Here is a 64,535-nt window from a genome sequence, read left to right on the forward strand (position 1 = left end):
GGTCATGGAGGTAATGGGGACGGGAATAACCAAACTCCAGAAGAAATAAACATTAGTGCATTTCTTTCACAGTTTACAGAGGGTGATAATTTTGAAAGTTTTAATCATATATTTGAAAGGGTATGTAAATAGTATAATGCTGACCAAGGACTATGAGCATGGTTTCTGACCCACTAACTCCATGGTAAAGCTGTAACAGCTGTTTCTAAACTGTCTGATATTGATTGTTTAAATTCTGATAAACTCAAACATTGTTTACTGGAATGTTTTAAGTTAACACCTACACCTTACAGAAAAGACGTTTTGTGAGCATACACGCAAGATTGATGAAAGTATGTGCAATTATATTGCTGAGTTAAGCACTTATGTTCATAGGTGGTTGAGTGAGTTTCAGGTCACCAGTTTCAAAGGGCTGGCAGACCTTTTGGTGAGGGAACAAGCCCTTAGCACTTTGCCTGAGGACATGAGAATCTGGTTGGCAGGCAAAGAGTGTAACTCTGCAGATGAGCTGGGGAAAAAGGGATTGGTGCTTAGCAAGCAGGTCATCACAATTCAGAAAGGTGATACCCAGTGCTGCAGATTGATATAAGGGAACCCATGGTGGGCATTTTAAACCACCCCAACAGAGCCCACCAGTAATGGGGAAAGCCACTAGTTGAGGTACATGGCCAAGATTAAGGGTTAAACATTTTAAATGTAACCAGTGGGGCCATGTATCATATAGCTATCCATGGAAGGAAGGTGGGGAACAAAAGATGGGTGAGCCAGAAAATGGGAATAGCAGCATGCCACTGATAAGTTGTCTGGAGACAACAGGGGTACCAAACGATCATCAGAGTATATATTCAATCTTAATGGATGGAAAACAGGCCACTACTAACAGAGACACAGCCTCTGACCTAACCATTGTGAAGCCTGCAGTGGGTAAAGAGGAGCAGTACTTGTCTGGGCAGTCCACTACAGTCAGAGCTTTAAGAGGGACCCCATTCTAAATGCCTTTGGCCAGTGTTCACCCTGACTGAGAGGGTGGAAAAGAAAGCAATCAAGTAGGTGTGTTTGAGGATATCCATGCAGATGTCTTGATAGGGAATGACTTTGGAAATACTGTACCTTGTGTACATGCTGTGACATGTACTCAGGCTTGGAGACAGACATGTTGTACATGCTGTGACATGTACTCAGGCTTGGAGACAGACATGTGAGGCTGGTAGCCTGAGGGAGACCCAGACAGACCCTCACACTCACCAGCCAGGGTTGGTGAGGTGCTTATTTCAGGATGGGAGCTACCCTGTAGCAGTGAGTCTGAAGGTAAGCCACAGATGCTGGTAGGTACTGATGTCCCCTTGGACTGACTGACTGCAAGGGCAGAGGTGAGTGGTAACAGCCAGGCTGACAGTGAGGCACTACTGTCAGAGGATACCAGACTTCCTGTGGAAGAGAAGCTAGGAAGGGTTGCAAAGATATGGTTGAGACAGGCCCAGCTGTCGGACCCTACACTAAGAGGCTTGAGGGAGGTAGTTAGGGAGGCACCTGATCCTTAAGAAAAAGGGAAGTCTGTATAATGGAACAAAGGAAGTTACTGTGCAGCCAAATTAATAACAGATGAAGTCCTACTATAAGAACACATGGTAGTAAGGGAAAGGACACGGAGAAATCGAATGCCATCATGGAAGTATCAAACAGAGAAAACTATAAAGCAATTAAGACAAGAAGTGTGTGTCTCTGTTAGAAGAGTATAGAAGAGGGAACAGATCAACAAAAATACTCAGAAACATATATTTGATAAAAGCAATGTGCAGTATTATAACAGATCAAGATTTATCATGCACTATTGCAAATAATAAACTAAAAATATCAGCACAGGCAGAAAAACTTAGAAGATACACAGCTATAAAGGAAAGTGCAAAATAAGCAATTTATTGATGACCCAAAATGTTTTATAGAGAATTGGGAAACAATGTAAAAGAAATTGAAAGACCACCAAAAAAAGAAGAAATAGATACATTTTGGAGAAATATTTATGATGACCACATAACAAAGATGTTAAATGGACAGAAAAAGTAAAAGAAAAAACAAGAAGTTCGAACATACAGGATACGAAATGGGATGAAGTCATGGTTACAGTGATTGAAATAAAGTTAAGAAAAGCATCTTATTGGAAAATGCCAGGCCCAGGTGCATTACCTCACTGCAGGCTAAAAATATTAACATCTTTGCATGGAGATTTAGCCACGAGTAAGAACTATTTATAGGCACACCTTGAACAGACACCAGCCTGGTTAACAACAGGAAAACCTAAACTCCTACTTAAGAGTGAACCTGCAAGCTACCCTAAAAACTATAGACCAATAACGTGCCTTCCAATGACGCATAAACTATACATGGGAATTGATGCTGACAAAGTTTATAGTCATTTAGAAGAAAACTCAGTTATGGTAATAGAACAAAAGAGTAATAAAAGAAAGCCATATGGAACAAATGATCATTTGCTGTTAAATAAAGTCATAATGGAAAATTGTAAAAAGGGGAAAAATCTAAGTATGGCATGGATAGACTACAAAAATCATTTGATAGTATCCCACATTCATGGATAAAAGAGTGCTTAAAAATGTATAAGATACACCCTATACTGATAAACTACATCACTGCGAACATGAAACAGTGGCAAACCACTTTGCAGTTAAGCCATGACAAACGACAAATTATTATTCCAGGGATAAAATTCAAAGGGGTATATTCCAGGGTGACTGTCACCACTGCTCTTTTGCCTTGTCCTTAACACATTAAGCTGTCTAACAGATTAGGGCATGGCTATATCTGGGCTCCCAGAAAGCAACAGAGTGTAAAGACTTCTCATCTTCTCTTTGTAGATGATTTAAAACTGTATAGCTCATCAGAGGAGGAAATGAAAGCACAACTGTAAGTAGTCAGAACTTTTTCAGATGTTACAAAAATGTCCTTAGTTCTTGATAAATGTGTAAAAGCAACCTTTAAAGCAGGAAAGCTGCAGCACTAAGAAAACATCATTTTGGGACAAAAATACGGGTGTAAGCCTTTTTGGCAGCCGGTATGTATATCACACTGGTGAAGCAATGCAGACGCTAACTGAGTGTAAGAAACTGTAACCGGAGGTTAGCATTGCTTAGCTCCATGCAAACCCGCACACCTGATCACAACTGCTTTAAAGTGCCTTAATCACTCTGTACCCAACAGCTCGTGTTCTGGCAAGCAACAAAATAAACAGCCTCTGCAAGGCTAGAACTCAGGACTCTATATATCACAGTCACAGTAGTTAACCACTATGCCACAATAGCAATACATATAAAGGAAGTATCAGCAAACTAATCCTCACCACAGGGAAATCAAATCAAACGTGAACTGAATCTATGTACAGTGTAATGTTCTATAATCTGCCACTGACCATAACTATGTGAACTGGAGTACTGCAGTAAACACAGAGTTGAGGTGTCACTGTAATAAAGTTATGAAGTCCCCAGGACCCCATACAGTGTATGTACACATGAATGACAAATACCAGACACATATTTAACCTGTAATGAATAAGACATAGCTTAGCCTTTTCGAAACCGGCCAATTACGGAAAAGTGGAGGAATCCGGCCCTACTTAAACTGAAGAGGCAGGAATACAGCTCATAACTGGTTGTAGCATCCCCCTGCAGGCTGAATGGCTGGAGTGGGAGAAGGCACTTGTTTTAGAGCACATCGCTGGGGCATCCAAGAGTCCAAATTCATGGTATGGCTCCTGGTAAAGCACCATGACAGAAGACTACTGCAGGGCCAGTACCAGGGCTCGCAGTACAAAATGGAGGCCTGGGACAGTCTGGCCATGACCTCATTAGTGCCACAGGTATCCCCCAGACTGGTGAGCAGGTCAGGAACCACCATGCAGACCTGAAGCGGTGGAGGAGGGATGTCCTGGAACAGTGGATCCAGGAAGCTAGGCAGATGCAGAATGCCCCAGAACTGAGTATGTATTCCTTCCACTATGTAGTTAATAATTGCCTAGCTTGTGTATACTATGGACAGGTATGACTAAATATCACTGTACTTCTCTGACAGCTGCAGATGAGTGTGCGGCGAACCATCAAGTCTATGATGCTAGCCTGCAAAGAATGTGTCACGAGGCAGGTTAGTAAATAGCCTGCATGTACTGTCAAAACAAATAAATGTAAGAGCCTCAGAAAGTGTTGTACCAGTGTACAGATTTGTGTAATATTCTGGGAATAAATGTGTAACCCCTGCATTGCTTCTGTTTACTCTACAGTCATATGTTGTTGTACTGTTGCAGTTATTAAATAGTACTGTTGTAGTAAGCAGTGTTACCCACACTGCGGTATGCTGATAAAATGTGTATGAAGTGCTGTATAACAATGTTGGAAGTGCAAACAAGTCAGTCATATTAGACTAAATATATTGCAAAGATTCACAACAATTGCCTGATAGCATAGTATACAGTGATCTTAACTGTAATGCTTTTGTCACACACAGCAGGGCTTTGGATACCAGAAGTGCCAGTGAGTTTTATGCATAATCATTCCACACAACTGCACACAGTTTGTTAGAATGTTCAGGGAGAAAGCTGTATGCATATATACACTTAACAACTGTACAGATTATGCCAGAATGCTCAAATAGAAAGTGCTATGCATATTCATAACCCTCAACTGTTCCAATCTGCCCAGTCAACTGTTCCATCTGCCCAGTATGCCCTGATAAATGGCCCACATCACCTGCCTTTTGCCCTGTTCCCCTGACAAATTCGTGTGATGATCCAAGAAATGTAGGCAGCTGTAAATGACATATAACTGATAGTCAGACTTGTACATAGTCAGAGAATGTACATGCAAACATACCTGTCATCCCAGCATCTCACCCAAAGTGTATGACAGCAGTCAGCAGTCTCCAAACATCTTGCATTACACCTGCATCTTGTCAAGCCTATACATAAGACACAGGTCCCATACATACTAATCTACAAACATACCATTGTATAATATAACGCCATAAGGTAGTGTAATAATACATGTAAGGGACAGACCACTGCAGTGACTACACATGTTGTGTAAACTACAAGGATTTATTAGTTGTTAATTAAACTCTCTCTCTCTCACCCCTACCATATGTGCAAAATAACCGATTTACACAACTCATTTGGTATGTCTACACTCCTAACCTTTGTTGGGACATATGTCCTATTGGTTTATAAATATTCACATCTGTTTCTATGCATGTGCCATGTTAAAATACCCCCATATTGGTGTCCTGTTGCCATCACTGAAACCTGCATGTTGTTGTAATGGCCACTGTTTACCCATATATGCATGTGTTCTGCCTGCTCTGCAACTATTTTATATCTGGTGCCCTGGGTAATGGGAATACCTATGCATGCTGTTATAACTAATTGTGAATGCTGTTGACTATTACTAACCCATATCTGCCTTAAACATACTACAACATAGCTCGTATGGGAAGGCTGGTCCCAGCGGACCCACCTGTCCCAACTCAGCTGCCCATGACACCGGGCACCAGCACATTTGGGTCCCAGCCTGGGACCTCCTCATCTGTTGGCCCTGCACCACCTTTGGGTGGAACTGCCACAAGGGATGGGGCTCGGCCCCCCCGGGAGTGGGAGTGGACAGGAACCTATCACCCGTGGTACAGTCCAGGCCATGGTGCATAGGGAGTTCGACAGGGAGATTCAAGACTGCCTATGCCAGCTTGAGGGCCGAGTGGTGCAACTAGAGGGTGAGCCTGCCCCTTCTACACAGCCCCCAGCACAGCCACCTTCTGTGCTGTGAAGGTACAGTGGTGACTGCCCATGGTTGGGGACCTCAGTCCCACTGTATCCATTTGTGGGCTCATGGACTTGCAACTTCCAAACATCCCTCCCCGTCCAAGGTGTTTCCCTCCCCAGATGTGTCATATACCACCCCTGTATGCATCTTGTTTGTCTTGTCTGTCATCCTACCCATCCTATCCTCCCTGATCATACCTACTCTCCTTTCCCAACATCTCACTCTCACCTAAATGGAAAAGAAAATAAAGGCAATCTGTTCCTGCAAAAAAAGCACGCCCCATACATAGCTGTCCATTTCACACACGTGTCCACTGGACACATGTAAACTTTTCTAAATGGCATCACAACATACTATTGTTGTCCTCACCCCTCTCTCAGGGTCGTGAGTGTCCAAATGTACTGCTGAATTTATTGCATATGCACAGCTGTTGCTGCAGAAGAAATGGACAGCTATGGACCTTCCCTATGCCCTTCCTGTACATCCCTAGCTACATTGCCTACTGTCTTTCCCTCTCTGTGCCCCTTTTTCACCACTTTCCTATCACCCATTTTTTCTTTTCTTTTAAAGAAATTAGCACGGGGTAAGCAGGAGTAAGCACTTTTAAGCAGCAGTAAGTGGGTTACAGCCTGTTTGCGTGGGGGTAAGTACTGCCTACACAGGTTAAGCAATCAAGAAGGTAAATGAGTGTAAGGAACTGTAACCAAAAGTAACCACTGCTTACCATCGCACAAACCCACGCATACCTGCTCACAACTGCTTAAAAGTGCCTTAATTACTCTGTATCCAACGGTTCTTGTTCTGCCCAGCAACAAAATAAATGGCCTCTGCAAGGCTCGAAACCAGGACCCTGCACACCACAGCCAATGTGATTTCCCACTAAGCCATGGCAGATATACAGACATCTGATGTTATCACAAACACAGCATCCAGCACAGTCATTCAGCAGTATAGGAAATGTATTATGTAGATGTATGTGTGTGTGTTTATGTCCAGATACATATACATACACGTATATATATATATATATATATATATATATATATATATATATAAATATAACAAGAACATACCATGTGACAACAAAGCAGTAAAAAAGAATGAAAAGGGAAACACCAGCAACTCCTGTATTACGTAGTGGTGTTTTGCTATATAATATCAAGACTCCCTCAGACAGACGTGTGTCATTAATACATGCAAACATTTGTACATTGCCCAAATACATTACTTTGAGCGTTTCATTTACATTAACAAAACAGTTCCTGTCCAATCATTTTGTGAGAACACTACTCTTGCAAGGTGCTGCATGCAACATCATCATCATTACAAAGTTAAATGGGGTAACCATAGAGGGACCGGTAGTGTCGTCTGTACAATGGGGTCATCTGCATCACGTGTACCTGGAACCTTTAGGAGTCATGTGCATACCAGGATCGTGTGCCTGAGAGAGGGGTGAGGACAACAGTAGTATGTTGTGATGCAAGTTAAAAAGGTTACATGTGTCCAGTGGACATGTGTGTGAAATGGACAGCTAAGTATGAGGCAAAAGTTGTTCTGGGAACAGATAGGCCTTTTGTTTCTGTTTTCATAAGGTAAGAGTGGGATGTTGGGGAAGGAGAGTAGGCATGCTTGTAGAGGATAGGTTGGGTAGAATGACAGACAAGACAGTATACAGGGGTGGTATATGACACATGTGGAGGGGATACACCTTGGACGGGGAGGGGTGTTTGACAGTCACAAGCCCATGAGTCCCCAAATGGAAACAGTGTGACGGAGGTCCCCACCCATGGGCAGCCACCATTGCACCTTCACAACCGCAAAGGTGTCTGTGCTGGGGGCTGTCTAGGAGTGGCAGGCTCAACTTCTAAATGTGACACTCTGCCTTCGAGCTGGCAGAGCTGGCCTCAAAACCACTTATTGAGCCTCCTACGCACCATGGCCAGGACTGTACGATGGCTGACAAGTTCCTGTCTGGATCTGCTCCCAGTGGGGGCAGGCCCCATCCTCAGTGGCAGTTCCAACAGGAGGTGGTGCAGAGCCAGCAGAGGTGGAGGTCCAGATGTGCTGGTGCCCGGTGCCATGGCCAACTGAAGTGGGACAGGTGGTTCCGCCGGGACCTCCAATCCCATACAGCCTATAGTGTTGCAGTTTTAACATAGATAAGGCTTAGTAATAGTCAACAGCATTCAGGATTACTTATAACAGCATGCATAAATATTACCATCAACCCAAGACAACAAATGTCATACATTTGCAGTGGAAGCACAACACGTGCATATATACTGCATGACATCTGTCCAAAGTATGCTTCTGCAGTTCACAGATGTGTGTTCTGTGAGTAACACAAGAAACAAATAGTTCCACACACTGACCAGTCCACAGATGACCCTACAGATGGGGGTTTCCTCACAAACAGAGCACTGTTATGTCAGTTATTAAAACATGCAGACCAGCCATTACCTCACACAACTTGTTAAATTGGCAGTAGTCTGAATGAAGCATAGCTACACTTACATGCTGTAGTCATGTCTGGCACATCACCCTCTTGTCTTTAGGCTATTTTCCACTGTGTATATTGTTTGAGGAATATCCAGTTTCATCTGTGATGCTGTTTACCAAACATCAGACCCAGGTTCCACTCACAGCGACTGTCATGGGCAAACACCAACATGATGTTCCTAGATATTGTACCGTGTTTCCATGCAATTGGCTATGGGAACGTCACCACAGCTGTTCCACACTCAATCAGCTAGAAGAGGACTGCAATAGGTGTAGAGGCCATCACCTGATTATGACCATCACTTACAAAACACAAGCTGCTGCTGAGCAGGTGTACAACTCCACATCCACCAGAGAGTGTGTGGGAAGGACAGACAGAGGCAAAGTACATTAGACAAGGGCTGGGAGACTAAAACCTAAGCATCATCTGTCACACACCTACCAGTACAGGGGTTCAAACCCCTGACTGACCAGCCATTACTTTTACAAGTGCATGCAGTTACTCCATGTGCCATATAGCTGCCATGCTGGTGTGCTGTAAGAACATATATGTGTGCTGGTGAGCGACATCTGCAACAGAGATATAGTAGACATACATTAGGTGTAGCACACATGACTGTCCACATGAACAGATGTCATTGTCAACACAACCACACTCTCTAAGGGACTCAGACACATTACCACACCTTGGCAGGCTCACAAATACACTTCCTAACTACTTAATTTGCCACACTACAGTAATGCACAAGTGTTACATGCACTGCAGGGATTATCCTGAGGTTCTATGGGCTAGGGCATGTGAACGTGTTTGACATCAGTCAGTATGCCAATGGGAGTTATACTGGGTGTGACTGTGGTTGGGAACATCATACCCCACATGCAGACACAAGGTGCCAGTACTGACATGCATGTGTGCATTTCTTCATGGGTGTGTAGTGGTTGGTTGTGCAAGATGGCTGTACAAGGCTGGGTGAGGGGTAATCCTTGGCATCAGACCACCTGACAATGGTCTGCAGCTATAGCTATATGTATAAACATGTCTGAACATCCTTTGTGACACAGAAGGGTTCAAAAGGAATTGACGTGTACACAAAACAGAGGTAATTCTAGTTTTATAACATTTAACTCTTAATCAGTTCACCAGAGAAGGGATGGTTGTTGTGTATGTGGAGTTTGGGGTGGGGAATGATGGCTAAGGAAATATACCCTGGGATTTGTGGAGTTTGGGTGGGGGAATGATGGGTATGGACATACACCCCAGGGACCACATCTGTGTCACTGCTTGACAGTGGGACAGGAAAATAACATGCCCAACAGTAGTCATTCTTGACTGTCTATTCTTTTCTATTACTAACATTGCAATAATTGGTAGCCTCTACTCACCACAGATGACTACCATAGTGTGCAGCATGTTAAAAGACATAACACATGTGTATGCCTGGCACACACACACAAACACTCACACTTGCCAGTATTGTGCTTACAAGTCTTGCCTATGTAAAGGTAACTAGTAGAGTGGTATGCAGTTGGGGTATGTGCCACAGAACCCATACAATTACACTTACTCTGATTCTGTTTCTGAGCTGGGTGACATCACAGGACTGATTACTTGCATTGGGGAGGGGTAACAGGTGGTTTAGCATATGACAAGGATAAAGGCCAGTGCAAAAAGTAGTTTCTCTTTGGAAAGCAGTGAAATCCGCTGTCATGACAAGATGCAGACACAAATCCACACACAACCACACTCAGCCATTTGCTGACATACACACACACACACACACACACACACACACACAGTTGCCAGTGGTGGGATCAGAACTCTTGCCTATCTACAGATCACTATTTCAGTACTACGTAGTTATGAGACGCAACACAGAGATTACACATTTCAAGGCAGTCAGAATGCCCTTCTAAGATTGAGGACATCAACAGGGATACTGACAGTTAAGATGTATATGGCTGTAAACCTGTGTGTTTAAAGTAGGAGTCCATTACAACCTGTTTGCACAAACAAGACACATCATCTGCAGGTAAGACATAGGTAGGCCTGAGAGGTATAGTTATAGCACAACAAGCCCTGAACTGGAGTATGCCCATCTGTTTAATGGACAACTATCACTATACAGGGTTACAGTGGTCATGCTCATACACATAGAATCACAGGACTTGTTTGGATGCATTGACTCCAATTACACAAGGTGACGGTGGGCATGCTCATACACTTAGTAGCACAGGGCCATTTGGGATGCACTCTGACTCCAACTACACAAGGTTATACTGAGCATGCTCATACACTTAGAATCAAAGGGCTTGTTTGGATGCACTGACTCAAATTACACAAGGTGGCAGTGGGTACGCTCATACACTTAGTAGCACAGGACCGTTTGGGATGCACTATGATTACAACTACACAAGGTTATACTGTGCATGCTCATACACTTAGAAACAAAGGGCTTGTTTGGATGCACTGACTCAAATTACACAAGGTGGCAGTGGGTACACTCATACTCTTAGTAGCACAGGGCTGTTTGGGATGCACTCCGATTCTAACCACAGAAGGCCACAGTGTGCATGCTCAAACACTTAGATGTACAGAACACATTATAATGGACTCCTATTGTAAACGCACAGGTTTACAGCTATGTACATCTTAACTGTCAGTATATATGCACATCATACAGGTTTACTACCAGATATCTGTATGTGGCCCATAAATGATATATCTGTGTCTGTACTGTGTGATACACATGCATACATGTACATGATGTACTGACATATATATGTGAAGTATACACAATCATGCATGTGTGGAAGTGACAGACAATAGGTTAACTAGGACACACAGGTGGATGCTAACTACAGCATGTGTCACACACATTGCTGCCCTGAAAGGCATACATTGATATCAGGTTGTGGACAGTGGCATTATACTTGGAACAGTGGCATGTGCAAGCATAATATGTGAGCCCCAGTGTCTAATGGTACTGAGGTTCAGGTGTCAGGATGACCTCTCCCGGCTGTGTTAGTAGTTGTCATTATTAGCAGGGCCGCTCCACTAAGCATATCTAACATTGGTCATCTATACAATGTCTGCTGCTGTCCGTCACCTTAGATGTAGCATTTGATACCATGCACAATACTGCCACTCACAATGATGTCATGGTACGAGTGGCAACTGCTTGACAAAAACCATGAGCCAATGTCCTGTTGTAATTATGATGTTGTCCAGTGTCTGCCATTCTGGTATGTCATGACTGAAAGAAGACGCCTTTGTCACAGAATACATGCATCCATGATTCAAGGGAGTGTGGATAATACCTAGGTTGCATTTACCCATATAGTGGCATTCCAAGGCACAAGTCCTAAACACAGACGTAACACCCTGATGTCTACAAGACAATTGCATTGGATGCTTATGCCAACCAGTGCTAGATGTGTGGCTTTTGTAATCCATTTGCTCAATGTAGACCCTACAATGGGGAATACTGACATCTGTGCAGTGAGGAACACCTGGCTGAAGGCTCTGTAGTGTACAATAGCACTACCACCATATAACTCAGATCCAGACATGTGGGCCATAACACCGGTATGGACCACTCCAGGTGGTGGTGCCCACATATTCATAAAGGCTACTCACAAGTAAAGACCACTACTCTGATATAATTCATCACACGTAATTCATCACAGATGAGTCAGGTACAGGTGACAGTGGCAAAAGCTGCATTCTAGGTTGTATCCTCATATACATCCACCACCATGTCCTCAAACTACCAACGCACATCCATACATATGGCATGAAATAGTATGGTAGAACACCAAATAACCTTCGACTGGTGGACTGTACCTAGCCCTACATCAACTGTGCAAAGTACCCATGTACTGACACAGTTGCATAATGTGTTATGCAATGCAATAATACCACTGTTTGTAACCAGGTCAGTTGTGCACATACCAGGGTCCCTCGGATGTTGTCAGCATTAACACAATTGACTGTTGCTGTACACCAGTAAACAACACCCTCATGGTTGGATATGACCTAGATGTACCTGCCCTGGATATGTACATCCCACACTCATACAACATAAATGAGAATACCATTGCTGTTGTTGTCCTTTGTACATACAGGTGGCTACATTCATTACACACATGAACATGGAAAATAGGTCCATGGCTGCTTAATGCTAACAGTACATATGGTTTGACATCTATGTTGACAGAGGTAATATTCCCTCTCTACTGGTCACCCATGACACCTGTCATATCATACAACAACCCATGTGGCATGTATGTCATTAGACATGTCCACCTAATGCAATGCCTACAAACATAACCAAATAACAGGATTATAGATCCTACACACATAGCCTGTATTGACAGACTCAGGGGAATACAGCTATGCTCTGTATGTTCTTGAGTAGTTACAGGTGATATGTCCATGACATGTACAGCCATGTGTGCCCACACCACCTACATATACCCCATGTCAACAATTGCAAGCCATGCATGCTGTGTGCTGCCTGGACATTAACCTTATTACCACAATAGCCAGAACATGCTGGGGTGAGATGTTTACAAGCTACAGACCTCGCACATGCTTGAATAAGTGCAATGCCTAGCTCAAACAGAGCACATTGCTGGCACTCTTCAAATAATCATGAGGTGTGTGTGGCAAATATGATGTGTGCGTGGAAAATATGATGTGCTCACTGTTGACCATTACAGTGCCCTGGCTTCACAGTGGAACTGTCAACTAACAGTTTGTGGGATCATGACATGGACTATTGCTGTGTGTGTGTCTTGCTGATGTGCTGTTGGCATAAATGTACACTTAGATACTCAGTGAAGGTGGCTGTGTGTCCTACCAGTACATGAATACAACATCCATTATGGTGTAATGCTCAGCTAGGTTTCACACATGGTGTGGGGAAGGTGTGGAATGTATCCTCTTGACCTGCTAGTCCACTTACTGATGGAGACTGCATATATGTACATGTACTGATGTGAGTTTAGATTCCATGTGTGTGCAATGTCTGATGTTTGAAGGTGACTGTTGTCTTAGTACATCATGCGGTTGCAATGCAGCCTCAACATTGACAACTGTATATGGTGATATGCTTAAAGTACAGTAAGCTGTACTTTAGGTATGGACAGATGTTTGGACATAACTACTAAGTGGTGGGCTACTTTGCAGATGAATGATTACTGAGGACAGCTCACAGGTGTGTTACAACCATTCCTATAATAACCTGTGTAACTGCTAAGCTATGGTTTTGTTAATTGAAGGGGAAGGCACACAACGTAGAATGCAGTAAGGGTGACACTGAAGTCAAACCTCTTGATACCTGGAGCAGTAACACCTCCCCTGTGCATATATTGTGCATATATTGGCACAGTTGGCAAAGTAGAGTCAGTACACTTTGTAGCATGTGCGATAGTGCTGTCATTCTGTAATACCTATCATGAGATAGGCAGGTGTTTGATTCACAGTACTGGTATGTGTGGGTGTGTGTGTGTCCATATATGTCACGTATGGTGGGGAATACATCCCACATGTTTTTCAATCTCTTGTACACTGTTGTAGACATCTGTACAGAGTGAAGTGTAGAAAGTAAGACATAGGCAGGTATTTGAATCAAACAGGTCAAGTGTCTGTATGTGTGAGACATAGGTGTATATCTTTGTGAATGCCGCAGTGTGTGTGTGTGTGTGTGTGTGTGTGTGTGTGTGTGTGTGTGTGTGTGTGTGTGTGTGTGTGTGTGTGTGTGTGTGTGTGTATGGCTGGCTGGCTGGTTCCTGGAGTGAGGCTGTATTTTACCATAGTGAAATGATAAGACCCCCTCCCCCCATCCACTCAATGCAATCTAGTATCCCTGTTGATGTCATCAATCTTAGAAGGGCATTCTAACTGCCTGTAAACATGTACACCCTGGGGTGAGGCTTGTTGTTACATAGCCTACTGATGAAGCCCCCCTCCCCACATGCACTCACTGCAATCTAGTATCCCTGTTGATGTCCTCGATCTTAAGCCATTCTGACTACCTCTACATGTGTAATCTTTGTGGCATGTCTTGTAATTGCATAGTACTATAGGTTTATAGATAGAGTTCATAGATTAGTACTAGGCTAACTGCCCTTGCGAGCCATTTTAAGCCTAGCCAATTATCCCCTGTGAGATTCAAACCCTGTACCTTGTGTTTGTAAGCAAACACCTTAACCATTAGGCCACCCTCCCAACCCCTATAATGATGATTTGCACATAGGCAGGGGTTCTCATCCCAACACTGGCAACTGTGTATTTGTGTGTGTCAGAGTGTGTGTTAATGTGTCTGTGAATCCTTGAGTGTGTGGGTGTGTTACTGTGTCTGTGAATCCCTGAGTGTTTATGTGTATGCATCCTGTCATGAGAGCGGGTATTAGAGCTTCCCAATGTGAAGCCACCTTTTCCACTGGCCTTTACCATTGTCATCTGCTAAACCACTGTTTTACCTCCTCCCAGCTCCAGGTAACTATACCTTTGATGTCACCCACTATGGATGTGATGGCTCTGGCCACAGTAGCTTACTACACAGCCATCATGCTCTTGGATCATTAGATCAGTAAACATGTTTAAAACTTGGGAGATTATAACTGTGATGTGGAAGCTACAAAGTGCATGCAGGTATTGTCATACAGACCTGTGAGTAGTCTACATTTACATATGGGACACTGACCGCAAACACTGACATCCCCCGACACATGCAATTACACCTGAAAGAGGAAGGCAGAGCATCAAGATCAACATGCAGTTACTGTTGTTACACATGATACATACGGTCAAAAGTACAAAATGCATTCTAAAACTGTAGTACATGATATGTTTGCTGCCTGTCAACACCACTCAACAATTGTAATCTACAATTGTCTTCCTAGTTTGTTCACCCTGTGCATCAGACCATATGAGCATGTCCCTGCACTGATGATGTGGATGACAGGGATGCGGCACAGGCATCATCATATGCACAGGGTGATAAGGTTTGCCAGGTGCCTAGTCTGCACCATTGGATGACATCATGCGTGTGGGTTAAGGCCTTTGATCTCATTGGGCATGTGTGGATGTTATGCATGTGTGTGTTGAGGTGCCCTACATTTGTTTCTGGTGTGTGCGTGTATGTATACACACAGGTCTGGCATGTGGCTGGCCTACAAGGGGTATTATTGACAGCTGCAGACTGTACAGGGCAGGTTTCACAGTTCATTGTCCGGGCATGGCCACGTGACCTGCGCCTGCCAGGGGTTGCATGGGCACTACCAGGCAGAGGTCCAGATTGGGTACTGTCTGATGACACATGTCCACTGGAACTGTGTCCCTGTTGGGACCATCCAGGACCACATGCACTTGGCCTGCTGTGTCCTGGTGTGGACAGCACAGCACCAGCTGCACTGCTGCTGCTACCACCACTATGGGAGCAGGCATGTGAAGTAGCATGTTCACGTAGACCTTCAACAGGTGATGTAGCTGGCCAACGTCCATGTGCCTGATGCCTCACTTCCACCAGATCTTCCAGCACAGGCATTCCACACTCAAGGATTGACATGCCATGATCAAGGACTCCCACCACGTCACCCAATCGTCTATCCAAAACATCTGCAAGATGATGGTGAGCATTTGCAATTGCCTCAATGTTGTCAGTTAAAGAACGGACAGCAGCCCTCTGAAGCCTCAGACCTTCTCTGTTGTGCCACTCAGCACATGCCTGTGCCTCCATTACAGCCTGAAACATGCATCTGGTGACACCAGCTGATGTGCTATGTCTTGCAGGGGCATGTTGGCCAGAGGTCCTCCTACGTGCAGCACTGGACACATGCCTGTGTGGGCATCACCAGTCAGTTGGCTGTGATCATGGTGTGCAGGCACATCTTCCATAGTCTCCACACTTTCCTGTTCCATGCTACCACCCGCCAACTGTCCTTCCTCTATGGCCATTGGTGATAGGGTATGTGTTGGCATGAGAACTGTGTGTGGGGATGAGGGAGATGCAGTTGGAATGGCAACCAATGGTACAGATTCAGCTCCTGACAACCCTGCCTCAATCATACTTTCATCATCACTACTAGAGTCTCTGGGGACACTAACATCAGGTGGACCGCAGGAGGGCAACGCACCTACATCAACATCTGTGAGGGGCAGACAAGAACTGTACATTACAAGTTATACAGCACAGCACACACACACACACACACACACACACACACACACACACACACACACACACACACACACACACAGACACACACAGACACACACAGAAACGGGCACAGACAGACATACACAGACAGATACAGACACAGACAGGCACAGAGACACATGCTATGGTACCGAACGGCATGCAACATGCATGTGATATGGCAGAAGGTATTCAACTTAGACATTTATAGTGGTAGTTATCATACATCCCTGAGTTGCACACAACAGCCTGCATGTGTTATAGCAGAAGGCATGCACCTTACACAATTATAGTAGTAGTTAGCATACATCCATGTGTTGCACCATTTGTGTTAGTAGGTTATGCCCCAAACCTGCAACACAATGCATGCACTATGCACCATTGCACTGCACTGCCATGTTTTGTGCAACATACCACACATGTTAACAGACCATCGCTGACCTTTGTACATCTGCCACTGATGCTTTGTGTTGGCCACTGCCTCTGTGTGTGAGGAGGACATGAGCAGAATTGTATGTTGAGTGAATCTATGTTTGCCTGAGCCCTAGCTTGCATATCTCCCCCAAAGCAGTGTATGTTTGTTCAACATTATTCTGCTTACCCCTGAGCTGAGTCTACAGACAATGTGCATATGGCTGTACACAAATGTTTGACATGGCTGTCCCTACTTTGCAATGGTGCCACAGACCAGCACTGGTTAACAGTACACTAGCCTGATGTGTGGCATATGACCTTGCCAATCACATGTAGTATGAGATGTCTTCTGCTGATGTGTTGAAAAACATGCATACATGTTTAACACAATGGTGTCCTTTCAAATATACAGTGAGGTAATTGTGTCCCAATGCAAGGATGTGTTATACTAACATGGACCTTCAGCTGACACAATGCTGTCAGTCCACCCTACAGATATACAGTGACATACTGCACATTGAGCTGATGTGCATAGCCATTGCAGGGCATCATGTGGTTTCACTATTGCTATACAGTGTGAGTTACAGACACAGTTCATAGCCATGACTGTGTTCAGATACAATACATATCCAATGTGGAATGTGACCCACGTCACTGAGGTGTATACACACTAAACCCGATGACACCCCTGCACATCTGCAACCATATTGCTGATGCCTGGCAACTATGCCCAGACATGGCTAACTTAGCAGTACTCCATGTCCCACATGCCATCTGTGTACCTCACACACATGAGGAGCAAGCATGACAGTGATGTCTGACACCAGCAAGGTGAATGTACTGTATCTGTGGCCTGATGTGGTTGTATGTGTATGTTGTGCAACACATGTATGTATTTGGATACTGTATAGGTGATAGCTTTCATATCATGACACACACATGATGTTCAAGACATGTTATGTAGTGGTTTGATGTCATGCCTACACAAGCTGTGCACAGGCCTGTATGAGGTTTAGTGTTTCACATCTGCAATATAACCATTACTCAAAGGCCATGGTTGTATTGTTGAGCCAATGTACAACAGGGTGTATACACATGTACATCACTTCTATTGTGTGTATTGCTTCATGTCTCTGGCCATCCTCCATGGCCATGTGTAAACATGTTTTGTCCAATGGTTGTGATGGGTATCTATTTCACATGTCAGTGTTGTCCCATATGACATACACCCATAGATGTCATATGCTCCACTGAAGACAGGGTTATGCAGACAAAGAGTGGTATGTTTGGGATGTGAGATATCATGTTTTGCAGGATAGTTAAGCAGTGTTGCAGTCAGCCCACTAAATGTCATGGACAAGTCAGATAGCGCATGACATTGTGTGACATTCATAGCAAGGGTATAATCCACAAGGGTGAATCCTGTGGGCTGGTCATACTCCAGCTCCAAAACATTTAGAGTGTGTGCACACATATGCTCTCTGTATAGTACTGTTTGTATTCCCCATATGTGTAATGCTGATCTGTAGTACATGTCCCTATAGTGAGCCACACCTCCACCATTGTATTCACAGCTGTCCACGCATCTGGCAATGACAGTTTGTAAGGTTTAGTGTAGGTGTTTTAGATAGCAATTATTCCACATGGGTAACCACTGTGATGCATTGCTGGTCTGACCTGTATATATTAACAGGGCCACCATACATTATGTGTATGTGTGTTAAATGGCCACAGGGCAGATAGCATGCAATTAATATGATCTGTGCATTATCGAGCCTGATAAATAATAACAATCTCACCTGCAACAGGCTGCTGTCACTGCAAAATGCTAGAGTTACCTAAATAGGAGTGTCACAGCAGTAAGATCATTATTCACACCTGTGTGATAGCTACAGGGTGCAATGTGCATGTTACTATGGAGTATGCACATCTGTGCATACATAGAGTAGCAAACTATAGTATGTGGTGTGGGTGCATACATGCCTTGCACATGATGTTACATTACATATTGTACAGTAACACACGTAACTATATGAAATATAGTTGTGTTATATGTGCAGTAATGCCTTGCCAGGCAACTCCAGGCTCAGTGGTTGTGAGACACCCACCTCCACAATGCCAGCTGAAGCTTGTGGATGGAGTTCTGCAGGTGTCCCCAGGTTGGCCAGTAGATCCTTGGTACATGTGAGTGGGGGCTGGGTGAGTGGCCTGCCCACCTATCGCAACTTGTTCCCTGGCAATTGCATTTGCACACTGTTTTGCCCATCTAATGATGTTGGTGCAGTGTCGGCGCACCTGCTGATAGGTGCAATTGTGGCCACCAACATAATTTTCCCTCCTGTGCAGCTCCTCCCACTGGGTATCCCGCTGCTGTGCATCCTCTGGCACATGGCTGAAGAGTATTACATGGTTGTCGAGGAGGTATGGAATGAGGACTTCATCCTCCAAGTGGGTGTATGGTGGCAGCCTGACAAGTGGCATACCTGGAAGACATAATGATGGAGACAGGTCACAGTAACTCACAGAGAAGTACAGAAGTACAGCTGAACATACATGTATATCACATTTATTAAGATTACAAATATGTCTTTGCAAATCTACATGACACTAACACCACTGGCATGTTTAACTCACACATTTGACACCTACTGATGATTTGATGTTATCACCATATAAGTGTGTATCAAGTGATGACATTGCTCATACTCCATGTGGATGTTGTCTTGATGTGGGCATGTCTGTTTGCCCGTACTGGTGTTTTTACCTATCAGCACATGCCTGGATGTGTTCGCATTAATGCAATAGACCTTAATGCTGTGTATATGTCACATATACAGTCATACACAGCCTTAAGGAACATGACCTGTGACCCTGCAGACTTGCTCACGGAAAGTTTTGCATGTATGTGTTTTGCCATATTCATCTACATGGCACTGTACAGCAGTTTAGCATCCTGCCATGTATTACCTGTATTGCACATGTGAAACACATGGGACAATGGCTAGCTTGATGGTATTTGCAGGGTTGGATATAAACTATAGCATGTCTGGTCATAGTGAACTAGTAGGCTATATGCCCTGGGCCATTTATGAGTGTAGGCTGAAATGTTAGTCAGACACCTTCTGTAGTGTTGGTTCTGCCAGCAGTCCAGTTGCCAACCAATCCTGTGACATAGGAATATACATCTAGTTTACTGAGTGTAGCTGGAACACAGTATGGGTGATGGTGTCCTAAGACTTGGTAGGGTCATGATATGCTGTGTAAATCAATCTCACTGTCATCTACATCTGTACTGACTACATCAAATAAGTTGATCAAGGTTCATGGCCTTAAAGACCAGAGTCAGCAGGGTAGTACTGCACTATTTCCCACTATCAGTGGTGTCTCCCCCTTTGTGGGGTGTGATAACTGTTACTGTGCAACATTCAGTGTGTACACAGCCTGACATGAAGCTATGATTGAACATGATGTGTATGTGGAGAGCAAATTGTTCTGACATTTGTGTAGGATACACCCTGGGATGTTGACAGGTCCCATGCAAGCTGTATGTATGGCTTTAAAGAGTGAAGCTTGTACCTGCATAGTTATTATTACAGGGGCTCCGTAGTGTATATGGATATATAAATATGTGTACCTGTTGGGGGGGAGGTAAGTGTGGGTTTAGGTTATCCAAGACCCTATCTGGATGAACAGGTGCTATTTCTGTAGGTGCAGTACTTCTCATACCATAATGCTGTGAAGTACGGCAGGTTTTGTTGTTGCCATTACAATTCACGACACAGCTATAGAATGCTCTGTGGTTGGCCACATAATATGTGGCTGATTAGTTTCACAGTAGCTTTTTGTGGCTTTATATGGTGTATCTGCATCTTACTGAGGCTGACCAGGGATCACCTCCACTCACGTGTGCTCAGTCTTGCAACAGTTACTACCTTATGTGGTACAGTATAAGGCAGGGTACCACCAGTTTGTCTTCCTGTTTGTGTTTGGTTGAATCTTGGTTCTGTTTCAGTAGCACAATCACTGCACTTATGTGAGTACTTAAAGTGCATTTGTGTAGGATTCAGCATTTGCACATGCATTGCCCATCTGCATGGGTGCCATGACAGTCACCACTTCGCTCTTAAGAGGCATAACTTTGGCTTTGGAGACTGAATATGTGTAGCATACTGTTAGCCCTCTTTGTGTGACTATGGTGATCCAGGTTATTGGGGTTGAAGAACTCCAACATGCATTGAGCAAAGATATTGGTACATGAGTCTTCCCAGTTCATAATGGGATAGTTGAGAGTAGCCATTATTATGGTTTTCTGTCTCAAACCTAATATTCCCCATTACAGCACAATATGACAGTTGGGAATTCTGAGGCATGGTGGGTTATCTGTCACAAGGTGCAATTTGGATTCCACTTTGGCACAAAGGTAGTTGCTCAACATACTGCATCTGAAGTTATGACAGGGGCGGTTGGGAGGGTGGCCTAATGGTTAAGGTGTTTGCCTTACAAACACAAGGTGCAGGGTTTGAGTCTCCCAAGGGATAATTGGCTAGGCTTAAAATGACTCGCAAGGACAGTTAGCCTAGTACTAACCTATGAACCAATTAACTTATGCAAGTGGAACTAGCGTGGGGGTGTACATTTCCTTCAGGAATATGGACACACCTGTGGCCCATGTGTTCCAATAAAGGATAATAGCCAAGAGGTGAGGTATGTGTTATAACATGGTCATGCAGGGGTGCTCTCCAGAGCATTGAGCCATATCTCAGTCACTGCACAGATATGTTCTCCATGTTAAGGATTGACGTAAGTGAGTCCATATTGAGTTTAATGTATCATTGAGTAGCGAGACCCACGGTTTATTCCTTGGCTGTTCCCGTTACAGCAGTGGACTTTCACTGGAACTTTGCATGATGAAGGCACTATAGGGGAAGCATGAGCCCTAGCCAGTATCCAGATTCCCAGGGGTGACAGGTGCAGGCCCTGTCTGGCAAAGCATCATGGTCTGTCAACCATGTTATCCCAGGCAAAGAGATACTGGATACCCTTTGAATTACACCAGTACATTAGACAATTGTGGAATACAATCCTTTTGTCCCGGTACTGCAGTATTATTCTGGCCAATGGCAGAATGCTACACAGGCCTTGGGACATAACTGCATGGACTACAAGATCTGACAGTTCCTACATGTGTGTTTCTATGCAGTCCAGGCTACTGCATCACAGGTCCTGCACAACAACAACAACAACATGGAATATGCCAGAGCCATGTGTATAGTTCAAAAGGTGGTCTGGGTGTATGGGTATGTGGCTAATCATGGCAGACAGGCAGCTGAGAGTATGTTTGCCCTTGTATAGCTTGGTATGTAACATAGTGCTAGAGCTTGCATTCACAAATAAGTACTGTTGGGCATGTTTCTGGCCACGTGTTCTAAGATGTGGCACAATTATGCAAACTATGTCATACAGTTTTTGTATTTTGTTGTCTGTCTATTCCAGCTTAGGAGACCTCTTGCTTGGCCAGATACCTAGAAGCCTCTGTGAATGTGTGTGATTTCTGGTGGTATGTATGGGTGTCCTTACTGAGTTCTGATAAGGGTATGTGTTGGTTGTGGTGATGAGATGCATGTGTTAACCTACACCTCATGACTGTCCAGTCCAGTCATGGCTGTAAACTGGACTGCCTTCCAGCTTACCCCTGTAGCTACATCCCAGACAATGTGTGGGGTGTGGTGTTAGGTGGGTTTGGCAGTGTACATGGCATAGAGATTACATTCGCCCAGGATGGCCACATACACAAAGCTGACATTAGTAAACACCAGTAGCTAACTAGTGGACATGCCTGTATGAGCATTTAGTACTGCAAGTGCCAAGTAGTGTATTTAGTTTACTCATTGCTTATGAATATGTTTGAGACAGTGATGCTCACAAGTAAATATTTGTGTTATGGACGTGACAACACTGGCTATTACAGAAACATAGTAGCTACCTTTAGCAGCAATCGTCCTCTGAGGAGCACATCACATCCTGATAGTTGATTACAGATAATGCAAGTGTCAACAGGTCTGTATCCTTTTCTGGGTATATACTCACATATCCACCAGAACCATGAGCTCTGTTGGGCACAGGCACCCACTCCCCAAACAGAGTCAATTATCAATAGACTCTGCTGCTACTATCAACATGATCAGGATATAATCAGATAGTATACGCCATCACTTATGAAGCAGCTATTACACATGGGCAGCGGTCTCTTACATCTTACACTCCGACTGCAGATATTACACTGGAGTTACAGATGATATGCAACCTGTTTCATTACCAGTACTGTGCACAACCTTACATACAGTATTTGCAAGTGGCTGTTAGGTTGGCAATGAGAGGTTAGGCTACACAAACCTGAAAGTTCAACCAGTGTATCTCTACTCTCAATATTCACTCTATGTAGGTGTGCACATAGCCATTTGGGCCAGCCCTGTAACAAGGGTCACAGCACATTTGCATAACATGTACACATGCACAGCTGTTATTGCTTGCAAACGATACTAGTGAGGTGGATATTACATGTCTTATGTGCATGGATAGTTACCTAGCTCTTCCAATTTTCTTTGCTATCATGCTGCTAAACTGTCAGATGAATACAATTCATATGTATCCTGTTATTGAGTATTGTAAATGCCAATAGACATAACTAATGTTTGCATAACATAACAGAAATGCTATGTAAAATGGAATACAGATCTGCCTACAATACTGTACATTACACAGTTACTGGCACAATATCCCACAGTGCAAATCATATTTGCACAGTAAACCCACGTTTGACATGTTCAGCTCACTAATACACCCATACATATGTCTACTGTTACAATATATCAACATATACTATCCCCTGTTATAGCACATACTTGTTGGACCAACCCTGACACTGACAGTGGCTGGAAAATAATTGGTGAGCTCCAAGCCCATATATATCATCCCTTGTGGTGTATGAGGAGTTTGCCATGTGACCTACAGCAGTACACAAATAGAATACTACAAGCATTACTACTGCTCAACAATACATCGCTACAAGATAGCTATTTCCATTATATGCATTGGTTACACTGTAATTATTACAGAACAGGTACTACATACACAGACATACTAAATGTTACACATGCCTTCTTAGTAATTTGAGGTGTTATCGACTAGTATATTAATCGTTTTCGGTTTGTGTTTCGATCTTCTGTTGGGTATTTTGTACTGTTCTGCAGGTATATACAGATGGTTTGAATGTATTAACAAGACATCCTTTTATAGTTAGAGATCAGTAACATGTGCCATCCTGATCACCAATTGGTGTTCCATAGTAGTTAATTACATGCACATCAGCTCTGCAGCTACTCCCTTAGCCAATACCATGGCAACGGTGGAGTATAATTGAGTACTCCACTTGGGCATTGTCCCTTTGCCTTACTTGTGAGGAAGACAGCCTGGAAGTGTTGTTTGAAATCTATTGCAACAGCTGTATGGAGACAAACACAAATATATTGTGTGTAATGCCTAGAAGAATTGTTCTACTTGTGAGTACTGCTGTTATATTTCTGAACATTGCTACTTGTGCAGGGTTTGTCTGTACCTAATACTTCTGCATATGTTTCAGTCTGGCCAGGATGTTTAACCAGCTCAAGGCTGTATGGCTATGCATATTATGTTAGGGGGTTTACAGTGTGCTCACCAGACATCTTTAGTTTGGTGTAAATGTGTATCATACTGTGCTGATAATCAGCAATTGGTAACACTTCCTGGTGTAATTACTTTTCAACCCTCTGAAACAGGATTAGTTCAAACAAACCCTGTAACATCAGCAGCTGTTCCATTGTATAACAGCAACTATTTCACATAGGGCCATGTTAGTGTGTCTCTGTCCAGGTATGTTAAGGTTCCAGCAGATGTCGTACAGTGGGTGAATAATTGGTTATGGTATGACAGTATGTATTGTTGTAATTAGTTTGGGTGTGTGGGAGATGTTGGTGGGTGTACATAGCAGATGCAGGTGTGTAGGAACTGCTTTTATACTTATTCTGTATGTGTGTGGGGGTTCTTTCCCTATGTGAACACTTATCCCTTAGTGGACTAATACTGTGGTAACTGCAGGCTGATTCATTAAGGCACTATTAAATGCTTCCTGTATAGCATCCAGGTATTGTTAGTCCTTAAATCCTTTTGGCAATACATCGGAATGTAATAAAGTTTTGCTAAATGAAAAATATCTGTGTATTTCTATCATGGATATTTGCAGTCACTGTAGTTGTGTTGGTGACTAACCCTATTTGGCTCATGTCCATAGAACATATTTGTAATAGTGTATTGCCATATACTCTTCATATGTTATGTTCATATTTTTTGGGGGTGGCAGAATGTGTGATTGCTATGGTCCAAGTTATACTCAGATTTGAACAATTCAGATGCTATAAACACACATGTATGTATGTATGTGTGTATATATATACACATTTATGTATATATATATATATATATATATATATATATATATATATATATATATAGAGGTATAGATATATAATATATATTATTGCATATGTTTATATGTACCTCCATAGATGTGTACATGTTTTAACCTATCTATATATCTACATATATATGTATATCTCTATATATCAACATGTATCTATGTATCTCTCTCTCTCTCTCTCTGTATATATATATATATATATATATATATATATATATATATATATATATATATATATATATATATATATGTAGCATACACCTTTCATTGGGTACATGGCAGTTTGTCCTATTTCCACACAATCCTCCCTTTTGTGTTTTAACCTGTCTGAATACACAACTGGCATAGGTATATCTCAAGTAGCTTAGTGGTAGGTTACGTTGAGACTGGTGTACATGGTTGTGGGTTCTAATCCTGGAAGTGGTTATTATTTTACCTCTCAGAACAGGCACTGGTAGGGAAAGTGTGATTAATGCACATTTAAGAGGTTTTAAGCAGGTCTGCCCATGGTCTGTGCAAAGTTAAGCAAAGGTTAAACCTGTAAAGCGCTTATCTGTTTAACCGTGTTTAAGCGCCACTTACCGTCATGCAGACGTGTGCAAAACTGCTTACAACTGCTTAAAAGTGCTTTAATCAACCTTCATCCAACAGCCCTTATTCTGGCCCTCAAAATAAATTAACAGCCCTTGAACCTGAGACCATGAACACCACAGTCACTGACTTTATTACTAAGGCATCTGAGATATGTACAAATGTTATGGTGTTTAGAATATACATTTTATTACAGGCATTCCTCACTACTGAAAACAAATGTGACAGTCAGTTGGTGTACATATGTCTGATACATGTTAATGTTCATATGTTTGTGGAATTAAATGTTGCAATGTGACCTGACAGGGTGTATTATGGATGAGAATGGTTCTTGTTTTGTTTCTTTTTTATATTGTCCCCATACTCCATGTGTACCCCTCCAGTTCACTTATTGAACATCTGACCCAGGCTCTTCTTGATGCATGATTTCATTACCCATCATTCCTCCCCCACCACAATCTCCACATACATAACAACCATCCCTTCTATGGTGAATTAGGTTAATATTAATAGTTATAATACCAGAGCTGCATGTGTTTTGTGCACACTTCAATTCCTTTGGATTGCTTCTGTGTCACGAAGTGTGTTCACAGATGTTTATATATATGTCTATAGATGTAACTGTATATATATATATATATATATATATATATATATATATATATATATTTCTATCTATGTGCAGACATCACTGACATGTATATAAGGTCTATATTATATCCTCGAACGCTTAAAAAAGCGAACGCTGATTGATCAAACTTATTTTCATGAAACTGCAAAATATCGAAGCAGCAGAAACTCAAATGTTTTCCTAGGGAAAGAATTTGGCTGTCCATTTCTGTTGTTTTGGTATTTTCAGTGTTATGGTGGAAAGTTACCGGTTGGATTCAGGTAAGTGTGCGATTGTGTGGATGTGAGTGTTAGGGTGATTTAGGTGAGTTAGGGTTAGGGCTCGGGTTAGGTGTGTGTGCGATTGAGTGGACATGAGGGTTAGGGCAGATTTAAGTGAGTTAGGGTTAGGGAGCGACTGAGGTGAGTGTGCGATAGTGACAGACCTTAGGGTTAGGGTTTGGGTTAAGGTAAGTGGGTAGTTAGTGGTGTGTGCATACTTTAGTGTAAGGTTAGGTATCAGATTTTAGGTGTATGTGTGTGGATTTCTGTTTGCTTGGTGTGCTTGTGTTTTGTGTATGTGTTTTGGATCAGCGATTTTTTTCCCCAGGAAAAAAACCGCTGATCTGACAGTTTGAGATTGTAAGCTTTCGCTTAAATTAGGTTGATCAATCAGCGTTCACTTTTTTAAGCATTCGATGATATAATATAGACCATGTATATATTTATATATATATATATATATATATATATATATATATATATATATATTTAATATTAATTTATAACAGTTATACATATGTAGACTTGTATATGTTGATTCACAAACTACAGTACATTACAATGTACTGTACATATGTACACAAAGTGACTGTCCCATTTATGGTCAGTACTGTGGAATGCCTATAGTATAAGGTGTAGTCTAAAGACCATGAAACATGTATACAGCTCAGATGGCTTAGGGGTAAGTCCCATGACTATGGTGTGCATAGTCCAGGGTTCAACACCTGCGATGTTTTAAAAATGTGTTTTTCTCCAGAATAAGACTCATTTAAGCAGTTGTAAGCATGTTTAAAAGTGCTTGTGTGACATTAAAGCGGCAGTTAAACACAGTTAAACAAACTTTAAAACTTATAACCTGTTCGCGCAAACACGGCCACATCTGCTAACTACTCAGGATATATACATTTCAGTGAAGTAACATCTCACTATGTGCTTACATAACATTACATTCTCTGCTGACTTTACCATCCAGCACACATGGGTATATATGGGTGTTTCAAATGTTTATTATACTGAAGAATACTACCTAGATATGCAAGCCATGGTTAAGGTATACTTTTTAACATGAAAAGCATCTCTGACTTTATTGGAATTTGAACCAGGAATGCACATATACTATGCAAATGCTGTAACCATAACTCTATTAACATTAACGTTGCTTCTGCCTATTTCCCATTTAGATGATTTCAATGTGTAAACTAGGCTAAGCAAAGGGCGGAGGCACCCAAACCCACTGAGCTTCACTTACTCTTGAAATAAAAACATAAATGAAATTAGAGACTATAAATTAAATTCCTAACTACATTAGGCATAGCCCCTCACTGACACACTTCATGAGAAACATTGATGTGTGAATGGGTAACAGAATATACACCCCTGGGATCATGTGTCCCAGAACCATACAGCCAGGGGGTGGGGGAGCCTCTCCAGTTTTATAGCTGCAAGACCTGTTGGGGAAATTGAATGGTGTTGATGTTTCATGTTAACATGCTCTCTTTAAATCACTAAATGCCCCTATCTCACTCTGCCACCCCAGTCTTCAACAGCTTCCAGCAACTCTGCCTGGAATCACTTCATTGGCTATGCTTGACAGAGGCTCAGTTACTTCATCAATGGTGTGGAGAAAGCCAACACACTGTAGCTATGCTTCTAAATGCCCTTGGGCAGATAGCCTACTACCTATCTGTGAACCTCAAGTGCAGGCCATCACAGACATAATATGTGAATAAACAGAGCTTTCAGATCACAATATACAGTGAAAAATCACCATGTAGTCAGAAAACAGTTAAGTACAGCAAGAACATACAGAACACTGATACTTAATTACTCCAAAAACCTATCTTGGAAGCTAGAAGACTTGTATAAGTTTAAGACTTTCTATTGCTTACCAGTAGGTTACCTACAGAAAAGATGAGAAACAAGCAGAGATGGGAAACATGCATGAAACAATACCATACCGGCTTGCATGTGTCAGCCTTAGGCTTTAAAATACTGGCCAAGGCTATTGGCGCCCCCATGGTGCCTTTTCTAGGCAAGTTTCAAAAGTGATTCCCAGCTCCGTAAACAGCACAATAGTGAAATCATTGAGGGTTATGCTACTCAATGCCAGGGGTTGTAATCACAACGTGCATGGACTCACAGCACTCCTCCGTATGGACAACGTCAACATCTGTGCAGTAACTGAGACCTGTTTTAAGGGTCCTGAGAGCACACCACCACTACCGGACTACAACCCATACCACACATTTCGGCCACAGAACATGGACTGACCCAGGCATGGAGGGGGCGTATCAATATTCATCAGGGATACATACACCTCCAGGCTAGTGAGGCAGCATGATACCTCTGAGATCATCCATGTGCAGCTAACATCAGCCACAACTGCAATGCAAACTGTGGCCTGCTACAGATCACCCTCCATGACCCAGGACCACCACTCCTCCTACCTGGAGACAGTGGAAAACATGACAGTCCTACCGAACACGCTGGTATTGGTCAATGTCAACTACCCTACCATTAACTAGGAAACTTACTCGAGTACACACTTCCAGGCACAGCGCTTCCTGGAATTTATCACCTCATGTGCCCTGTATCAGATGGTAAACTCCCTAACAAGAGGTGGAAACATACTAGAAGTGGTAATCACCCACATGGGCGACAGGTGCACCACAGCAGAGGTAAACCGGTCACTGGTTAGATCTGACCATGGACTATTCACTGATGATTTCCACACCCAACCATCTCCCCCACCCAAGGAAACCACAGTGAATACCTTTCCTACAGCTAAATTCACACTACTAAAGACAGAGGTGGGAGGTTTCACAGCCCCCACACTAAGGGCAAACACTGCTCAAGATACAGAAAGATTTACAAATCCACTCTATAAGCACCTACAAGGATGTATGGATCGTGCCATCACTGGTAAACCAAGACTCACTCCTCCTAGACAAGGAAACCAGTCTGGTAGACCCCTGCAATAAACAGGCTATACAACAGAAGTAGGACAGTAGTCCAAAAAAACAGCAAAACCCAAAAAGGGCAGACATCCGTGATCAGTATTAGTAAGAAACATAGGTCCCTCATGAAATCATCCAAGGCTAACATCAACAGGAAATAGGCAGAGATTTGAAAGATAACCACAAAGCCTTCTTTGGCTATGTCAAGGATTTAAGTGGTAACACAGAGATTTGCACTGTGCCGGAGCAATATAGCACAAAATATACTGACCCTACTGATATCGCCAACATACTTGCAGATACAGTCAGTGCAAACTTCACCCCCTAAAGAGCCCACACAACAATACCAGGAAAGTACAGTATCCCAGACATCAGAGACACACAGGGGGAAATGGCCCTCTCAGATGGCAAAACACAGCATCAACGGAGGCAGATATTGTCCCAGATTGCATTTTGCAAACACTACAAGACAAACTAACCCCCCCCCATCTAATTAAGCTTTTCAACCTCAGCCTCTACACAGGCTACATGCCCATACAATGGCACATAGCAATGGTTATTCCACTCCACCAAGGTGGAAACACAACTGACCATGGTAATTACCACCCCATAAGCCTGACTAGCCTGTTCTGCAAAGCTATGGAGCGCATCCTCATGGCACTCATTGACAAAGACATTGGTAACCAGCCCAGGTCAGCTTGGTTGAGTGCAGATAATGCCTACTGAACCTGTTTTACATCTTACAGACAGTCACCAAGACTAGAGGGGAGAGGTGGTTCACACATACTACCTGGACCTCACCAAGGCTTTTGACACCATTCCCCACTCAGGTATTATTGATAACCTCACCAGCCTGTATATAAACCCATACATCACAGGATGGGTTGCCAACAGGCTTATACACAGAACCAACATGGTAAGACTAGCAGCCTCCAGGTCCAACTCTTAACCAGTCACAACTGGTGTCCCACAGGACTCAGTCCTGGGACCCCTACTGTTTGGCATATACTTCTCAGAGGTATAGGCAAAGGCAGATGGACTACGGCAGACCATGTTTGGCAATGACTGCAAACTGGGCGCCATAATTAACAGTCCAGTTGACACAGACATCCTTCAAGGAGCCTCACAGAGACTGACACAGGGTGCCAAAGTCATGGACTCCAGCCAAGTGCCACAAACTGCATGGTCATTCCATTTTGGAAAAACTAAACACCTACATATTAACACATAAGTGGCAGCCACTTTAATACAGATGAGATAATAGGGTATCTGGGGACCAAGGTAGATAGTGATCTCTCCTTTAACAATCATATCTCCAAAATAGTTAGGACATCCTTCTATGTAGGCCATCTGATTACTAAAGGGTTCGCATCTAGATAAAATGAGGTTATAGTGCCCCTTTACTCATCACTCATCAGTCCCATCATAGAGTATAATAACCCATTTGGGATGTGCCTCAGAAGACACTTCTGACAGCTGGAAGGTCCACGAACATACCTCACCAAGAGGATTACTGGCCTCAAACATATGTCCTGTGCAGCCAGATTGAATAAACTCTTGCTTTACTCAGTGGCATCTCATTTACGCAGAGATGATCTCTGCTGGCCAACAAAGCAATGTCCAACTCAGGCTTAATGGATATGCTCCACCTATGGGAATCCATGTCACAGTGAGCCACACACTGTAGTGAGCTAAACCTTGCCACAACAATAACTAGAAGATGCTGGAGGGACAGATTCCTGTCACAAGAACTCCCCATACTTTGGAACTACATCCCTAATTACATTATACAGAGCCCCTCACTAACACTCTTCAAGGGAAACCTTGAAGAGTGGATGGAGAACAGTAGATACACCCCAGGGATCCTGCTACTGGCTCTGCTCCACAGAGGGACAGTTAATTAATCAATGGGGTGGCAAAAGCTGACAAATTTTGGCTAGGCTTATGAATGCCCTCAGGCAGTTAGCCAAGTACCTACCTATGAACCTATGAATCTATACATACAATATCAGCATATGCTGATAGCATAATTTACTGTTCAGGTGTTGACTTACCTTGTGCCAATAGCAGTTGTGTATGCAATAGTTGAAGGCTGCCTGTGTTGGATGCACACTGTAGACTGCCTATACATGTCAATTTACAGGTAGTCTTGTGTGTGTGCCATCCATTTTTACTGTGTGTACAGGTGGAGAAAGGAGTCACACACATCCATGATAATGCCTTGGGCATTGCACATGACCTGGCAGTTGATGGAGGGGTATCCCTTGTGGTTTATGTAGCACCTACCCTGCTCACTGGGTGGTGACTTGATGTGTATGTGCGTGCAGTCTATTGCACCAAGTACCTCAGGGTATTCTGCCACATGGTGGAAGAGACGCATATTGCTGGCCGACTCCTCTTGCATTCGGGGGAAGTATATGTGCTCATTGGCATGTGGTACCATGGCATCCAGGAACTGGTGAAGTACCCTGGATGCTGATGCCTGTGAGATCCCCATGATATCCCCAGTTGGCCTTTGAAAGGCACCTGTAGCTAGTATTTTCAGGCTTACACATACCTTCATGTCCACTGGGATAGGTTCCCCTCTGTTTGTTCTGGCTCTGAGGTGTGGCCAGCACAGCTCCACAAGTTGCTGTAAGGTGTCTCTGTCCACCCTGTAATGCTCTACTATCTCCATATCATGTAGCCCCCGGTAGGTTACCATGGGACTGAACACTCTTCTCCTCCTCTGGTGTCTGGGTTGGTTGTGAGCATCATCCTCTACACCACCTTCAGTCTCCAACACATGCTGGTGGATCAAAGTTATGACAGCCCCTAACATGTACATATTAAAAGTTCCCCGTCTGTATACACCAATGGTGCAGAGTGTATGGGAATACACAAGTGTGTGTGAGGTGCTTTCACACTTTATACTATTGTGCTATGGATGCTGCTGATGTCATTTTTGTGTATGAGCAATTCCAGCTGCAGGGTATCTTAATTATGGGTTGTACAGAGAGTAATGCAAGTGTGGGGCCTTTAGTGTGGAGTTATGCTTGCTTGCCTTGATTAATCTGTTGCCCTTTAATTCACTTTTATACCAGGATCCCCTCCCATTATCAGGCATGCCTCCACCTGCCGTCTTTCTTGTTTTGTATTTTCCCTACCCAGTCATGCATTGCAAAATGTGTTTTGTAGCTGATATAATGCAAATCTGCTTTGTTCTGCTGTGACACTTTACTGTTTTGTTTGCAGTACAGCCTCTCCCCTTTCCTGTTCTGCAGGTAGCTTGCAGCCTTATTAGCTGTTGTCAACGGCCCACTGTAGGTTTCTAGGTGTTAATTAGTCATTTGTACTCCAATTTCCCTGCTGCAGCATTTCCTTATTTTTTTCCTATATCCTTCCTGTTTCACCTCTGGTGCGCACCGCGCAAACCCATTTACCGAGTTTAAGTGCGTTTTAATCTCCGGTCACATGCATACTCGGTTACCTTGTGTGCTCTCAGCTAAGCAAAGCTATAGCCAGTTCAACACACCCCTTTCCTGCAGCTTTGCTTAGCTGCAGGAAAACCAGATTAACAATGCTCCAATCTGCTTACAGCAAAGGTGACACCCTCTCTTGATGTCATTTCTATCGTAAGGGCACACCTCGGTGTTATAACGCTATGCTGTGAGGTGCATCCTTACACCAGCGGGGAATCTGTGATTCACTATTACTCCTCTCATTTGCATGGCATTGCCTATTAATTCCTAGCTACCATACAAAACACTGTTGCAGCCCCTTAGCAAACCTTGCACCATGGTGTGGTGTAACATGCCTGCCATTGACTATTATGGGGAAATCACGATATGTGTTACATTGCAGTTTTATTCTATATTTTTCTATTTTTCTTGCGATCCGGTTTGCGTGCAGCTGCCCTGCACTTAAACTTCGCGATAGTGCGAAAAATGAAATTAAATGTTCATTTCATATTTTGTACATTTTTTTTTATGCCAATGGCTATATATTTAGCCTTTGGCATATATTAACAATATAATACATGTGTTTGGTTGGCTGTCATGGCTCCAATTTTATGTTTGCAAAAATGTAGACTGTTTTTTACGGTTTACATTTCTGTATGCTTACACTACACCTGCACCAGTTCCTGGATCTCTAAATACCTTCATTTGCATGCTACACTGCTGCAAATGGGGTAATTAGCATACAGGGGCTGGGAGCTGTGCAGGCGTAGCATATGCAAGTAGTGCATGTGGAAATAGCTCGTACCTGGATCGCTCTCCGGCCATATTTGGTGTTGGAATGCCAATGCTACGCCTGCACCTGGTGCAAGCTTCATGAATCCCGGGGTAACAGAAGCATATCGGTGTCAAGTGGGAATGGAAATCAAACCAGAAGTAGGTAAAACTCAGGCAGTAAGTGGATGTGTCAAAAAACAAAAGAAAGAAAGAATATAAGGTTAAGGATCAGATGAGAAGACAATATAGTTGCAAGTATAGAAAACTCCTGGAACAACCTCATGTGTATCAGGACTGAATGCGAGAATAGTTAAGTAGAGGCAAATTCAAACCAAAAGATGAAAGGTTAATATCGGCGGCCCAAGATAGTGGACCACATGCACATTGGTTTACAAAGTCTATTGAACATGTGGGCAAAACAGACAAATGTAGGTTGTTTAAAACAGAACTGGAAACAGTTGCACAACGTGTTGCTGGTTGTGACACACTAATGGCAGGACTATATACTGAAAGGCATAATAATGTGGCAAGACTGTTGCAAAGGGTTGTGCAAACATTATAATATTGAAGTAGCTGAAAAACACTGGAAACATGAGCCACAAAGCATCATAGAAAATGATGAAGTTTATATCACATGGGATCACCCATTACCAAAAGTTCAAAAGACAGATGTGAGAACACCAGATATAATGGTCCATGAAAAGAAGACAAAAGTAGCACTGATCACTGAAATCGCTATACCCAGTGACTACAGTGTTTTGCATGCAGACAGACACAAAGTCATAAAATATCAGGATTTGCAGACAGAAAAAAAAAGCAATGTGGAAGAAAGATACCCAGACAGTTCCAATATTTATTTTATTTTATTTTTTATTTTACATTTGTTACCTGGGGGTGTCTGACTGAGCCAAAAAGGTCCTATTTCAGCAGATGCCCGGGGAGAAAAGCTCCACATAGAAAAAATACAGATACATTTAGACATGATCAGTATACACACAAATTACAAAAGACATGCTTTTACAGTGGTATGCAGCACATCAACAGTTACAGTGGAGAGAACAAACAAAATATTTAAAAATAAAGGTATTTAATAGATTTGAGGTATACAGCTGAGATCTGGAGCATAGGTAGAATACATACACATTATACAGGTACAGTACATACATTGTAGATTAGCCAGTGTTTGTGAGAATAGTTTTCAATCTTAATCAAGTACTCTAGGTTTAGGATGTGTACCTTATCTGCTTTCACTAGCTTTGGGGGGCAATCATGGCACTGACAACTTTGCTTGAGATGTTGCCTGATGAGGTCTTTAAAGGAGACTTTGGATGATGTGTTTTGAATGCTAGTGGGGACAGAGTTCCATTTTTTTAGCCACTGAACTACTATATAGTTCAGTGGCGTCTGGCACAGTCAGCACTTCTGGCTGACATCAAAGATCAAAACAATAGTAATTTCATGAACTTTAATCATACTTTGACTTAGGAATGGGGACAAGTCCCATCATGGTATTAAAAACCCAATAGATTTTGAGAAATTAAAAAAGAACAAAGGGTTACTGAATAGAAAGTAGACCCCTGAGGGAGGGCTAGAAGGTGAAGTAATACAGCAGTTGGCAGTGCCCAGAGCCTACCATCGGGCACTTCTAGCGATAGCCCATGGCATTCCTTTTGCAGGTCATATGGGCATGAAGTGTACCAAGAGACATATTATGCAGAAGTTTTATTGGCCTTGGCTTTCAAGGGATGTTCACAGTGTGCTTCAGAACCTGTGACCAGTGCCAAAAATTAGACAAGGCTGGAGACAAGGTCAAGACTCTTTTTACGCCTTTGCCTGTGATTGAGGAGCCATTTCAGAGGGTAGCTATGGATACTGTAGGAATCTGAGTACCCCAGGTTCCACAGGGAAGACGTATATCCTCATGGTAATAGATTATGCTACTAGATACCCTGAGGCGGTGGCTCTGTCCTCCATCAAGGCAGAGAAAGTGGCAAATACTTTGTTAGAGATTTTAAGCAGGGAAGGTTTCTAGAAAGAAATACTGACTGAAGAGGCACCAATTTTAAGTCAGACCTGCTGACTTCTCTGTAGAAGATCTGTGGGGTGAAACACCTAATGACCACCACCTATCATCCTCAGACTAATGGTCTTGTGTAGAGGTTAAACTCTACACCTAAGACCATGATACAGGGATTTGCCGACCAGTTTAAGAGAGAGTGGGACAAATATTTGCCCTATATGCTGTTTGTATACAGAGAAGTACCCCAGGAATCCATTGGTTTTTACACCCTTTGAGTCGCTATATGGGCCTTTAGCTTTCATTTGTGATGAGTAGGAGGGTGAGTGTGAATCCCACAAGGAATCTGGTGAGGCATATGTCCTAAACCTCAGGACAAGGCTTAAGGAGCTCATGGGCTTGGTCCAGGAGAACCTGGCAAGAGCCCAACAACAGGAAAATGTCTGGTGTGACAGGAATGCTCAAGCCCAAGAGTGTGCTGCAGGGCAGCAGGTGATGGTTCTCATCCCTGTCAGACACAGTAAGCTGTCAGCAACTTGGGAGAAACCTTCAAAGTGGTAATGAAGGTCAGTGATGTTAACTATATGATGGAACTGCTAGGTAGGAGGCAGGGGTACAGATTGTACCATGTTAACATGGTGAAACCTTACCATGACAGAGTATTTTCAGTGAATGGCAGGAGGAGTCTGAGGGGATCTGGTGACTGATCTCTTCAGTGAGGTTTGGAGGGACACCTCAGTAGAAGGGGTAGCAATTTTCCAGCAGCTATCCCCTATCCTGGTTTGAGAAATCTGAGCAGTGTTGCAGGAATGTGGGAGCATGTTCACTGGGAAACCTGGGTGTTACCACCTGGTGCAACACCATGTGGATACAGGACCCCAAAGACCTATCAAGAAGGCCCCTTATAGGGTGCCTGAGCAAATCAAAATGACTTTGATGGAGAATATGCAGGAAATGTTGGAACTGGCAGTAATCCAGGAGACCAACAGTCCCTGGTTCTCCCCAGTGGTGCTGGTACCAAAGAAAGATGGCAGCACTAGGTTCTGTGTGCACTACAGTAAACTAAATAGTCACACAGAGTCAGACGCTTACCCAATGCCTAAGACAGATGAAGCCTTTGAGCAGCTGGGTGGGGCTAAGTATCTGACCACTATTGATCTGAACAAGGGCTACTGGCATGTGCTCTTGAATCCCATGACTAGAGAGAGGTCAGCCTTTGTGACTCCTTTTGGATTATATAAGTTCACAAAGATGCTCTTTGAGATGGAAAATGCCCCAGTGGCTCTCCAGAGGCTGGTGGATTGTATCCTAGCAGGAGCAGAAGATTTTGCCATTGCTTACCTGGATGATATTTCCATCTACAGCCATTCATGGCAAGAACACCTTCAGCATGTCAGGGAGGTCCTGGGCAGATGGGAAAGAGGAGGGGAGAGTTGACCATCAAGCCCAATAAGTGTCAGGTGGGTATGGCAGAGGACTCCTACCTGAGACATAGAGTGGGCAGTAGTAAGATCAGGCCAGAACTTGCCAAAGTGGAAGCTATTGAAGTATGGCCTTCCCCTGTTACCAAAAAGCAGGTGAGGACACTCTTGGGGATAGCAGGGTACTATAGAACATTTGTTCCCAATTATAGTACAATAGCTGCTCTCCTCACAGACCTGATGAGGAAAAACAGGCCAGACAAGGTAGTGTGTACCCCAGCCTGTGAGCAGGCATTCCAAAAAAAACATTAAGAGGCTTTGGGAGGACTCCCTGTGTTAGCCAGTCCAGATTACAGCAAATCATTTGTTATTCAAGTGGATGCTTCAAACCATGGGGTGGGGGCTGTACTTAGCCAGGTTTCCTCAGAGAAGAGCACCCAGTGGTATATCTCAGCCATAGACTCCAACCCAGGGAGAAATGTTAGGAATGTTATGCAGCAGTATAAAAAATATCTAGCCATAGTATGGGCACTGCAGAAACTTCAACCCTATCTGTATGGAAGGACACTGACTGCAGTTAGAGACCACAATCCCTTAACATGGCTACATTGAGTCAGCCAGCAAAATTCCACATTATTAAGGTGGAGCTCAGGATTGCAGGCATATGACATGACAGTACAACACCATAGAGAGATCAGCAATGCCAAGGCAGATGGGTTCTCAAAACAGGATAGGATATGGGTTAATATGTTCACAGGCAGATTCATTCATCAAGCAATGTTTCTTAAGGGTCACTTGAAAAACTATCTTGAGTCTTCAAAGGGGGAAGAGATGTGATGATATGAGGTATTGCTAGCTTTGACCAGAGAAGTAGGGCAGAGATTGTATAACATATGTCAGCACAGCTAGCTGAAAATTTGTAAAGAATTATATGTCATTTGTACATCAAACTGGTTTGTATAGATGTTTGTGCTGAAAATGTATTTGTAATGTTGCTTGTGTTAAAAATGTACCAACAGTGGGTCTTAACTGTATTGTAACTGATTAAATGTATGTTTTAAAAGAGGATACTGGAAGACAAGAGGTTAATCTCAATCCAGCTAACTTTGAAAAATAGTAAGAAATTAAATTACTTAATTTAGGCTATAAAGATTATATCTTACAGTCTTGACTGTAGCCAGAGATGCCAGTACCTGACAGCCTGGGAAGATATGATCAACAGGCCACGATGCTTTGCCAGAGATGGCCTGCATTGTCTCACCTGGGCTTCAGGCTTCTGGTAAAGGCTCTTGTCTCCCACATAGTGTCTCTTTTAGGAAAAGTAATGAGGTTAAAACTACCAACATAAAAATTTCAACAAAACACAAATTAAAGGTCATGCTGCTAAATGCTAGGAGTCTAAACATGAAACTTCACTCATTTCAAGCATTCTTCATCGTGGAAAATGCTGACATCTGTGCAGTCACAGAAACCTGGTTCAAAGCTCCAGAGAGCACCCCAGCCTTACCTGGTTACTCATCCTATCATACATTAAAACCCAAAACTGTGGGCAGCAAAGGAGGTGGAGTTTCAATATATAATAAAGGCCTACACACTCCAGGCTGGTTATAGTATGATGTACAGGAGACTCTCCCACAAATCTGACTCAAGATGCCCAATCTGCCTATTTGGACCTGCCTGAATCTATTAAGATTCAACCCTTTACCCTGATCCTGGGTGACTTTAACTACCCAAACATAGATTGGAAGAACTACTCATGCCAGAACACAAATGTCCAGAGATTCCTCGATTTTGTCAAAGCAAATGTCTTGGAACAGCTAGTCAATACCCCCACAAGAGGTGATAAAATGTTGGACTTGGTATTAACCAGCATGAGTAACCACTGCAGCATCTCTACAGAAATATATTCCCTGTTAAGATCCTACCATAACGGAGTCACTTTCAAAGTCACTATCTCCTCCAACTCCTATCTAGCTAGGGTCAGACATAAAAACTTCTTCAAAGCTGATTACCGCCACCTGAGGGATGGTATAAACAACTTCACAGCCCCCTTCTCCTCTATAGGAACTGGCAACAATATCCAAAACTACACCAAAGCACTACATGAGCATTTATATAGATGCATGAAATCAAGAATACCCAATAGGACTAAATCATACTCCGCAAGGCAGAGCAAACTTGTCTGTTGGACATCTGCAATAAATAAACTCTATAATAAAAGAAGGAAAGTGCTGTCCAAGACAAAGAAGGAGCAGGTGTACAATTGGAAGCAATGTCTCCTTAGCCTGAACAAGCAAATAAGAGCACTGGTGATATCCTCAAAAGCAAACTTTGAGTGCAAATTGGCCACATCTACTAGAGACAATCATAAGGCCTTCTTCACATATGTCTGCAACCTCAAAAGAAGCACCCAGATCTGTTCAGAAATGATAGTCAAGGACACCACATTTACAAATGCTGTATATATAGCAAACTTACTGCCTGACAGATTCAGTGCAAACTTCACCCCTCTGTTCCTCCCATCAATAAATCAGGACATCCGCAGTACCTTCCCCCTTCCCCTTATATTTAGGGGAACAGGTCATCGCTGCTCTCTCAAAGGTAAAAAAATACAGCCTCCATGGGACCCAATAACATCACAAGCTGCATCTTACTTGAACTCAGGCAAGAACCTTCAGTACAATTAGGTGCCCTATTCAACCAAGGTTTGAGTACTGGCTTCATCTCAACTGAGTGGAGGACAGCCACTGTCATCCCTTTGCACAAAGGCAGAGCTTCCACTGATCTGAGAAATTATAGACCCAGTAGCCTAACTAGCCTGATCTGCAAGGCCATGGAATGGATTATCATGGACCTCATTAACAAGGACATTGGCAACCTCCAAACACTCAATCCCACACAGCTTGGCTTTGTCAAGGGAAGGTCATGTCTGTTAAATTTGGTAGACTTCTTTCAGACAGTCACCAAAGCCATGGATGAAGGGAATACAGTGCACACTGCCTACCTTGACCTGGCAAAAGCCTTCAACAGTATTCCCCACTCAGGCATAACAGATAAACTCTCTCAACTAGGCTTCAATCTGTATGTTACCAGATGGATAGTGAACTGGCTCACTGATAGAACCCACCTAGACAAAAGAGAAGAAACAACCTTGAGCAGTAGACCGTAACAAGCGGCGTATCCCAGGGTTCAGCCGTGGGGCCTCTGTTATTTGGGATATACTTTTCTGAGGTGCAGACCAAAACCAGTGGGCTACAGCTGACCATGCTTACAGATGATTGCAGGCTTGGTGCTGTTATCAATTCCACTAGTGATGTGGACATCCTCCAAGAGGGTCTCACTCAGACAAATGACTGGTGCCAGAAACATGGCCTCAAGCTGAATACCAAAAAATGCATCAACATCCCCCTTGTGGAGAGTGACTTCCCCAAAAACTATCACATTAATAACAATGTTCTAAGCATGCAATCAGTTGTGAGGGGATTTGGGCACCCAGGTTAATAGTAACCTGACTTTTGACCACCATGTTGCTTCCGTTGTATAGAAAGCCTTCTACATGGCCCAACTCATAAGTAAGGGTATCTCATCCAGGGACAAGGAGGTCATAGCATCCCTGTATTATTCCCTTATAAGGCCTGTTATTGAGTACAATGCCCCTTTCAGCATGTACCTCGCAAAGCACATACAGCAGCTGGAGAGACCACAGAGGTTTCTCACCAGGAGAATCCAGGGCCTGCAACATCTACCATAAACAGATAGGCTAAAAGCCATATCCCTCTACTCAGTTTCATACAGACTCCTCAGAGGTGACCTCTGTCTGGCATACAAAGTGATCATGGACCCTGCCTTGATGGGACTGCTGCATATCCCAAAGTCAAGCTCCAGTCAAGTAACTCACACTCACAGCCTTAATATGGTCTGTGACATCAACAGGACTTGTTGGTGGGACAGATTTGTATCACCGAGAGTCTCCTTTCCGTGGAATAGACTCCCTCTCCACATCAAGCAGAGTATCTCTTTACCCCTTTTTAATCACAACCTAGATAACTGAAAGGGAAACAGAAAATATACCCCTGGGACGCAGGGATCAGGTGCTGACCTGTCTAAACATGGGCTAAACTATTGCCTTAGGTTTATAAGGGCCTCAGGGTCAATAGCCTAGTAACCTCCTATGATCATGTGATCCTATTGCTCCTGTAGGAAGTGGATGTTTTATGGTTTTATAGCTACCAGATGCTATAACACATCTCAGCACAGCTCTGTCTGTTTGTATAGTAACACATACATGCTAAATTCTGGTTCAGTTTCTAGCTATGGGGGTAGTATGGGAACTAGAAATCAGGTAACCAGATGTGTGTAATGTCATTCTGTAATCCAGGACAAAAAATGATGTTTTAATACTAGACAAGAATGAAGTCTGATTGCATTCTGTTTTTGGAATCTAACAAAGAAGGATAACTCACCTACTTCAAACTGCCTTGCTCTAGTAAGTGACCAGTAATTCTTTATATCAGTCAGGAAAATATAGTGAGATTAATTAAATACTGTTTTTTTCTGTATCTGTGTGAATCTATTCATCTATGTTATTTTAATATTTCCTGTGATTGAAACTCTAGTGTTTACTGTAAATGCATATTTCATACTTTGTTGTTCTTTTATTGTTTATTATTAAATATATTTAAAGGTTTCTTTTTGGCTGGTCCTTTAGAGAATATTTTAACCTTTGAGAGTACCTACATGTATTTGGTGACCCTGTGGCCACTCCTGAAAGCCTTACTGCATTGGTCAAAACACTACCATTTGTACTAATATTAATTTCACTCAGCATAATTGGATACCCTTGTAGGTGCCTTACAGTAGCTGTGTCTGGAGTGTCTGGTATCAATAACTACCTTATAGTCTGGGCAGAAGAGGGCATAGATAATAAATCTGTGCCAGCCTTTCCTAGGTGTGTGTGTGTGTGTGTGTGTGTGTGTGTGTGTGTGTGTGTGTGTGTGTGTGTGTGTGTGTGTGTGTGTGTGTGTGTGTGTGTGTGTGTGTGTGAAAATAAAATCTCAAAGCGTGAGTATGTGTGTGTGTGTGTCAGCTGCTTGGAGCAGGGACAGGAAGCACTGGTTTCACAGAGAGGGTGCTGGAGGACTTGGCTTGGACACTCGACTGAGGACTCAACTCTGTACCTGTGCCAGTGGGTAGTCTTACTGAGGACCTGGAGGGAGACAGAGAGAAATCCAGATCCCAGACTGAGTGTGTTTCCTGTATGCTGTTAAGGGAAATTGTGCTTGGTGCAGAGAACTGCATCTGGAAATACTGTGTGTATCTATTTTTGTTCCAAGTGAATGTCCTTCTCCATGTATCTATTTTTGTTCCAAGTGAATGTTCCTCTCCAGTGTCAGTGGTGAGGATTCAGGCTCTTTGATTATTGGCCCAGGGAGGGGATGTCACACATGTACAGTGGTTTATTATTGCCTTTTGGCCATGTTTACTATTGTGACATGATGGGGACATCTGTGGTAATCTACATGGCCATTTATCTTCTTGAGTCTTTTGGTCATTTAGATGGCTTTATGGGATTGAGGTGGTTCTAAGAAGAAAGACTACATGGATAATTAGCATATGCCTCTCAGCCCAGAATGTCTTATTAACATTAATAATGGCCACAGGGCCAGCCCTTCATGGTTCTGGATGTATTTGTGTTGCAGGACCATGCAGCACCATGTAAAGGTACCGGAGTGAACAATTGTAACTGCAGAAGTCAGAAGGAGCAGTCTGGCCTAAGGAGAGAAGTCTGTTGATTCGCTAATTCTGGACAGATTCAAAAAGGAGTAGCACATCTAATTAAACCTGTCATTACCATAAACCTAGAGCAATTAGAAACAGTGTCTAGCACAGTGTGCCTGTATGTTACTGACTCGAAGCTAGAAATACTTTCAAACTGTTATCCCATTCATCTTGTCAGCTTCCTTTAAGTACTGTTTAAAACTGCACTGTAGTACAAATTAAAGTCTTGAAGTGAAACTAACTCCAGAGACTGTGTTGTTGTAAAGAACTTTGTCAATCTCTCTCTCTCTCTCTCTCTCTCTCTCTCTTTGTGTGTGTGTGTGTGTGTGTGTGTGTGTGTGTGTGTGTGTATATATATATATATATATATATATATATATATATATATATATATATATATATATATATATATATATATATATATATATATATATATATATATCGGTATCCGAGGACTGCTGATTACTATTCAGAAATGAGCATGCTGATTGGACAGCCCAAACAGTGTGCCCATTGTAAATCGAGCATATATCAATAGAAAAAAATGTTGGCCACTGAAGTAACATTGAGCAGCCAGACTTTTTACTGCTATATGTTGAGGGACAGAGCAAAATGCAAGAAAAATCAGGTGCATTCTGCAAAACTAAAGGATCAGAAACCTACCTAATTTTCCTTGGATTTATGTACTTTCCCTTGGAAAATCTTGGCAGTTATATATATATATATATATAAAAAAAAACAAAAAAAACACTAATAAAGATTCACTCTGTATTTTAAAAGTGTGGGAATATAAGTCCCATATGCACGTGCAGTACATCAGTAAACAAGGAAGATTGCAAAGGAACACTACAGCACTGTTACACAAAGACATTATTTAAGAAAGGTAAGCAAATATCTTTGCTACTTAATGTCATTGTATATTAGCAATAATCCGTAATTTTGTGTGTATATCGGGATTTAATCCATGGTTAGCTTTTCTAATCACCTGGGCTTCAACTTTATGATCAAACCATACCAACTCTGGGTAAATCCTGATATACCCACACACAGTCATGGATGTATACGATGCATGTGCCTCTCTATTTATCTATATAGACAGATAGCTAGATATAGACAGAGATATTTATTTGCACACACACAGATAAAATGCATCACTTATTTAAGTCAGTCAGCATGCATGTTTTGAAGTGGGAGGAAACTTGACTACCTAGAGAAAAAATGCAAAACTCCAAATGACAGAGCATGATCAATAAACCTTGGTAAACCCGAAACGTTGTGTTTTCTACTTTTTATTTTATTTTGTTTGCATTTCCTTAAGTACATAGGAATAACTTTTAAACACATATTATTTTATCATATTGCTGTGATTATGCAATGTTAATTCCTGCTATCTCAAACAGTAATTAATAATTAAATGGAATAGCCAAGTCTAATATGTTTATCTCAGTATAAATATAAATAACTTAGTTATTATACAATGTTTGATAGGCAATCACAGCCTAACTCTTGAAGACTAGAACACAGTGAATCTGTTTTGAAATTATCTTATACAAAGAGAAGAATGGACCACACGAGTATGAATTAATATGCAGTTTCACTCTCCAAACTTACTTATTTTCAGATTATTTTTAAAACAGCTGTTAAAATTACATTAAGCAGTTAGCAATTGGTTCAAATGTTTGTTTTGTGACTTGGCACTGTGAAAACAAAATATAAGCATGCACAAACTCCAGTTAGCAGTTCCTAGCTTTTCCAGGTTTATTAACTTTCTTTATACATAACAAGACACAAACCCTTACATGGGTTAAAAGGTGGGATAGCTTTCACACCTACCTTAATTGTGCCTGAATATTTTGCAGGTAAAGCTGTGAATACATTCATTCTTTCAGCATGATTTATTTTGAATTTTTGTTTAAAAATTTAAAACGCACATATATAAACAAAGTCAATGTTTGCAATCTATTTATAATTTCAGAACACTGAATCTCCAAACAAGAGAAGTGAGGAACAGATTACAAACAATTATTTCCAATATCCACAAATATACAAAGCTTTAACAAATTATTCCAGTTAGTATTGCTGTCATATTCTCTCCACTGCCAGGTTAAAAAGCATTTCACAAAGATATGCAAGATCCACATTGACACAACCTTTAAAGATGAACACATTAACAGAGTCCTCTTTGGTGTGTTGCCTACAATAACACATATCATAGCATTTGCACGGAAACATATTGCACAGGGGTTAAAAAATGTACTGCCAGTTAATAACATCTGTCTTAATATAAACAAGCAGCTTTTAGTTCAAAAACCCATTTTTTGTACATTATGAAAGATGAATGGAAAAAAAAAGAAAATAATTCTAAACCAAAATTTTGAACTTGGCAGCTATGTTCAGTAGTTAACAATCCATGACAAACACTCCTTTTATACATATATCTAAATAAATACATAATGCAAAATGAAATAAGTATGTTATTTTATTTATTTATTTTACATTTGTTTACCAGGATAGTCCAACTGGATTGGGTCCATTTACAACGGGGGCCCGGGGAGAAACGCTCCACATATACTATACCTGATTTATTCATTTATTATTTATTTAAATCTATACTAGAATTTAATACATTGCAGCAAAAACCGATAATAACACATTGTAACAACACAAATCCAGCTAATATGACAGAAATATAAAACAGACAAGATACAACTCAGCAGTTAAACAGGCAAAAAACATTTTAGCATTGAGAGTTGTTACATACATCATGTTAAAATGAAGTAGCTATATTAAAGAGATAAAAATTGTTGATTGTAAAAAAACTTTAGTAATTACAGTAGGCAAGTAATAAGCCCTTCCAAATTTCCACAGAGCTAAAGCAGTGGTTTTAGGCTATGCATGGGCATAGCCAGGTGCTTATCAGATGTGACTTTAGAGAGTTTTTGAAGTGTGAGATGGTGGGGATGGGGGTCAATGAAGATGGTGGTTGTTCCACTTTCAAGCAACAGTGTGGGAGAAAAGTGCTTTGCCAGCAGTGTTGTTAGCCCTAGAGATGCATAGAAGTGATTTGTCACTAGAGCGGAGAGTAAGAGTTGTTGCATAGTAGGTAAGTAGTTGATAAGTAGATAGTAGTAGGTAAGTAGATAGTAAATCTTAACAAATTAAGAATTATATATATGTTTTTATCCTAAGTAGATAATATCCTCTACTTTCAAGTGACCATAAAAAAAATGAAATACAGGAACTGCAAAAACATTCAGTGACAAAACACACAAGAAAAGCACTACAATCTACTATTATCAAGACTTACCCATAATTCACCTTTTATTAAGGCTCGTCTTTCACAACTTACAATGTCTACATCATTATATGTTAGCATTCAGTTATTCTAGTCAGTAAGGGCCTCTGTAAATTTCTGGTTTATATAAACAGGTGTGTATAAATGCATAGCCATGAGAACTGCACAGTCTTGCATACCTGTTGACAATCTGCATTGTCGACCAAGTTTTATCAGCTAAACAGATGTTGATCAACTCCTCGTTTAAGAATGACTTATATATATATATATATATATAAATGTTGATTTCTGAAATGCCGATGTAAATACAGGAGAGCAGCAAATAGTGATAATTTCTTGCACTCCTGATGTGGGGGGTCAGGCCTCCCCACATGACTTAAACTTATATATTCTAACTCTAAGATCACCATACCTTAAAGAAGAGGTGATATTTTGAGAAACATCAATCTCAGACTTAATATATTTAACTCCAGATTTTTGGTTATTCAGTCTTCACATATAAGTTTCAGAAATTCAAATCGTTACCATTTCCCGGACCTTAATAATTGGTGATCACATTTGTGAAACTGGGATCTGTAGCCTGCCCCTTTCCCTGAGAGTACAAAGCCTTGGAAATATAGATACAATATATACTCAAAAGTACACAGCATGGGAAGAATGCAGCCCCTCCCAAAAACAGATTATCTCACACTTCACCTATCACAAAGAGGTTAGAATCACTCAAATGAGAACCCCAACAGAGCTTATAAAATCACAAAAAACAGCGTTTTTTCAGGGATACTTATCCCTCTCGTCCCTACATAGCATGCTGTACCCCTACTCTCATTGCTATTTATATATACAAAATCTGAGATTGCACCATCTTGGAGAAAATAAAAATTCTCATGATCCTGCAATCACAATGCTTCACAGCAAAATGCCAGAATCACTCTGTAGTTATTGCACATTGTTGTGTAGATTACCAGTGTATCAGTCATAGTCTGGAACCCATACATAGCTAAACAAATCAGTAAGTGAGATAAGTATGCCTTTAACAGTCTGCAAACCAAACAGGTGCCATTCTACATTCGACAGTCTGTAGAAACAGTTGTCTTAGGTCTAATTGTGTGTCCAACTCTAATGTTAGCCTAAAATGTTTCTTTTAATGATATAATTTAAATACTGGTGCATGAAAGTAATTATTGGTGCATGAAATAATTTATGCTGGTAATGATTTCAAATATGAACTTAACCTTTTGATGTTTGAGTATAGTTTCCTGATGCAAGTTTGGAATTACAAAGCACTAGCAATCAATGGGAACAAGGATACCTGACCAAGCAATCAACTCACATACTATTTAAAAACAACTCGTCTAAAGTTTTATCACTTCTAAGGCTAACATTCATCTAAATGAGGAGGCTCCAACTCAGATGCAGAGATCCCGCAGGATTAAATCCATGAAATACTAAGGAGCTTCATCCAGTATTATTAATTTCATTCCCTCCCATGGTCAGCTTCAGCTGCTGGACTGACAGCAAATTAGTTAATCAAACACTGACCCTGAGCCTTCCCTGCAGAGTGAGAACTGGCAGCTACTGTATTTACCAAAATAACAAAGAAATATGTATAAGAAACAGTGAAGCAATTACAAGTAACTCATCTGCAAATGAATGGCATGGAGTCGTAGCTGGCAGTATCACTCATAAAGATGCTATCTTTCTGTCATCTGTAATCCAGACATAATAATTCAAAGGCAGCCCCTAAGGATGTGTGCAAATCCACAGGAATGTCTACATTCCATCTCTCTTCTGACTGTCTGAGACTGCATTGTTTGAGGAATCAGTCAGCTAGAATTCACATCTCAGTATTTTAATCTCATTACTCCCTGAAATAAAGTACTTCCTAGTACATGAGAGAACTGAGAGACTGTTGAGAGAGACATGCACTAGAAGCTATGGCTAACCTATGTCCCATAGTGTATTTCTAGTATTCATTCACATGACTTGAGGCTTGCACCCCTTAATAATGCAATGTGCCCCAAACAAAGAGTCAGAGTGGTGACCAAATGACTCATCACATACTGTCAACTTTAATTATGATATTGAAACAAAAGATGTCTGACTACAGCTCAATAAGTCCAAAAAATGTAAAATTCTTATCCAGTTTCAAATCATTATTGTCATTTAACTGCACATACAGTATATCTCTTTCCTTCAGTGGGTACAGCCTAGTGATGTAAATAGATGCAGAACAATCGTCTTTTGGGGAACATGATATTTTTCCCAGAGTCCTTTGATTAAGACAGAAATTCTCCTCATGTATTTGGAGCCGAACAGTGAACTTGGGACTCTCTGGGTCAAAATCCATAGTTATTTGTGCATGAACAAAATACCATCCATTCCTGGGAACTACCACCACACCTGTTGTCATTGATGTCATATTGTAGCAGCTGGTTTTGCAGGTAGGTTGCCACTCTATTATGCCACTTCCGTTAATGCCGTTTCCTGCAGGAAGAATAAGAAGGGTTACTTCATAGTGCCGAACTGTAGGGAAAAAAAACATTTGGCCATATATGCACCACTGATTTAAAGATTCCACTGAGTGTGAGATATTTTAATGTACTTGGTAGCTTGTGTTGTACCATCTCAGCTTAGATGCAGATAGTCAAAATGCTACTTGCTGAATACAATATAACAGTTTTGTGATACTTTTTGATTAGCAAATGCAAATGGCTGTACTGTGGTTTTCTGGATACACCATGTTCAAAAGATGCACAGCGGAGAGCAATGAGAATCCAGCAGGAAAAAAATGTTAGTACATGTGCATCAGCCTTTGCAAAGTATATGCTCACTGGACAAATATCATATTCTTTCAGCAAAGACATGAAAAAATAGTAAGAAAAGGGGCACATCAAGAAGCCTTTATGGTCTTTACAGGCCAACAAAATATCTGTATCTGTATCTGTGCTGGTGTTAGCCATGCTAAAAAAGAATTATAGCAGCATCTGTGTTGCATGTAAATAGGCATGTAAACTAATATGTGCAAGCCGTGTGCGGTATGATAGGGGAGAGGGTTACATGATCATCAGTGCTGCTGGTGAGGTATCCGTGTGTGGTATGATAGGTGAGAGGGTTACATTATCATCAGTGCTGCTGGTGAGGTAGGGAGGGGAAGGCATGTAAAGTAATGTGCGATCCGTGTGCGGTATGATAGGTGAGAGGATTACATTATCATCAGTGCTGCTGGTGAGGTATCCGTGTGCGGTATGATAGGTGAGAGGGTTACATGATCATCAGTGCTGCTGGTGAGGTAGGGAGGGGAAGGCATGTAAAGTAATGTGCGATCCGTGTGCGGTATGATAGGTGAGAGGGTTACATTATCATCAGTGCTGCTGGTGAGGTAGGGAGGGGAAGGCATGTAAAGTAATGTGCAATCCATGTGCGGTATGATAGGTGAGAGGGTTACATTATCATCAGTGCTGCTGGTGAGGTAGGGAGGGGAAGGCATGTAAAGTAATGTGCAATCCGTGTGCGGTATGATAGGTGAGAGGGTTACATTATCATCAGTGCTGCTGGTGAGGTAGGGAGGGGAAGGCATGTAAAGTAATGTGCGATCCGTGTGCGGTATGATAAGGTTACATTATCATCAGTGCTGCTGGTGAGGTGGGGAGGGGAAGGCATGTAAAGTAATGTGCAATCCGTGTGCGGTATGATAGCTGAGAGGGTTACATTATCATCAGTGCTGCTGGTGAGGTAGGGAGGGGAAGGCATGTAAAGTAATGTGCGATCCGTAAAGGTATGATAGGTGAGAGGGTTACATGATCATCAGTGCTGCTGGTGAGGTAGGGAGGGGAAGGCATGTAAAGTAATGTGCGATCCGTGTGCGGTATGATAGGTGAGAGGGTTACATGATCATCAGTGCTGCTGGTGAGGTAGGGAGGGGAAGGCATGTAAAGTAATGTGCAATCCATGTGCGGTATGATAGGTGAGAGGGTTACATTATCATCAGTGCTGCTGGTGAGGTAGGGAGGGGAAGTGAACCCTTGATGAGAGATAGATGAGGCAAATGATCCTCAATGAGATGGTGGAGGTAAGTGGGTGACTGAGACCTCAGTGAGAGATAGAAATGGGATACATGATCCTTAGTGGGATGGCATAGACAGGAGATTGAACCATAGTGAAAGACAGAAGTGAGGGAATACATGATCCTCTGTGGGATGGGGGAGACAGAGAGCACTAAATTCACAATGAAAGATAAAAGGGGGCACATGATCCTCAGTGGGATGGGGTAGGTGGGTGAACAATGAACCCTTAGTGAGACATATGGGTGAGCTTATATAATTATCATAAGATGAGGGTAGGTGGGCACTGAACACTCAGCAAAAAATAAAGGTGGGGATCCATGATCCTGCATAGGATAGGGGAGGGAGAGGGCATTGAACCCTCAGTGATCAAAAGAGATGAGGGACATGTGATACTCAGCCAGATGGGAGAAATGGATGGACAATGGCTCCTCAGTAAGAGAAAGAGGTGCAGACATATCATTCATGATCCTCAGTGGGATGGCAAAGACAGGGGGCAATGAATCCTCATTGAGCGATATAGGTGGGGACACACAATCCACAGAGGAATGGGGAGGTAGGGGCTATGAAAATGCAGTGAGAGACAGAAGTGGGGGATACATGATCCACAGGGGGATGAGAGTGGCAGTGGGCACTGAAACCACTGTAAGAGGTTGAGATGCACAACACATGATCTACTTTCTGTGAGATCGACCATGTTCAGCAGCAATCAGAACGTCAATACCAGGCAGCTTGTCAGAGCCATAGAGCTGGATTTCAGATGATGTTCCATTGACAGAAGATATTTCTTTTGAATATAGTGAGAAATTCAGTACATGGAAAAAATCAAATATTCGTCAATGATACAGCCATTACAGAATTGTATGTTTATGTCCGTTTTTGGTAGAGGATTAAGGTTAAGAGCTGCTAAAAAGTTCATATAGGCCTAGGTTTGATTCACTCCACCTCTGTTTGCATATAGTGTAACCAGAGCAAGTCAATTAACAAAATTATTTTGTTGCCACCACTTTAAAGAGGCACTTGTGTTTAGCAGGTTTACAAAGTTAGCAAATAAATATCATTTTATTTCATAAAAATGCATGTTCCCATCAATAAACCTGTAATGTTGTAGGTACAGGTGATGTTTCGTATATTGCATTTACTGATGGTCCCTTTCATTATGTGGTCCACTTTGCCAGCTGGCTAGTACTAGCTTTAATCATTGTGATATAGTTGTCAATAGGTGCTTATGCGACTGCCATGTGGAGATTACAGACCCACATGTACTGGTCATTTCTATTGTATCTTTTCATACCACTGAACTGCAATAATTTAATAGCACTGTGGCTAACCTTGTTAGATCTTCCTTTATATATAAAACTGTGATTTTATTACATATAATATGTACTACAACTGTGTACTTACAAAAACATTCCACCACTGTTCTATTGTCTGTATTTCATTGCCTGTAGTATAAGTATTATGTCTCATATGTATTACACTGCATTTTCAGTTTGATGTAACTAATTACACTGCTTTGTATATATTTGTAATTTACTTGTTTGTTATTTGTCACTGGAGCTTTTCTCCCTGGGTCTCCACTGAAAACGGGCTCTTCCTGGCCCAGTGGACTTCCCCGGTCATCAAGCTGAAATAAGTAAGTAACTAAATAAATAAATAACTAGGCTAATGGCCCTATAGCATTTACAATCCTAGCCATGTAAAACCTGAGTACACTTATTGACCATAGTTAGATGGTCATTATTAGCACAGCGATACTGTTATCAGCACTGACTGCCCCTGCCCATGATGAGGGACATTGGTGCCACCCCTGGGGTGAATTTACCTTATCACTAATTATGTAATATATTATATTCTGGAAAATAAAAAAGGATATTCTCTTTTTTACTTTGTATTATGATTTTTAATGCTTAAAGTTTAAGAGAGGACTGTATGTTTCACTTGGTGTAATCTTGCAAAATCAGAAAGACATTCATTAAATTATAAACAGAGAAATAGAATTAGAGGTGGTATTGTAAAATGTTGGGTGCAGACTACAAAACAATTCTTCTTATTCAGTTGCTTGCTTCAGAAAAACACACCCACCCACAATTACAATGCTTTTAGAGTACTTGCCTGAGTGCAGAGCATTGAGGCTGTGAGATGTTAATGATCTTCATCCTGTGGTACAGGGTTTGATTCCTTCAGCCTTCCCTGAGTGCAGAGCATTGAGGCTGTGAGATGTTAATGATCTACATCCTGTGGTACAGGGTTTGATTCCTTCAGCCTTCCCTGAGTGCAGAGCATTGAGGCTGTGAGATGTTAATGATCTACATCCTGTGGTACAGGGTTTGATTCCTTCAGCCTTCCCTGAGTGCAGAGCATTGAGGCTGTGAGATGTTAATGATCTACATCCTGTGGTACAGGGTTTGATTCCTTCAGCCTTCCCTGAGTGCAGAGCATTGAGGCTGTGAGATGTTAATGATCTATATCCTGTGGTACAGGGTTTGATTCCTTCAGCCTTCCCTGAGTGCAGAGCATTGAGGCTGTGAGATGTTAATGATCTACATCCTGTGGTACAGGGTTTGATTCCTTCAGCCTTCCCTGAGTGCAGAGCATTGAGGCTGTGAGATGTTAATGATCTACATCCTGTGGTACAGGGTTTGATTCCTTCAGCCTTCCCTTAGTGCAGAGCATTGAGGCTGTGAGATGTTAATGATCTACATCCTGTGGTACAGGGTTTGATTCCTTCAGCCTTCCCTGAGTGCAGAGCATTGAGGCTGTGAGATGTTAATGATCTACATCCTGTGGTACAGGGTTTGATTCCTTCAGCCTTCCCTGAGTGCAGAGCATTGAGGCTGTGAGATGTTAATGATCTTCATCCTGTGGTACAGGGTTTGATTCCTTCAGCCTTTCCTGAGTGCAGATCATTGAGGCTGTGAGATGTTAATGATCTACATCCTGTGGTACAGGGTTTGATTCCTTCAGCCTTCCCTGAGTGCAGAGCATTGAGGCTGTGAGATGTTAATGATCTACATCATGTGGTACAGGGTTTGATTCCTTCAGCCTTCCCTGAGTGCAGAGCATTGAGGCTGTGAGATGTTAATGATCTACATCCTGTGGTACAGGGTTTGATTCCTTCAGCCTTCCCTGAGTGCAGAGCATTGAGGCTGTGAGATGTTAATGATCTACATCCTGTGGTACAGGGTTTGATTCCTTCAGCCTTCCCTGAGTGCAGAGCATTGAGGCTGTGAGATGTTAATGATCTACATCCTGTGGTACAGGGTTTGATTCCTTCAGCCTTCCCTGAGTGCAGAGCATTGAGGCTGTGAGATGTTAATGATCTACATCCTGTGGTACAGGGTTTGATTCCTTCAGCCTTCCCTGAGTGCAGTGCATTGAGGCTGTGAGATGTTAATGATCTACATCCTGTGGTACAGGGTTTGATTCCTTCAGCCTTCCCTGAGTGCAGAGCATTGAGGCTGTGAGATGTTAATGATCTACATCCTGTGGTACAGGGTTTGATTCCTTCAGCCTTCATTTGCCTGCTGTGCGCCCCTGAGTGAGTCATTTATCCAGAGAATGTCTGGGACAATTGGGAATTTGGACTAGCCTCTTTAATGGGCTGTTAGATTCTATGCATGAAGATGCAACCCATAGATAACAACCAGTGCACAACCTTATAATCAATTACACACACACACACAAAACTCACAAGAAGTGTGAGCAAATGCCTAGCATGAGAATACAGTGGTTTGCAGATGACTGCAAACTAGGAGCCATAATTGAAACTCCTAATGATGTGGACATCCTACAAAAGGGCCTCACTGAGACAGATGCCTGGTGTCAAAGACATGGTCTCAAGCTCAATGCCAAAAAGTGCATTGTCATCCCCTTTGGTAAAAATTCTGTACCCATGAACTACCACATAGGCAGTAGTCTACTTAACACCGAAAGTGTGATAAGAGACCTTGGGACACAGGTGGACAGTAGTCTCTCCTTTGCTAATCACATCGCCAAAGTGGTCAGGAGATCCTTCTACATGGCACACCTCATCACAAAAGGGTTCTCATCCAGAAAAAAAGAGGTAATTGTTCCCCTCTACTCATCACATATTAGGCCCATTATAGAGTACAACACCCCTTTTGGTATGTACCTCACAAGACATCTACAACAACTGGAAAGGCCGCAAAAATACCTCACAAAGAGGATTACTGGCCTCAAACAGATGCCTTACGCAGACCGTCTCAAAAAACTCCAGCTTTACTCCATCGCATATCGCCTACTCAGAGGCGATCTCTGCCTAACATACAAAGCTATGTCAAACCCAGAGCTGTTGGACATGCTCCACTTAAAGAAATCCCAGTCCCTCCGAGCTACACGCTCTAGGGACCTAAACCTTGCCCCCACAATAAACAGAACATTCTGGAGGGATAGATTCCTGTCCCAGAGACTTCCCATACTCTGGAACAGACTACCTATCTATATCAAACAGAGCTCCTCATTAGCACTCTTCAAGAAAAATCTTGATGATTGGATGGGTAATAGGAAATTCACCCCGGGGATCACTTCTGTGGTTCTACTTGACAGGGGCACAGGAAAATAATTTTCTTGGGTGGCGAAAGCCAGGGTACCTTTTTGGCTAGGCTTGTATAGGCCCTTGGCCAATAGCCCAGTACCTGCCTATGAACCTATGAACAATAACAGCATTTAGAATTCTGATCTGCTTTACTTTCCATGTCTGTTAGATAATGTACGGTAATATAAGGTAATATGAGACAATGCCTGCTGGCCAATCACATACTCTGCACGTCAGTGACATCATTGCACTGACTCACTGCTGAAAGAGATGTTTAAAGCAGATTAAAAAATGTTGGACAATACCCAAATTTATAGTGTAAGAAGGAAAATACTTAAAAGTGATAGTGATACAAGAGCTAAATATGGAAATAGGTGACTCAAACCTGGCTCATAACTAGCTGCACCTACACACTCCCACACTCCCCCCCCTCCACACACACACACACACACACACACACACACACACACACACACACACACACACACACATATGCATACTCAGACCTAGACGCACACACAAACAAATTGAGAAATACCTGCAGAAGGGGAAGGACAACATTGCATATAAACTGTTTCCTTCACACACGTGCTAACAACATTCTGCTCAAAAATGGTTTCAGTGGATTCCAAAAGAACGCCAATTATTAGCTCAGCTTTCTATATTACAAGAACAGGGACCACATTTCTGGGGTTACTTGTTCTGTTTTGCTGAGCAATTACTTGTGTTGTTTTGCTGAGTCATGATTTTCAAGTGCTGTATATGAGTTTATCATTTGTTAGCAGGTGAAACTCACTTGATCCAAATGCCTTTTTGTTAAATAATGTACTTTATCTGAAGGTTCCTGAATAAGTATTATGAAAACGTGCTTCCTGCATTGGTTATTGCATCAGATAAAGTGTGCACAGCTTGACTGCTTATATGTATTGTACACCCTTAGTGTGCCAAAGTGGAATTAATTCCTTGTCAATAACTTACTCTTAGTATTGACTTTTTTCACATTTAAGGAATATGGAATATTTTGTATTTTAAATTGGTGAATAGAAATAATTTCCTGTTGAAGTAAGCCCAGAGGATTCAAATGGCTGCAGCTCACTTAACCACGAAGCATTGTTAGTCGCAGACATCATACCCAGATCCTTATGCTGATAAGCAATGCTCAAAGTTCACTCACGGCACTGTTCTGGGGAACATTTTATCTAGTGATTAGATTGCATAACGATTTGTCAGCTGTATAGATTTTTTTTGTAAAAGCTGTTACCCATTCCCCATGTAATTATGTCAGTTAAGGCTGTACCATTAGAAATGGGCCACATTTTTAACATTCATTTGTCAAGAATTTCAACACAGGCATCCCTTTTCAGAAAAGTTACATGTGTGGTAGATCTTCCTTTCATTGTTTAAATCATAGTTCTTGTGACAAGTCCTTAGGTGACATTCTGTGGTATTTCACAGTTATCTGTCATATACGTGGACTGCAACACTGATATTGGGTGTTGATACAGCAGCCATGTATCTGTGTATTGCTCCAAGATGGTATTTATTATACTGCTTCATGACTGTTTAAGTAATATCACCTCACTAGCTGGAGTGTGCTATGGTGTCAGAGTAATTTGGTTCTGTAAGAACATGCCAGTTGTCTCCCCATGCTTCGTCTCCATAGTGACCCCAATAGTCATTCTGCATTCTCCCTTCTATGGCTTACAAACCTCTTTCAGCCAACAGTATATGCCCACTTTTTCCTCATCTCCCTATTCTGTGTGTTCAGGATGTACACAAGTATGACATGGAGAATATACCATGTTTATGCTTCAAGATGTGAATCGCCGTGGCACCACACTGCTGTCACCAGTGGCAGAGCTTGTCTGTGCTTTAGCCATCATTAAATATATTATTTCATGTCAAGATACCTTTAATTGCTTATTACAGAGGTAACAAGCCGTTGTATTGTAGAATGTGACCCCCCTATTCCTGTGCTCCAAAACCCTTTCACTCCTTGAGTAAGTATAATGTTATTACTTTGCCCACTATTAGGATATGCCTTGTTTGATTCATAATTAAATTAGTATATGTTTTGCATAGTAACTGACTTGTTTACTTTTGTCAGATATCTACTTCTGATTTGTTGTGCATTTTAAGTTTCAGAATTGTTTTAGCAAATGTTTTATATTCTGACATATGTATCAGTGTTTTGGTAGTACTCTAATTTATTGTGCATTTTACTGTAGTCATCCTGTGTTTATCTTTTTTTCTACAGCATGGGTTGAGGCTGAAATAATCCATTTGGATCAAATTTTCAACACATTTGAAAAAAAATAATATTTGTAAGTCAACAGAGTGTAGGTATGAAATGGGCACTTTCAAATCCTAGAGCCTGTAGCACCAATTTGTCAATGCAAAGATGGCAGAAAGAGTCTTTGAAATACTGGAACATAACGGAACACCAACCTGCAGCAGACTTGCAGGATTTATCTTACACATACATGTCAGCTAGCCGGGTGACACTTCAGCTACATTACTTCCTCCAGACACCTATTCAGTTACCCATGTCATTTGAAGAAAAACACATTACTGACTGGGGGGCACCTGCTAAGGGGCAGCAGTCAAGCAGTCCAGCACTTGAAAAGATTTTATGACCTATTCAGTTACTAACTGTTACATCTCTAGAAACAGAGAATCACCTAACTGAAGAGAAGTCAGAATACACATCCATAGGTATAACGCAGACATCAGTAGTCCTATGTCTCTCTACAGTTACTCCTGTCAGGTAATTCTGTATATACGCATGGATACAAAGGTCACAGCTTGCACAAGGAGGGGCTCAAGACACATTGTTTCTAAGTAAACCTTTTTTTGCATATCTCTCATGAGTGGTGCATGCTGGGTACAATGTATGTCTCTCAAGATCACACAAAAAAAGATTGCATATACCTTAAGACAAATAAATAAGTAATAATCCCTCTACATGTTCACCAGAGAGACAATCTGCAAAACCACTTTAATAATATTAAATTAAGACAATAAATGTGGAGTCTTACCAGTTAAGCTGAGTCTGTACTTTTCACGTGTAAACTGCAAAATAAGAAAATAAAGACACATTATCATATTCAGTTCCACCTGTATTAGAGTGATTGCTAATATTAAGAATTAACAGTAAATTCAAAATATAAGCGTCAAATGTTAAGTGTTCTCTGTATTCAGTAATACAATTAAGGTATGCTTCATGCAAACAAAATAAATTAATGCAGAATGCCTTTAAACAGCAAGAGCATTTTCAGTTATAAAACCTGTAACATAAGAAAGCATTCACAGTTATAAAACTAGAATTGTTTTATAACTGTAGTTTTATTGAGGTCTCTGAACTCAGCTACTTTCATGATAGGTGCCAGGAAAGAATAAAATATGATCCTTAAAACCTTGAATTCCAGCCCAACTAATATGGCTTTATAATCTATTGATAGTATTGATAGTATTGATAGTATATGATTAATGCTTCTTTGGCAACCGAGAGTGACAGTATAGGTAGAGTGCATGCATGTGGTCATTAGAACAAGTGATGTTTTGTTTACAAAGCTTGAATTCATGTTAAATATAATAGGTTAAAGGAAGAACCATTGTGCAGAGCATTCATCCTTAAAATATGCCTACAATTAAGTTTTCTAAAATTTTGGCTGGAGATAACAAGTGTTTATAAATCATGCCTTGCAGTTAGAGGTGCAGCCAGGATTTTTGGAATGTACAACTATCTTCTACAGTGATGCTTCTCCAAAGGGCAGTATCCAGAATGTTCTGATTTGTTCAACCATCTTACATCACTACAGGTACCCTTGTTTTCTGTAGTATATATAATGAACACAAAATCAAAAGTTGTGTGTACTATAATTGTTACATTAGAAGCATTCAGCTAGTTAGTTATATATCAAGCATGCATAACTTAGTATGCTATTATCCTATTTGCCTCTTCATTTGCACCCTTTTAATGTCATTTATATGTTTGAAACTGGGACATTGGGTCCCCATGTGCTAAACAAAATGTTTTCCCTTAAAAATTGATTTACATATCATAGCTTAAATGTCACATGATGGCTATAATCAAGCTTACTTACTGGTATTTCCTTGTTATACAAGAGGCAGATGGCTAGAACCGTGCCAGAAATAACAAAAACGATACTGAAAACTGCTACAATCCATCGCTGCCTCTTCCTAGTGTGACTTCTGTCATCAGAAAGGAATACTTGCTTCATCTGTGTTTCTATACAGAGGTCAGAGTCCTGCATTGTTCAAGTTGTCTGCAACACTCTTCTGAATTAGCCTGTTGATCTGTGAATGGATTGAAGAACAAGCCAGCCTTTTTTATATATTGCTTGGAAGACGCCTATGCACAAGGAATGTGGCATGCCTCCAGCTCTGAACTTGTTTCATCATCTACCCACGAGGAGGTTTCAAGTGCCATAACAAACCACGGCCTATAAAACTATAAAGAAGGAAGCTCTGAAAGGCAGCCAAGATTTGTAGCACATAGTCTGGTGAACTGGAAACGTGAAAGCAGCCAACATACAAACAAAATTAGTCAAGTTGCTGAAGTGAAACTTGAAACACAGGCAATTGACTGATGTCACTGTTTGAACACCCACAGTAAACTGCGAGTAATGGAAAGATTCCTTACTGAAAGGGATGTTGGCCTCGGGCCAAGCTCACACCTCCTCCACTCAGTTTTACTCCTCAGAAGTTATTTTATTTCTGCCAGGAGACTTTTAAGCAAAAGTCTGGAATACCAAAAAAATAGTGGTGTAATAGTGCTCTTAAAAACAAATAAACCAAAAAGTGAAGCACTACTATTGTGAGTCCCAAACACTCTTTTATTAGTACAAATAATTAAGTGCTTTTGTCAATCCACTTTGACTTCATCAGAATTAACTTAAGCAACAACAAAAAACATTTTTATACTGTTAGCTTGCCCATGATTGGCTAAACTTTTCCCAGTGGTAAACAGGCATATTAAAACAATAAAACTTTAAAAATGCCAAACAATGTTGTTAATTAAAAACACAGAAATGAGAAAGTTGTTTCTTCTAGGAATAGAATATTTTTCAAACATGTTTCAGAAACTAAAAATAAAAATAAAACTGTGTTATATATATTCCCTCTTTACACTCTGTTACCTGTAAAATTTAAACAAATGTTCAAACAACAGTATACTTGTTACAACAGACAATTTTAAATTTGTTCTGCTTTTTCTTTTAAAATGGGTAACACGCTCAAATAATCGAAGTCTAGAATACCTTGCTTCTGTGTCACAATATTTTCCCCCAGATTGATTCATTGCAATAATGCAGTATCTAGGGCTGCTAGATAAGTTATAAAAAGTTTACTACCATTTAGAAATTGTATGTATGTCCACCACCCCACCATTGAAAAACTGAACTGCTAACTCACATTCTAGTCCAATTTCTGCACCATAACGTGACAATCAGAAGCCAGAAGGAAGGGCCTCAACACACAAATGTCTAAACAGTTCAGGGGTAGGTGGATGAGGTCACAGCAGTTAAATGTGATATTATGTCTCACAGTCAACTTGTCCATTGTTATTGGAAACTGGCATAGATTTGAGATTCATTACATGTATGTGCAGAATAGCATGACACAGTGTGATGGACAAGACCTTACAGTCCAAATAGAAGGTAAATCTTCACAAATAATAACCCATTATGACACTCAGAAGGGAGTTTCTGTTCTTTTTTCATTTCACATACCCAGTGCTATTGACTTGCCGTGGTGGTGCAGCGGTAGCGTTTTTGCCTCACAGCAAGAGGTTCTCCCATTCGATTCTCGGCTGGAGTGCGGGGAGTGCCTGCTGTGTGGAGTCTGCATGTCCTCCCCGCGATTGGGTGGGCGTTCAAAAGATATGCGTAAATGGGTGTGCTTCCATTGAAGGTTGGGCGTCAAGCTGGCACCTCGGCATTCGTGAAAATCTACTGCCAATCATTAGCGGACCGGAGTTCCACTGTGGTGATCCCTAACCAGGAAAAGCTGAAAGACAAACAACAACATACCCAGTGCTATTGACTTAATAGGTTATCGCAATGAACTTTGATGTTGTGAGGAACAGCTATGGGTCATGGTCCATATCAAGTACTTTGAATCATATTCCATTACTGACACTGCAGTGTGGTGTGGGGGGTGGGAGGTCTTACATTTTCTAAATACCATCCTACACCACACTGTTAAATCAGTGTCCGATCTACCCATGTTAGTTGTGGTTGAGGTGGATGTTGAAAGCATGCCAGGGTACTACTAGTGAAAAAACATCCTTTAATCAGTATAAATAAAGCCAGGAATCTGCCCTGAAAAGGGTCACAGGCCAAGCATGATTTACCCTTCATCCAAAATAAAGAATGATTGACTTTCAATTGAAGTAATTTAATTTTTGATAGGTTTACTGTCATGTCAGGGTTTTTTTTTTCAGGGGAACACAAGGTAGTATTATCACTTGTACGAGGGACATAGTGTGGGTACATGGGGCTGCTGGAAATCACATGGGATTTGCATGACCACTGGAAGAGATGTTAACTGTTTATTGAGTGGTTAAGTTTACAGGACAGATTCATCCCTTTTCACATATGGTCCAGGAGCACTGCCTGGTTAAGTGAGTGGCACAGTGCCATACAGTTGGCTAATGAAGGTTGAAGGACTCAAACCCTGTATCCTGGGCACTGGAAGAACTTCATTAGCGGCTCAGAGCTTTCATTCTCTCTGCTAACTTCCAGGCAACTATGCAACTATTACTTACTATTGCAAAAATGTCAGATAACTGTTAACTCACAATCGCAAAAAAAAAAAAAAAAAAAATGTTACTTACTATCACTCCATGCTGCAAAGTATCATGTAGCTGTAATGCCTGAGCCAGTACTGTCAGAATTCCAGAATCACAATATTGACATCTGAATGTGCTCTGTAGCAATATTTGCCAGAATTCCATAAGGTTTCTTTAACAATAAGGGAGTTAAATTTACAATTTTCAATACAGTAATGTACAGTCAAAGTTATAGTACCAACTGCATCTGAGAGTATTGCTTTGCAAAACGAGGAATAATTCACATGCCTAAATGTATTCACTCGCATTACATTACTTCATGCACCTATTTCTCCCTCATCAAAGACATACGTTTGGAGTGTTTCTCCCTGGGCCCACTATGACAAATTGGCTTTGTTCCAAATTGGACTTTCCCCAGTAAACAAATGTTAAATAAATAAATAAAATAAATAAAATCTGCAGCTCATGGCATACTGCCAGCAGCTTCCAGCTTCAGATACCCAGCAATCACAAGAGTTCAGATCGGTGACAATTTTCAGTGACATTTGCTGCTTGGACTCCTGAAAAGCTATTCAAATCTATTCTGTATAATTTAAAGGTTAAAGTAATGCCCAATAAAGCAACTGCACCATCTTAACAGTTGCTAGGTGCTTCCTAACTTCAGTTTGCATGCTGTCTGACTATCCATGTAGATCCTTTGACCTGCACAGAGAAGGTGAATGGCTTTAACAGCTAAAAAAGGCTTTGGCTACCAGAAGCTGTGGAAGACTGTACAGCTAATAAAATTCATTAATATTCAGACTAAATTAATTACCTACTGATTATGTCACCCTTGCATCAGTATGTAGAAAAGAGGAATATCTGTACGACTTCCACTAGCAATGTATGAAGGAGGGATATCTGTACGACTTCCCCTAGCTATGTAGGAAGGAGGAATATATGTACAACTTCCACTAGCTATGTAGGAAGGAGGAATATCTGTACGACTTCACTAGCTATGTAGGAAGGAGGAATATCTGTACGACTTCCACTAGCTATGTAGGAAGGAGGAGTATCTGTACAACTTCCACTAGCTATATAGGAAGGAGGGATATCTGTATGACTTCCACTAGCAATGTACGAAGGAGGGATATCTGTATGACTTCCAATAGCTATGTAAGAAGGAGGAATATCTGTATGACATCCACTAGCTATGTTGATTATTTGTTTGGCTTCAGATAAGGCAGGGTGGCTAGTAGTTGTCCATTTCTAGCACTGTACCAAGTAGCACACAGCTTTTGAGAGATGGTATTTCAAAACTAACCTAATGAAAAACAGTGATGCCGGTTTCCAGACCCTTTCAAATAAATAATATCATTTTATGCACATACTAAGTGTGTCTGCATCTGCATACATCAGGGCATGTGTGACTTTGGTCCCCATTCTTTGGACATAGAATATGACTTGTTTCACCTAGGTAGTCCGTTATGTCCATTTTATATTTCAGTTTTGTCTGGATGCACTTTCCTGATTTTATTCGACCAGTCTTCACCCTGTCTTGAAGCATGTGGCTGTTCCAATGAACTGCTATGACAATGATTTAAACATACCATTGAGTAACAAACTAGTAAGTGATATAAACTGGGAAAATGATCTTAGTACAAATAATTCATGTGCAGTTCCATGCTTTAGAGGCTCAAGAACCTTATACAAATAACATTTCCCAGGGTATATAGCCCATCGTAATACAGAAAATATACAGGTGATCAGATTTGAATGGCATCATTATTTGAAACTAGGTATTTTTATTTTACTTTAACTTTGTTATGTGGCTTCCAAATCATACTCCAAAATGTCTTAGACATGTTAGTAACATTCCATACTTTTTGTAACCTAAATTGGTTAGAGCTAACCCATCAACTAACATATACAGAACTTCGTGCCACCTATAAAATTATCCAGAATCCATCTGATTGTCCAGTACTAAATAACATTCTACACACTTATGTTCTTAGTCTGTCATTATGATCTATTGACCAACAACTCTTGTCTGTCCACAAACCTATAAAATCTTCTGGGTATTGTCTGTACTCATACCATGATGCTAAAGCCTGGCTCTCCTTATCTCTGTCCATCAGGTCAATACCCTCCCTCCCATCTTTCAAAACCATTCCGAAAGACCTCCTAGCCAAAAGCTGGCTGTGTTCTTGGTCAGCACCAGGATATACTGTATCCATAAACATGAGCAAATACCCATTCGTACCTTACATTTCCTTACTCACCCTTCTTCACTCATTTCCTTACTGCTATCAGTTTCTCTTCCCTGGCTTTCTCTCTAAATATACCATATGCCTGCTTTTCTCTCACTTCGTATTGCAATTCCTGTTCATAGCATATCAACTTACCTTTAATTTTTTTCTCTAAACTGGCTCATTGTCATAAAACTTCTATCTATGCTTAACCAGTGTTTTCAGATTATGTCTAAATATGTATAATTATTTAAAATGTAGTTGT

At 41.5% G+C, this 64,535-nt stretch overlaps 1 protein-coding gene across 1 annotated transcript; it reads right to left on the reverse strand.

The window, feature by feature from the left end:
* Positions 1–45,836: 45,836 nt before the first annotated feature.
* LOC122813098 (tumor necrosis factor ligand superfamily member 6-like) lies at positions 45,837–59,669 on the reverse strand. The gene is made up of 3 exons (XM_044085216.1): positions 59,335–59,669; positions 58,267–58,300; positions 45,837–49,093 (listed from the first exon to the last, which is right to left on the reverse strand). The coding sequence occupies exons 1-3, from the start codon at positions 59,503–59,505 to the stop codon at positions 48,711–48,713; spliced, it is 588 nt and encodes a 195-aa protein (XP_043941151.1). The 5' UTR covers positions 59,506–59,669; the 3' UTR covers positions 45,837–48,710.
* Between the last annotated feature and the right edge of the window lie 4,866 nt (positions 59,670–64,535).

This window comes from Protopterus annectens, chromosome 10.part0 (assembly GCF_019279795.1).
Source record: "Protopterus annectens isolate FY-2018-M chromosome 10.part0, PAN1.0, whole genome shotgun sequence".
In the NCBI taxonomy this organism is placed as follows: Eukaryota; Metazoa; Chordata; order Ceratodontiformes; family Protopteridae; genus Protopterus; species Protopterus annectens.

Bases quoted from the DNA above. Each gene is read 5' to 3' on its own strand.
- LOC122813098 (XM_044085216.1), bottom strand. From the start codon at position 59,505: ATGCAGGACTCTGACCTCTGTATAGAAACACAGATGAAGCAAGTATTC. The intron at 58,301-59,334 runs GTAAGTAAGCTT...CTTATTTTGCAG, and splicing joins TGTATAACAAGGAAATACCA to TTTACACGTGAAAAGTACAG. The intron at 49,094-58,266 runs GTAAGACTCCAC...TTCTTCCTGCAG, and splicing joins GTACAGACTCAGCTTAACTG to GAAACGGCATTAACGGAAGT.